General features: G+C 45.4%; 1 protein-coding gene across 7 annotated transcripts; it reads left to right on the plus strand.

Moving 5' to 3' along the window:
• The first annotated feature begins 4,874 nt into the window (after window positions 1-4,874).
• On the plus strand, window positions 4,875-41,843 carry LOC139061085 (uncharacterized). 7 transcript variants are annotated; one of them, XR_011515165.1, is made up of 7 exons: window positions 10,593-11,026; window positions 11,876-11,979; window positions 30,660-30,885; window positions 36,126-36,301; window positions 37,418-37,755; window positions 40,217-40,424; window positions 41,227-41,843. XR_011515165.1 is itself a non-coding variant. In XM_070540563.1 (6 exons), the coding sequence occupies exons 2-6, from the start codon at window positions 10,937-10,939 to the stop codon at window positions 37,425-37,427; spliced, it is 606 nt and encodes a 201-aa protein (XP_070396664.1). In that variant the 5' UTR covers window positions 4,875-4,889; window positions 10,790-10,936; the 3' UTR covers window positions 37,428-37,921. The 7 variants fall into 7 exon arrangements, 4 of the variants coding, with proteins under 4 accessions (XP_070396664.1, XP_070396662.1, XP_070396660.1 ...); XM_070540563.1 differs by lacking the exons at window positions 40,217-40,424; window positions 41,227-41,843 and adding an exon at window positions 4,875-4,889 and having other exon boundaries at window positions 10,790-11,026; window positions 37,418-37,921; XM_070540561.1 differs by lacking the exons at window positions 40,217-40,424; window positions 41,227-41,843 and having other exon boundaries at window positions 10,557-10,681; window positions 10,793-11,026; window positions 37,418-37,921.
• Window positions 41,844-54,783: the final 12,940 nt, after the last annotated feature.

A 54,783-nucleotide genomic window follows, 5' to 3' on the forward strand; every position in this document is an offset into this window, starting at 1 on the left:
AACCACCGGCATTGCTTGACGTAAACTTCTCGGCTCCATTGGTACCAATTTGGGTACCTTGCCTTTAATCCTTTTTCGAACTCAAATCGGAAGCAATTGCATAAAACATTTATGCCGCATATAAACTCAGATGCATGGGCAAGTACATGAAAGTAGCTGAAACGCATTATTGCGGTTAGCGTATTGAAAATTCTCATTAATTCAATCTTACCATCGCGTCGTCATCCCAGATGACCGAGACACCCATGAATTGCGCAATATCAAGAGTTGACATGCAAATACAAGAAGTAACACAGGATGCCAAACTTACAAGTTGTGATGCGCTTTCATTTCTCTATTTGGACCAATAAAAACGGACTGTATGGTAAGAAACATAAAGAGAGCTACTTTCTACCTGCTATTTTCAGTATCTTATAGTGATTTTACAAAAGAAAAGAAAAAAACGGGGGTGAGGGGTTTAGGTTCGTAATTGTCCAGGGCTGCCTAAAGTACGTACAGCTCTTTTTGTGAGGGAAGCAGCTTTATTTTCTTCAGGGTGAAGAATATTCGAACTTTCCAATACGAATCAAATTCAATTCACATTCAATTCGAGAATTCATGATTTGAAGTTGTTCAATATTTGTTTCTTTAGAATGTATGTGGGATGAAAGCACTTATTGGGTCTCGAGGGAGAGAGAACGATGAATATTACAAAGGTGACAATGTGGCTTTGTTGCTACATATTTACTAAAGGTGTACTAAAGAGAACTACGAGGGCAAAACAATACGGTTCCAAATGATTCTGCAACAGCATGGCTGCAGTTCATGCGCAAGGCGTACTAGTCTGATGAACGCACGGGACAGATAACTTCTGCTCAATCATTTCGAGCGATGTGGCAATACTTATCACAATCCCAATTGCCACAATTTTTAAGGATAAATCATACCCATTGTTCACCAGATCCCTTCGTAAGAACAGAAACAGGGAAAGAAAAGCGCTTGTACTGTAACGCGAAGCCCGCTGCTACAGCTTCTGCGTGGGAAAATACAGCGCTTGACCAATTACTGTTCTCCAATACGTAATGCCAAAAATAAATATTTCCGCAACGACTTGCCTTCCCTTCTTCAAAATAATACAAAGAAATTCTGGCTGTTTATACACCCTGACCAAGGTTCTAACCAGTTATTATAGTATGAAAACAACCTTCCTCTTTCATATTAGGAGTGTTATGATAATTTTAGTACGTTTTTCTCATCTGTATTCACTCGGAAAGATAATTCCGAAATGTCGTATGTCCCCGAACACAACTACCAGTACATGCCGCCCACTGAAATCACAGTAGATGACATTGAATGTCAAATTAAGCAGCTTAAGGCATCTTCATCAGCCGGTATCAATGATTTTGGCTCCAAAATGCTATAAAAATACCCGTTTCGTATCCAGCACTATCTTATACCGCATCTTTCGACAGTCACTGTCGCCCGGACATATGTCAGACGAATGAACAGCTGCCGAAGTAATACTCATTTTTAAATACACACATGAGAATTCACTTGAACGTAACCTTTTATTACCACTCACATGCATCTGCTGTAAACTTCTTGAGCATATAATCGGCTCCCACGGCTAGTAACCTGCAGGCTAACAAATTCTTTTTTCCAAACCAGCACGGAATCAGGAAGGGCTTGTCATGCGAAACACACCTACTGGAACACACCACTGACCTTCATTGCGACATAAACAACAATGGCCTACGGACCGATTGCATATTTCTGGATTTTTCCAAAGCTTTCGATTGGGTTTGCCATTGACGACTTATTTCTAAATTATCTGGCCTTCGGCTAGACTTCCTTACATTAACATGGCTTCAGAATTTCCTTTCGCATTTGAAACAGTTCACGGCGGTTAACAATTCTTCCTCTCACTCTTCCTACGTCTCTTCCGGCATTACACAGAGCAGCGTTCAAGGCCCTCTACTTTTCTTGATCCACATAAGTGACCTGCCAAATCACATATGATCAAGTATTAAAATATTTGCTGAAGACTGCATACTATAGATATCCACAAAATCTTCCGACGACCGCCTGATCCTTCAAGACGTCCATAACATTATCTATAACTTGCTTAACACCTTGCTGATGACCCTAAATATTAACAAATATAAAATTATTTCTTTTGGACGTGAGCATCACGTTTAAAACTTTTCCTGCCACATGCAAGGCGACAAGCTGTCCCGGGCGCCTGCTTATAAATAAATACCACGGTGATCATCTTAAACCAGGCCTCTCCTGATTTTATGTAGTCACTGCTGCCTGCGCTTGAGCCTCAAAAACACTAGGGTATTTACGCTGCAACCTCCGTCACTGTCACTTTAATTAACATTCACAAATTATCCCATCTAACTTTCGTCCTCCAACAACCCGAATGTGCTACATCTTTTTGGTCACATTCCACTTATTATCAAATTAACATGCTTGAAGCAGTTCAGAACAGAGCCGCCCGTTACGTCAAAAGCAACTATGACATTCGTTCAAGTGTGACTCAGCTCAAGCTCCTTCATTCCCTTCAAGCATTGGCCATTCGCCGTCAAATGTCTCTCCTATGCATGTTTCCCAAGTAAGTCCGCAGCAATAAAATATGCTCGTTACGTCTTGAACGCCCCATTTGCACGTCACGGAGGCTATATCTCCACATCTGCTTCATGCGCATGCTTGGCAACACGAATGCTTTCAACACATCCGCACTTCCACGAGCCATCTGCATGTGGAATGGTCTGCATGTGGAATGGTTTTCCCGGTTGATAGGGGCGCTGCAAGCGTTCGTCGAGAGCGGACGTTCGATACTATACTCCCCGCAATGCCCACAATGTGGAGAGGTAGATAACCCCTACCACATGGTGTGGGCTTGCCAATTTAATCCCATAATTCACCCCATTCCAAATCCCTCAAAAGAGCAGTGGGAGGCTATTCTGCTCAGCGATGATCCTGACCGTCAGCACTGGCTGGTGGGGAGGGCCAGCGCAGCAGCAGTAACCAGTGGGCTACCGGACTAGGCGGCCCACCCACGAGTTCTACGAATATCCTGCAAATAAAGATGTTTTCAATCAATCCCGATTGATACTGCCTCCGAAAGTACTTTCAATACAATGCGCCCCAAGTTTGAGGTACAGTTCCTTGGAGTGGCGCCGTAACAGTTTTTTATTTGTTTATGTTGCTATGCGCTGCTTTCAAACTCTCTTTTTGTGTGTATTCAAACTCTCTTTTTGTGTGTATCCTTTTAATTCAACTCAATTCAACTGCGTTGAATTGTTCTGTCGCTCTGGGTTGTTCTCTCATTTTGGAACCATCCTTTTTTTCTGCTTGTTGATTTTGCAGGGTATTTTTCCAAGCCCTGCTTTCCAAGCACCCTGCAAGCAGTGTGCTTGGAAAGCAGGGGATGGCAGAAAGTTAGGTGGGCGGTTGAGATTAAGAAGATTAAGAACATGGCCACAATTAGTACATGACCATGGTAGTTGGAGAAGTATATGAGAGGCCTTTGCCCTGCAGTTGGCGTAACCAAGCTGATGATGATGATGTAAGCATTTGTTTCAAATTATTATTTGAATATTCTCACCATGTTTGTATCCCTTTGGTACGATGTGTGGTGTTGTAGTATCACTATTCTGTCCCCCAGCAAACACAGCACTGCACGTCCATCTGGTAATATGACGTCCCTTTTTTTAATGGTGTCGTGCGCCGGTCGCAGCTAATTGAAACCACTTGTTCATGATTTACAATTTTCTTAGCTGTCCTGACGTCTAATTGCGAATGGCATTGCTGGCATGTGCTAGTATTTCGCTTTCTCCCTATTTATTTTTTAACGAAACGTACCTTACGCGAACTTCATTTCTTTTGTTGCTTTAGCAACCACAAGATGTTCGGTATTTGATTGCACATTTTGCGATAACTTCTTTTCTTCAGATATTCGTCTTTCAGTCGATTCGGAAATTTCAATGTGGAAGCACCCCTATTCTATTCCCGCGTTCCTTTGTCTGGCGGCACTGCACACAACTGTCATGTGCTAACGCATGATCGACTGCGGCTTTGGGAAGCGCAGCCGTACGCTTTCTCCAGTGGGCAGAAACAAAGGAGAGACCAGCAGAATTCCTGGAACAACGCGGCAGCCTATATATGAACTCTCGACCACCGGAGCTTGCGCCGTATACAGAAGACTTGGGTTTTCGCTTGATATCTTTTGTCTCTTTTCCGGTGAAGACTTCAAAGAAGCGTCCCAGACAGGCCGACGTGGTCAATCCCATCAACGACACTCGGCTCGAGGTGTCAGCGGCGATTTACAAACGAACTTGTGGCGGAATGATGAACAACATTTTCTCCTTCATTTTGGTAGCTGTATGTAGGCATGTAGTAGTGTTTAAATACATATGATAGTGTGTAGTGATGTCGAAAGAAGCGCAAGATATTCCGAAGCTTGTACGCTGACAAAAGGAGCTTATAGCGTACATCCACGCACTCACGGACAAATGCACCCAAATTCAAACAAAAAGAAAAGAAATAAGGAAAGCTCTCACTGGCTGCCAGCGTATCCAATCAATTCGCGCCGTCTCCCCGCATGATATATTTAGAAGACGATTTTTTTTTTCGTCGTGGTTATGTAGCGCCGCTGCTTTAGCAGCCGAGCACATCAAAGAAACAATCCGTGGTTTCTTGTGCGCACTACTTCCATGATGTCTGCCGCCAAATAAAAATGCAACAGGAAGTAGCAACGAAATAACGAAGGTTGATAAGAACTGGGTTGTATAAGGCGGGGGGTGAACTGCATTAGCGGACTGAGCGTGGAAGGAAGGCATCGGGCTGAACGTCAGCCGCGAAAGATGAGCACCCTGTCCGAGACGCGAAGGATTCGTAATAAGGTCAGTTGCGTGAGCCCTTCGCGAATGCGTGCAGCTATCGGTTGCCAGCTGCCGCCGCATTGTTTCCGTCTCCCCTTGCTGGCCGCAAGGTATAACCAAGAGAGAAGTCCATGTTTCCATCCATGCCGTCGGGATATGTATTTTGACTCCGGTTTCGCGCGCATCCGCAATACACTTAGCGTGCCGTCGCCACTCTCGCTGCAAATTTGCGGCGACGAACACTGTAGCACCCATGACCGCAGTTAGCTGCTCGCGGTCCCTTAAGTCTCTGTAGCTTGTTAGGTGGCGGGCGTAACACGATCACTTTGGTCCATGCTGCTCTTGCACCGAGCATGGTGGCATCGATTCTTCTTGATACTTCTCTCGCATTTCGTAAGAACCTTGCGGGTGGCATGGAGTGTGCTTCGGCCCAGCGCTGAGCCATATCGGGGCTCAGTGGCTATAAAGTTGTGCTACGGAGTGCAAAGTTGCGGGCTTGATTCCCTCTGCTGCGGTGGTCGCATTCAGACGCGGAGGTGTGTGGGAGGGGTGAAAGGCAGAAAAAAAGAGAAGAATGTTGGTGAACTGTGCTTCGAACGCACGTTTTGAACCTTGAGGTGGTCAAAAATTATTCCTGAGCCATCCGCTGTACCGCGCCATCCATTGTAGACCACCTTGTGGCTTTCAGTGGTTGGAACTCATTATTTGATTTGAAATTATGCACTGATTTCAGCGTTGCGTCATGTGGCTGCGCAGTCAGAGCTATACACGCCAACTGAAATCACAAAAGGGGAAGTTTGATATTTCTAAAGGTAGTGCCAGCTGCAGTGCGAAGCCAGATCAAGTTCTGGCGGAAATATGAGAGAAAATTTGCCGATTGCATCTGCTCGTGTGTAGCGAGTTGTAAATAGCACAAGAACACGTTTTGTTAGTGCGAATCAGTGCCTTTTGATCAGGTTTATGAGAACCGTAGTTATGCTGCCTGAAGCTTCGGTGTGGAAAATTCTAGGTGAAATCTGAATGGACGTGTGCCTGTGGAGGCAAGGAAATAGGCAGCATTCACATTAGGTCGTGTGCTATTCTGTAACCCTATTTGTAGCTTGCTGTGGCTGCTGGAGATAGGTGGATCTGGCGAACGCATAGTCGTTCATCGTGCCGGCTGTGCTGGAGCGCCGTGACCACCTTGACGTCAGGACATTACCCCTATATGGTGTTGTGCCGCACTGCATGCCTATCATCGAGGCAAAGGACGTCCCCTCGCCCCCCCCCCCCCCCCGTTTCCCTTGAAAGTTTCGTGGAACTTGTGAGCCCCTCCCGTGTAGTCCGGTGGTATGCCGCACCGGGACTTCTACAGCGACGAAAGAAGAATGCGAAGCGGGTGACGTCAGCACTCACCCCGCCTCGTTCCTGCCGACGGTGCGTCGCCTAAGGAAGTTAAGGCAGAACCGGCCCATTTTTAGGAGAGAGAGTCGCCACCAGCCGCACCGTCGGTGTGGTGCGCTCTTGCCGCTACATGTGCACTGTCTTCGGCCATATCTGTACAGATTGTGTAAAACTTTTTTGTTCCCTCTTCGTCTGATCAAAGAGTCCGTCTCTCGTACTCCACCCCTAAGTCAGAACAATGGCTATAAAACTGGTGGTATGAAGATGAGGAAAGCACCGCGTCAAACTAGACACTATCTTTCATTGAACCCAGGACCTGTTTCGCAACAGCAGAACGTCGCATAGACACTGCGCTGCTGCGGCGGCTTTCCTCTGTGGCCCGCTCCTACGCGTAGGCAAAGGAGATACCGCTTTCGTTCTGTTATTGCTCAACGCATGAGCTCGGCCAAGGTCGATCGGCTGCCTATAAGTAAAGCATAGCGTGCGGGGAAAATTTCAATTCTTGATTTTAATTGGAATCCTAACTATTTCTTTAGGCTTAGCAATGTCGATGCGCCTTTTTTATTTAAACATAGCTCATATGGTGGTGTTCTTAAGGCTCAATAAGGTAAATGTAGCTAAACTAAACAATTCGGCAAAAAACCAGGCTAACAAAAAAAATTGCTAGAAAAAATGCTAACAAAAAAAATTGCTAACAATGAAAAATTTGCTAACAATTAACGCGAGACTATGCGTGCTTGTGCGGAAGCATTTGCAAAAGCTTCTCAGAGTGAAGATTTTGCGCTATTACGCACATGGCAGCCATTTAACAAAGGGCGGAAACGCTGTCACCATTTGACACCAAAGGCGTGGGCCTGTATTCGCAGGAACCTCTTACGCTGTAGAACTATTCGCAAAACATGATTGCACCATATTACGATGGAGCATATATCGCTAGCCAAGGCTACGCACCAATAGCAAAACGCGCTATGGAACGAGAAATTTTGTGAATTCGGCCCATGATCTTTCTAATCTATGGGAGTGTTATAATGAACAATTACATTGAAATCTTTTTCTGCGTGGTTTAGTTGTATAATTCTTAATAGAACAATATATATATATATATATATATATATATATATATATATATATATATATATATATATATATATATATATATATATATATATATTATATATAAGCAAAGCAGTGATATGCTTCGTTGAATGAACAAAAGGTCGTTATATCAACTATAGCTTTTGCTCTATAGAACACCATGTATTTAAAACTTCAGTATAACGAAGTGTCCTTATACATGATTTCAATACAACGAAATTTTGACACAATGACGGAAATCGCCGACTTTATTGACTTTGTTATATCGATATTCAAACTGCTAAAGGACATACGGAACCAGCACCGACAAGGAAGCGCCCCTGCCGTTTGAGGTGTGTAAAAATATTACGCTGACGCCATCCGCCAGGGAGGCCACGGAAATGACCGGACATATTGATCAATAGCAGCTGCTCACCTATCAACGCTTGCTGGCCCCCGACGTAGCTAGCCCCGCTCAGTTCCGTGAAGCCTGCGTGCTCCTATGCATTGTATGCCTCGCCGGTTTGCAGTCACGTCAGAAGCTGGACATATGTGCGTCAAGATGAACGGTGAATTTATCGACGCAAAATCGCAGCATATGATAGCGAATTCTATTCACTCCGCTTGCTGCATGCTGTTCGTCAGTGCCGTGCTGTCGCCACTTGAAGTTTCACTGCTGGTTCCTATATGCAGCACATGAGCCTATTCCTAGCCATCGGGGTTATTCTGCCTCGTGTTTTTGCGCCACTCGTAAGACGGTAAGCAAAGAATTCAGAGGAATAAGTGCGCTGCTCGTGCAATTCAGAGGTAAAAGCGAGTCAAAGACGCAGCGAGACTTCAAAGCGCATACGCATAGCCACGATAGAAAAAGGAGCGAACAATTTCTGAACTATATGTCTGAAGTTCGAAGCAGTGGCAAGTTGGGTGACTCAGCAGGGCTTGCCTCCTTTATAATGTTTACTTTTTTTTACCCTCAGCTTATCTTTGTGCGCCAAAGTGTGAGGTCTACTTTTTCGAAAGCCTCATTCGAACGAGAATTCGGAACGCGTCAGCACTTCAGTGTAAGCACCCACGCGATCTGCGTTTGATACCTACATGTGAACGTCCACGAGGGATTATTCGGGAATAGGGTAACCATACACTTTCGATGGTGCTGCCACGGCAGAGCTGCTCCCATTCACTATACAGAGTATCCTAAAAGAATTACGTAGGTCCAATGAACAAGCTTGAAATCTATGTGAAGCGACGCGCTCGTGAGGCAGTTAATCAAATGCTACAAATTTGCCGATATTCCTTCGTCTTTAGTGTAAAGGAAACTAGCACGCTCGTGGGCGCATGCGTACCGGGGCCATGCAATGTGGCACAAGTGGCGATTGTCTCAAATGCTATAGTTGGAATTGGCAGCGTTGAAACACACGTGCAATTGTGGCGTGATGGTTAGAGCATCGAGTGGTTGTGCTGAAGGACGGAGGTTCGATGCCGAGACTTTCCGGTGACGTCAGCGAACCTGGTGGCGTGGGTATATCATTGAGTTGTAGACTTACCCTTTTTTCCCCCGAAAGTCAATCTTCTGAAATCATTCTGTTCACAGTGTGAAGCGGCGTTAGCACGTGCATTAGCATGGAAAGTGAGGTACGCACCGAACGAACGCTTTACAGACAAGTTAGTGGACCTGGCTGTGCGGACATATTATGCTTACTTTCTTATTCTTTGATTTACTAAATTTTATTCGGCTATGAGCTTACCCTTTTCTTGTACTAAAGTCAATCTGGCATAATACTCGTATGGAAACCCGCAAGGTGGATAGAAGTAAATAATTAAGGGAAAATGAGACATCCACCCAATCGTAGCAATTGCTACAAAGGAAGCACAAACGTGTTCCTGGAACACAAAGACTCGCAGTTTAGGAAAAATTCATCTTGGGCTGGGACTCAAACCCGGGACCACCACCTTTTCGGGGCAGCTGCTCGACCATCTGAGCTAACCAGGTGGCTAGCCGATGACAGGGTGAAGTGGAATTTGTCCCCAGCTCCATTTGTCAACCAACTTTCCGGCTGCCCCGGAAACCTGGTGGTCCCGGGTTCGAGTACCGGAACAAGAGGAATTTTTCTTCAACTGCGAGGCCTTTTCTTTCGACGAACCCGTTTGGGTTTCCTTCTTAGAAATTGCTACGATTGGGTGGATGTCCCATTTTCCCTTAATTACTTCTCTCCACCTCGCGAGTTTCCGCAGAACTAGTGCATCAAACTCTTGCCTTTGCTTCGAGTTCTTGATGAATTGGACTTCACCCTGCCATCGGCTAGCCATCTGGTTAGCTCAGGTGGTAGAGCGGCTGCCCCGGAAAAGTGATGGTCCCGGGTTCGAGTCCCGGACCAAGATGAATTTTTCTTCAACTGCGAAGCTTTTCTTTCGAAGAACCCGTTTGCGTTTCCTTTGTAGCAGTCGCTACGATGGGGGGGATGTCTCATTTTCCCTTAATTAAACTCAACCTGTGAAAATCGGTTTATTCGTCATGTTAGCCAGTGTTAGCACGTGAAAGTCATTTATGTGCCATACCAACGCTTTCCAGAGAAGTTAGCGGCCCTGGCTGTGCGGATATGTTATTGGGCTATGAGCTTACCGTTTTTTTTTCCTGAATGTAAATAATCGGTTTATCCATGGTGTCAATCGGTGTTAGCATGTGTGTTGTCACGGAGAGCGAATTGTGCTCCCAACCAAGGCTTTCCAGAGAATCAAGTGAACTTGGTTGTGTGGACATTTTGCTGGGCTATACGCTTGCCCTTTCTTGTACGAACGTGTATCTGCGCAAATCGGCGGTTTATTCATCGTGTGAACCAGTAATAGCACGTGCATTAGCATGGAAATTGATGTATGCACAGAAGCAACGCTTTCCAGAGAAGTTAGCGGGCTGGCTGTACGGACATGTTCTCGGGCATACCTTTTTTTCCAAAAAGGTCACCCTACGCCAATTGGTTTATTCAGTGTGTGAACCAGTGTTAGCAAGTGCATTAGCATGGAAAGTGATGTATGCACCAAACCAACGCTTTCCAGAGAAGTTAGTGGGCTTGGCTATACGGGCATGTTCTTGGGCTTACCTTTTTTTTTCCTAAATGTCTTTTTCCAAATTCTAGCAGGCGCTTGCTTATCGGCCTTGCCTGGTTATTCTGGCCGCCAATAGATGACGCCACCAGCGGATGGGCGTCTCCTCGCTGCCACTTACTGGCGCTCTAAGCAGGATCCGCCGAGCGCGGGCCACGCGCTCGCGTGTTCCTTTTCAAAAAGGACCACCGTGTACACTTGGTATCCCCCTAATTGGCTCGCTTACTGGTGAAGTTGTTCTTTATACTTGCCACAGGGTACATCCATACATCTATCGATATCTATTTCTTTCCCGTAATGCAGCGCCGAAAAAAAAATGACCGCATTTTTCTGACGATGAGTTTCGTTACTTTGTCACCGGACAGCAGACTTTCGCCTGACGGAGCCCTCACCTGAGCCTTCATCAGCAGACCCTTCTGGCCCGTTTAGGGCTGGTCCTACTGACCGCCATTGTGCTGGCCATCGATGCCCCGGTGCTGAGGCGCGGTAGACGGCCAATTTGTTTACCCCCGATGGTGCTGTCTCCTGACGTACGGCGGGTACGTGCCCCGGCAGCGCTTTGCGACGTGACCACCTGCCGCCTGGCCGCAAAGCTGCTCAAGGCCAGTGAATTTCCTTGCCAACACCTATATATCGCCGCGCACAGCTGTTCGCGATGATCTTTTAGTGTCAATTACTTGCAAGATTAATGGCCTTGTTTGCGTGCATCACCCGCCGTGGTTGCTCAGTGGCTATGGTGTTGGGCTGCTAAGCACGAGATCGCGCGATCGAATCCCGGCCATGGCGGCCGCATTTCGATGGGGGCGAAATGCGAAAACAGATTTAGGTGCACGTTAAAGAACCCCAGGTGGTCGAAATTTCCGGAGTCCTCCACTACGGCGTGCCTAATAATCAGAAAGTTGTTTTGGCACGTAAAACCCCGTAATTTTTTTTCATTTTGCGTGCATTGCATACAGGTTGAAAATAGGGAGGCCTGGGCACATACTGTTCTCGTAGAAATGTACGCACAGGCGGTGCAATCGATAAAGCTGGCTTACTTTCTATTGTTCTTGCCAGCCAGCTTGAAAGCGTTATCAGTCTTACACCTGTTTACTTTGTCAGATGCACTCAGTCTGTTGCAACCCTTCCTAGATAACAGGCATGTGCACTCTGCTTTGTGACCTAATGCTCCTTGTACCTGAAGTGTCGAAATCACAGCGGCTTACTCGGGGGCATCTCCGTTATATTCTGTGGCGGTCGGGCAAGAACTGTTAGAACAGAACTATTAGAACGTAATGTAGCATGACGTCGTGTATCAAAGTATACCGGCCTTGAGCTATCTAGGAGGCGTTGCTGTGTAAGTTGACATGACTAGGATGAGTTTTCCACGAGTTTTGTTGATAACTTGACGGAGAATTTGCTCGTAAGAGATTGTCGCGCTCCTATAATTATGTTTCGGAAATGTTGCACAGGTTCACAAAGAACATATGATTATGCCTTGGAGTGTCGCTGTCCTACGACGCCACCAGCTCACACTGGGGGACTTTGCTTCGGTGACAAGATCGCCGACAGGCAAGTACGTCGTACAACTGAAAAAAAAAAAACGAAAAAAACACGTCGCGCCGATTGGTCTTAGACCACCTTTCGTCGCCGGATGAAAATCATTGCTTGTCGGAAGCCAATCAGAACGCTGATTTACGAGAGAACGGAGGATAGAATAAGCGGGGAAGCTGCTATGGGGTGCAAACATCCGGTCAACCATTTTGCAAAATGGCAGAGGCATGGTGGGCTGCGTCGCTTGTTTGCAGGTATTTTTTGCTGGTGTTTTGTAAGTTGACGTCATTGCTTTGTGTGAAAAGAAGCTTGCAGAGTAAGTGTATGGCGTACCACATGGTCGTTATGTACAGTCGTGGACGAAATATTTGGAGATCGGCGACCACGTGCTAAACTGCATTCTTGCGACCTTTAACGAAGCAAGCGCCTTCTTTCAAGAGATTGCGTTGCGCATGCGCCGCATTTCCATGCTGGAGTGCCTACCAGTAGACCAATTTCTTGCCAGCCTGCTATTGTAATTGCGATCATTGCAGAAGATTACGCTAGGAGAGCAGTGTTTGTTTCGACAGATTGCGATGTGTGACAATGCAATGCCCCCCTGATGCCGGGGAACGACACTGCTTCTCCTAGCGTAATCTTCTCCAATCATCGCAATACCGACCGCACGCTGGTAAGAAATGGGCCCAGCGGCAGGCACGCCAGCATGAAATGGCCAGCATGCGCTATGCCGTGTGTCTAAAGAAGGCGCTTGCTTCGTTAAAGGTCTCAAGGATGCAGTTTGGCGCGCGGTCGCATATCCCACATCATTTTGTCTGCGACTGTGCATTAAAATAACTCTGGATAAAGCGTGCGTGTGTGCTTTCAGTATTGGTACCAGCCGAATCGGGCTTTCAAAGTGAGTACGGTGCAATTTTTTTTTCTTCAGTCCATCCCATTGCAGTGTTAATGGAACTGCAAATGAGAACAGGGTCTATTTGGCCCTGTGTATAGAAGATGTGATGTGATGCAGCTGTCACGCTCCACTGACGTCTTCCGCAGTCACGCCCGCACTGTTGCTGTGAGTGCGCTGTCGATGCGGCGTTGTTCGGTGTAGCAAATCGTCGTCGTTGAGCTGTTGTGCGAGCGTTTGCGAGGCTAATACTGCGCGGAACGAAACAACTTGAAAGTGTGTTTCATTGTTTCATGTAACCCGCCGTGGTTGGTCAGTGGCTGTGGTGTTAGGATGCTGAGCACAAGATCGCGGGATCGAATCCCGGCCACGGCGGCCGCATTTCGATGGGGGCGAAATGCGAAGACCCCCGCGTACTTAGATTTAGGTGCACGTTAAAGAACCCCAGGGGGTCGAAATTTTCCTAGTCCTGCACTACGGCGTGCCTCATAATCAGGCAGTTTTTTTGGCAAGTAGAACCCCATAATTTAAATGTTTCGTGTATTTCATAAAAGCTTTGTCTTAGTACCGATATCTGCCCACGTAATGCATACTGTCTGTGTTAGTTGTGTACGTGTCATGCGTTTCGCCTTTCTTTTTTTAAATGCACACACATCAAATATACCTTTGAACTTACAACATATACGCAACAAACATAAGATACCTGCCACTGCAGCCCACTAGCTACTGCGCTGCGTCACTGAGCTCTCGATATCGCGGTTTCGATCCCATCGGAATGCGAAAAATGGCTCTGGCTTAGCTAAGGTTAAGCGCAGGATGCGAAGCATACTAGCCTTTATTTTAACGCGACAGCGTTAAGGAGCTCGTGTCGCAGAAAAGCCGGTGTCGTCGGCGTCGGCTCAGGCGCACATTTCGTTGTCGCGCCGAACGTTGCGTTGCTCGACGCTCACCGCGTCCGATGCGGGGCGCGTAGTCGCTGCGCCGTAGCAAAGCCACCTAGAAACAGCCTCTGTAGCACGCCGCAACCTTCGCTTCTCATTCCAACGAGCAGCTCTGTCTCCAGAGGCATCTCACCTCGTGAGTGTCTAGCAGAGGCAAGCGCAGCTGCTTATATACCGCCGCGACGCCGTGAGCGACGGCGCGAGTTGGAGCCCCGTTTCTGCTCTGTCGTGACGTCACGGTGTCACGTGGTATTGAAGGCGACACGGCCGCGCCTGAGGAGCTGGGTTGAGGTCTAGTAATATGCTTCGCATAAAAACTCGTGTGTACCTTGCATTCAGTGCACGTTAAATAACACCCCAGACGGTCAAAATTAATCCGAAGCCACCCACCATGACTGGCTTCGTAATGAGATCGTGGTTTTCGCATGAAAACATTGCGGCTCATTTGAATGCATGCACAGCCTTAGGTCGGAAAAAGTGAACTGAACTCAATAAAGCTCACTCGCAAAAATATTTTTAAAGCGAAGCTGTTAATGCGACTAGAAGCGCTCAAAATCGTTATATTGCAGCTCTTACGGTTCGCTAAAAAAACTATATCACTCACGAGGTTTATGTTTCAAGTAAATGTGGGAAAGGTTAGTTGGTATACGCGAGGAAAATCTGTAGCGTAACTCTCAATTAGCGGTTAAATGAAAAATTACCGAACCTTCGTTGTCAGCCGTTTTAGAAGCGTGATATGAAACGCTTAAGAAGCTTTGCTTCTTTGATTGGAGCACCAGAAACGGCAGATATTTTGTATTTAGGTTAAATCGTAGCCCCTTTACAAGTGACGTGTTCCGAAAGTTTGAAGTGTGTTGGTTAGTCATGTGCTTTTTGTGCGTTATAAGAGGCATGCAGGTGCTTTTCCCCGCTCTCCTTGGTGTGTTGTGTGAGCCAAGATGTTTATATTTAGTTGAAGTAGGAATCTTGATGTAAATGACCAAAGCTTAATGGTTAATTTGTGTAGGATAATTACAGCTATCATCCGCCGTGGTTGCTTAGTGGCTATGGTGTTGGGCTGCTGAGAAAGAGGTCGCGGGATCGAATCCCGGCCACGGCGGCCGCATTTCGATGGGGGCGAAATGCGAAAACCCCCGTGTACTTAGGTTTAGGTGCACGTTAAAGATCCCCAGGAGGTCGAAATTTCCGGAGTCCTGTACTACGGCAAAATGTTTTAGAATGTAATACTGACATTATCCGGAATGTTTCCTAGAATATTCAATCAATTGTACAAGACATCAACTCCAATTTTGGTGGACACAAATGTTAGGTTTATTGTTCTGCGAAATTTTCTTGTTTCTGGTTTAAATAGAAGTGCTGCAAATAATTGCTGAAGGCTTGTTTTTCCGCTATTTTTACGCATCATTAACGGTGCGTGCTTGGTTTCCCGGTGTTTATATTTTCTCGAAATTAAGGGTTAGGCTCTGAGTTATGTTTAGGCAAGGCTCAAAGTGTGTGGGTTAATCGCGGCCTTTGGAATAAAATGTGCATACACGCGTCCCACAGCGCATGCAATGTCTGTACTTTATGAGCGGTGCCAAATTTGCCACACTGCGCTGACATATCAACACGCGCCGCGAAGGTAAAGCTTAGACAACTGGATTTTCGTATTATGGCAAATCTGTGTGTTAAGTTAAATGCCTGTGGGCTAAATACAGCTTTTGCAAAAAACATTCTTAAGAAACATTTAGAAAATGTGACGCACCCGTTATGAGCAAAGTTTTTCTGAGGTCCCGGAAAAATTCGCGTGGCACAAGCCTTATATTCACTAAAATGAAGCCCAATTTAAGGGTAATGTGTCGCAAAATTTTGAAGTTTGTGGCTCACTTAGGAGCGTTGCAAATAACGATTGAACTCTCGTTTTTTTCTGGTTTTCTTTACGCGTTACATGTGTTTCCCCAAGTGTCCCCAGTTAACACAAGAAGACAGCTCCGGTATGTTTGGTGAATGTAAAGATTGCGGAATCAATGGTATTGAAAGAATTGAACGTGTGTAGGTTGATTGTGGCCTTTGCAGTAAATAACACATGCAAGTGCGGCGGAGTGCAGCGAGTCTGTTTTACGAGACGCGCATGATATAGCACGTTGCCCTGGCATTAGTAAAACAGCTACCAAGGTCACATTCTTAAAACGCAGTGGGAACACGCTGAAAAACCAGTGTGCCATGTTAAATGCATGTGGGCTAAATACCACCTTTGTAAAATATTCCTACATCAAGTGCTAGAAAGCATTAAAACGACATTGTACGCTGTGTTTCTCAGTGTCCGAAAGGAACTATACGTTACCCAAAGTTCATATTTCGAAAAAAAAGGAGGGACACGTTGTCAGTTGTACGTAGGAGAAATTCAAACTTTTGGGAAAATTGCGGCCAGTGCAAAGCGCATAAGTGAGTTTTACGAGCGGCGCAAATTGTAGCCCACTGCACCAGCATAACGTCAAATGCAACCAAGACCGAATTTAACTATATTGAGGTAAAATCAGCGGCAGCAAAGCGTATAAGTGAGTTTTACGAGCGGCGCAAATTGTAGCCCACTGCACCAGCATAACGTCCAATGCAACCGAGACCGAATTTAGCTAAATTGAGGTAAAATCAGCGGCAAAATCTTTGTATGAAGGTGAATGCCTGTGGATCAAATACTACCATTGTAAAAAAATTCACTGGCCATTGCGATACTCCCTAGTGCGAAATTTGAGCAGAGCTCTATGTTTTCATTTCGGTACATATTGGCTTGCGCGGACAATCTGTCTCGTACGGTACACTGTCAACTGAGCGAAGTCTCGCGCGACTGCCTCGCTAATCGAGAGATCGCGAGAGGCGACACGTGGGTGACGCGTGGGCGCGACAGACCTCCCAGACTTAGGCATGCTACTTTGGTGCCATCTCGTAGCCATCGTTGCCGCAGAGCCTGTCTTGCGCAGCACTACGCTTTTCTTGTCACGCCTTCGCCATACCCTCCTCCTCGAGCTCTCTCCGTTATCGCCGTCTTTCATCCGCCGCTGTGCTCTGCGTTCGCTCTTTATTTTTCGCAGTGCTTGTTCGCTCAGTTACGTCGACGCTAGCCGCAGGAACAGGCGCCTAAGCACTGCGCTCTTTGGCGCCTGTTCCCAATCATTGTTCCCAATCATTGTCATTCCCAACCAAATGTTGAACTGGGCATACTGCCGTTATCCATGTTTCACTGAGTACTGAACCAATTGTACAAGGTACAAACCTTAAATTCTGTGAAAATTGAGGTAATGTGAAGTTGAATATACGGAGAGAATTTCACCTTTCTGTCCTAATTAGAGGTGTAGAAATAATTACTCAGCCTTCTTTTTCCGTTAGAATTCTACTCAGCTGGGTTCACTCGAGCTCACGGTTTGAGTCGACCAATAAAGTTTCAAAAAGTCGCAATTTCCCCCGAAAGGCAAATCATCGATTGCGATAGCAAATTAGCAGACAGCCCTGCGAAACGATAAGAAAGGGGCTGGCAGATGGAATGGCACACTGTGGTATAAAATTTTTTAAACAGGGATGAAGTACCTCAGACAGGCTGGCCAACGTTTCGATAGGTGGACCTATCTTCGTCTTTGACGAAGATAGGTCCACCTATCGAAACGTTGGCCAGCCTGTCTGAGGTACTTCATCCCTGTTTAAAAAATTTTATACCACACTGCGAAACGATAGTATTTTTATCGACCGTATCGACTTGCAAGTATTCGTATGCTTTCAATACGCTGGCGTGAGGAAACGCGGCAGCAGCAGCAAGCGAAGCGATTTCCGTGCTCTCTATCCCTTCAGCGCAAACCGAGTGCCGAGAACACACGGCACGCGCAGAGCTACGAGCCGCAATACGCGCCCAGACTCTGTCCCCAACGCAGATCGCTTTCAAGATATGGCGGCGCGATCGCTAGCGGCCGCCACGCGCGCAGTCGTGGCCGGAGTAGAACGCCGTCACCCTCCCTGCCTTCCCCCTTGTGCCTCGCAACGTCGGGTGTATCGTGTGCCACGGAAGACGGCGCACTTCCTCTGCGCCTCCGTCCCTTTTGCGCGGGTGAGATAAAGCGCACGAGGGCAGACGACGATCGAGGCTTACACTCACACATACAGCGTAGGGTGCGTGGCGACGGTGTTATCGCCCTGGACTTTATAGGGAACCTCACGCCGACGCCGACAGCAGAATTGCGAGAAGTGTCCATATAGTTCACATTGCAATAAAAATAGCTTTTTTTTTTGAACCTCCTTGGAGTCGAGTCTTGATTCATAGCAGAGTGTGGGTGTAGGCCAGTTCGTTATTCATGATTTTGGGAAGTTGCCGCAAGAAAACACTGGACTTAATGAACGGGACAAGTTCTCCCTTTCTTGAAGTCCTGTGTTTTCTTGCGGGGAATGTTCCAAATTCATTATTCCCTTTGTCGACCTGTGATCCCGACCCGCCGTGGTTGCTTAGTGGCTATGGGGTTGTGCTACTAAGCACGGCGACCCCATTTCGATGGGGGCGAAATGCGAGAACACCCTTGTACTTAGATTTACGCGCACGTTCAAGAACCTCAGTGGTCCAAATTTCCGGTGTCCCCTACTGCGGGGTGCCTCATAATCAGAAAGTGGTTTTGGCACGTAAAACGCTATAATTTTTTTTGACCAGTGATCCTGTGTGTCAGCTATTGCGCCAATGAACAGCAGCAGCCCAATGAAGTCTTAGTAAAGTCCGACAGGGTTCTAAAAAAAAGCGCTCATTTAAAACTTAAATTATGGACTATTAAGTGCCAATACCACAATCTGATTATTAGACACGCCATAGTGGAGGACTCCGGAAATTTGGTCACCTAGGGTTCTCTAACCTGCACCTAAATTTAAGTAAAGTGGGGTTTTCGCATTTCACCGCCATCTAAATGCGGCCGCCGTGGCCGGGATTCCATCCCGCAACCTCCTGCTTGGCAGTCGAACACCAAAGCCACTAAGCAACCACGGCGGGTGTTCGTTTTAAAATAACACTCAACTAAGCATGGGTATTCTCCCATAGCTTTTAGTCGAAACATTGTCTTCTTTTTATGTGTTTAGAAAAAGTTTATTCAACATGAGACGATATGAACACTGTCGCAATCACGGCAAAATTCCACCAGGACGATTACATATACAAAGTACGAAGCACTGTATACACAGTACGTTTTCAAAGTGTCCGAGTGCTCATTACACATAGAAAGCGAGGGCATAGAGAAAGAAATTCAACAAGAGGGGACACTCTTCAAAAACTGGCAACAGGAAACACGTCACGGCTGGTTTCAACAACAACCGTTAGTTGACGCGAGCATCAGACAAAAAGAATGTGAAATAATCTTCCAGACAACTTTTTATTTTTTTTATTCCCTCACACTAAAAGTGAAAAAGTTTTGCGTGTAAATAAACTTATACTTTGCAACTTTTTGTTGCGTTGCCTAGCAACAAGCTAGCGGCACGCCAGACACGCGTGCATACGTCATGCGCGGCGCCAGATAAGCTGCAGGAGTGAGCGAGGACGGTCGTACGTGCGAAGCTCGCGTGCTCGGCGACCCGTCTGTTTTGGATTTAGCCCATTTTATTGGGTTCCCGGCCTTCTGTATGCTTCTCTTGCGTATCGTCTGCATTTCGACACGGCACCACTGCACTATTGGACGACGGAAAGGTGAGAAATTCTGTTTGACAGTGTGCTGCGCAGTTTACTCACATTTAGGCTTAGTGCGAGTGGCGCAGTTAGCGAAAAACAGCACCGCCGTCCTGGCGCAGGTAAATTGAGTTAATGCCTCGTCCTGGGAGATGTTTGCGACGCTTTCTATGAGCCCCAACATTACTGTAACTTATTTCGGTAGTTTTTGGGCACGGTTGCCGCGCCCGGCTTATTGACGCAGTAAGCGAAAACCAGCTCGGCCGTGTGACGCATTTGCCGTGTACTACGTCGTAGCGCCTAAGACAGGCAAGTTTTCGCGCATTCTGTGGCCCCCAACGTTATTGTAACTAACGTCGTTATATTTGGGGGTAGTTTAGAAGCACGGTTGCCGCGCCCGGCTTATTGACGCAGTTAGCGAAAAGCAGCTCGGCTGTGTGCCGCAGTTTCGCGTGTACTGAATCTTACTGGTAGAAGTTCGTGACGCATTCTCTGACCCGAAAAAAGTATTGTAAATTATCTGGTAACTTTTTGGGATACCTTGAGGCTTGCTCGCCGCGCCTGGGGTTGTGAAGCTGTTAGCCAAAAAAGCAAGCCGCGGCCACAGTGAGTTAGTTTTGCGTGTACTGAATTTTAGTGGGACAAGTTTGTGACGCATTTTATAGCCCTGCAACAACATATATCTTATTTCGGTACTCACGCTTCTCGAAAACGCGACGAGCGATTGCCGAGAGTGATAACACGGGAGTGTTGCATGCGCCGGCAGGACGCGTAAAAGATAACACGGAGGAGCTCAAGAACATGACATTTATGTATCCTGAGCGACTGAAAACAGGCATTGCACCGACGAGTCTGACTTGAGTGCGATTAGAAGGCATTCTGCGAGCGTGTAACATGGTCTGGCCTAGCCTGTGTTGTAGCTACCTTTGTGTACTTGGCGTACCATCGTGTCGGCCGAGGCCAAGTTGTTTTGGAAACGCGCAGTCACCCGTGTATTTGTGCACTTAAAGTGCAGGAAATAATGCCCGGGAAAGGAGGGGTGCTTGAAAATCGGATGTTCAGATTTTATGGCATTGTTTCGGAGGAGTCTTTGCTGCGAAATGTACGTAAAAGTGAATTTATCTGTAATGCCGCTCATTCACCACTTACGCACGTTTCGCCTCTACACGCAATACTCGTGTTACGTCAATATACGGAAATCATACATGCTTGTAATTTACTTTCTTTCAGCTGATGGCATCCGGTGGAGCATCGTACGGCAATGACTGCTGCTTACCTGGCGCCACAACTTTGGATGAATGCAGAAGCCCGGAACGAGCATTTATATAGAGCAAAATAAACATTCCATCATTTCAGAAGGCGTCTTTCGTTTTCTTTATGAGATTGCACCTGACAGATTCGGCGCAGTCTTGTAAAGGTCAATCGCAATCGTTTGTACTTAAATCGATTCTACGGGAAGGCCACGCGAGGTTCAGCAGAAGCGAAAAAAAAAAAATGAATGCCGTGCCGAGCAGCGGAGCCGGCGCGGCGTGTACCAACTGGTTTTCAAAACGCGCGCGCCCAAAACCGAAACCTGAAGGAGTCAACAACATCCGCTTGGTGTGCTACAGTCAATTCGGCCGCTGGGCTCTATGGGAGTGTCCGCTCTTGTTGAAATTACTTTCCCTATGGCGAGGGTGGGAACGAAACAGCTACCATATAAACCGATGACACAAGTTTTTCATTGCAGACTTCTATTGTTTCAGCAACAACAGTTGCTCAAGGTTTCTCTGCAACTTTTTCAAAAATACTCGCTTAAACTGCATGGCTTCTTTGTATATCAAAGCCCTCAAATTTTTTTTTGAGACGAACACGAAACCTTATTTCAAGATCTACAAGTCAAATAGCATAGGCTGTTTGAACCCTAATTATCACCGCTGCATCAACAAGCATTTTTCGCATGTTTCTCTTCCATCTCCTTTTTCATAGGAGTTTTCAAACGCTTGTGAAACGCGTCTGTCATTTTACAGTTTAAACCCTCTGACGCTACTACACAGTTCAAGTATGTGGCTTTTGGAATTCCTAAAGGTTATTTGGATTGTCACAGTTTTGGGAAGCGTTTTAAGGGCAACTACAACAACATTTCACTTTGGTTAAATTAGTAGTAAAGGAGCACTATACAGGGTGATCATTTTTACATTTTATTAATTTTTTTAAAACTGCCTGTGGCAGATAGCGTTATTCAACTCCTTGATCACGATTATTCGAAGAGGCGCGTATTACTATAGTATGAGAAACAGAAACATGTGTTCAACTAATTAATAAAAGTTTACTAATAACCTAATCGATTACATTACGACACATATTGAAATTTAGGAATTGTAGCCGGTGAACTTGCAAGACTGTCCACTTGAAATGAATTTCCAGAATGACACTAGTTTCACGATATTATTCCCAAGAGTCTGGAACGAAATACATGGACGTAGCAGTTACCTTCGTGCTGCAATGCATAAAAGACCGTTGTGTTAAAAAAATAGGCGGAAAAATAGATCATTTGCACGGCAAGTTTGATGGCGAATGTCTCCAAACTAGCGTCATTTTGGAAATTCATTCTAAGTGGATACGCCTTGCAGACTCACCGGTTACCATTTGTAGCTTACCATATGTGCCGTAATGCAATTATTTAACAAGGTAATTAATACATTTTCTAGCGAGTTCAATATGTGTTTCGATTTCTCATGCAAGTAATACCCGCCTCTCTGAGTAATCTATCTCAAGGACTAGAATTATACTATTATCTATTTTTAAAGATTCCATAAAGCTTAAAAGCTTATCACCCTGTATACTATTTGAGCAATCTTGCCAAAGCTGCAGAGCTGGTAACTGCATAATTTTCTAATCATCTGCCTTTTATAGCGCCTAGGCAGACGACGCACACACCTGCTGGTTAGCTGCTGTGACGTTACTTACAGCCCATCGTGTCCGAAATTTCTTTAGCGCTGTGCGGGCAGCCGTGGGCGATGCTTGATCTCGGAAATCATGCCAAGGAATCACGCGATATGAATCATGCGTCCCTTCCAATGAGAAGCAACGGCGTTTTACTGAGTTTCTATCTCAAGAACGCCTACTCTTGCGAGCATTTCTTGACGCAGCTAGTAGCTTTCTGAAACATGAATTATTGCAAGAAGGCTGATCTCTATCTACGCTCTCTGAATCGATGCATTTTACGCGGTTGAAAATTTTGTTGGAAGTTATACTTTGAAGCTAAAGATTGTGCAGTTTCGCCAGCAGGGAGAAGCATCGAAAGGGATGGTAATGTTTAGCGCTGCGCTGAAAATTCCTCAGGTGGTGCTCGAAGAATAGGTGGGGGGTAGCTGTTGGCTCCATGACAACCCGAAAATAAATTACCTCTCTTACTTGCTCAGGAATTCCAGTTCTTCCTCAAGGCTCATTCGGCCTCCGACTCACCGATGTGTTAACTCGGGCTCACAGCAGCGCTAACTCGGACTCAGGCTCACCAATATTCCATTCAAGCTGTGCTCACTCAGACTGAGAATTACGGGTCTGTCTGAGTACGACTGAGCCTTCCAGTAAGACCACTCGTGAGCGCATTTATGGAGATTAGGCAGGCGCCAATGAACATATCGTCGCAAGGAATGAGAACTCCATATGAACGCGGCCAATATGCCGCCGATGTTATCCCGCCTACTTACGTGATAGAAATATTCCCAGTTACGCACCTTAAATGTGAGTAGCTGAGCGTTTTCTTGCTGCTGTGCTCAGACATGTGTGCCCCAACATCAGAGAGTTTAATTTGTCCGCAAACTTCTTACTGTTTGAGGAGTGCCGGGTTACTGCAGGCGTGAACCGGAGAAATGATGATGATTTATTGGCAGCCCCTTTAAAAGGGACCAGGACAAATAGACCTTGCCTGCTTGATTTAATGAGGTATGCTATACATGTTTTCCATCCTAGCATTTTTGTATACATAACCTTCATCTCTTTTATGCGAAGCATATTACGAGAGCTCAACCCAGCTCCTCAGGCACGGCGGTGTCGCCTTCAATAACATGTGACACCGTGACGTCACGACAGAGGAGAAACGGGGCTCCAACTCGCGCCGTCGCGGCGGTATATAAGCAGCTGCGCTTGCCTCTGCTAGACACTCACGAGGTGAGATGCCTCCTGGAGACAGAGCTGCTCGTTGGAATGAGAAGCGAAGGTTGCGGCGTTCTACAGAGACTGATTTTCTAGGTGGCTTTGGCTCAACTCTTGCAAGATGGGCTGGGTGGGAATCGAACCAGGGTCTCCGGAGTGTGAGATGGAGACGCTACCATTGAGCCACGAGTACGATGCTTCAAAGCGGTACAAAAGCGCCTCTAGTGAATGCAGTGTTGCCTTAGAAACGAGCTGCTCCTAAGGCTCAGGCGAGCGTCGCTTGCTCAGGCGCACATTTCGTTGCCGCGCCGAACGCTGCGTTGCTCGACGCTCTCCGCATCCAATGCGGGGCGCGTAGTCGCTGCGCCGTAGCCCATTGTCTTACACCCCTAGGCGGGTCGACGGGAACACTATCGCGTTCCACTCTTGAAGGCGAAGCAGAGTAACGCATGAGTTGTTTCTTCGTCTAACCGAACCAAATATAGCCAAGCAACAGCAGTTTACCAGGCTAAACAGGGGTTCAACAACTAAAATAAAGGCTAGTATGCTTCGCATCCTGGGCTTAACATTAGCTAAGCCACAGCCATTTTTTTTTTACTCAGAACTTCTCTATCTACCTTGTTCCGCTACCTATGTTGGTACATGATCCGGTCGTATCAATCTCTTCCCTGTTTTTTGTTCCAAATGTTCTAAACGTCTCTTGCTTATCTCGACTACCGACCTGTTTATGCTTCAGTACATTCTTTATCCAAGTCCTTCTGGAAGTGGTGTATCCCTTCGCATTTCATTAGGATGGGCTCAGTGGTCTTCATATATATTGCAGCATACGCATGCCTCCTCTAATTGCGAATATTTGCTGCGGTATGTTTGTGTCCTTGGGCAACCCGCTCGAGGCTGAAATAGGAAGGCAATTCCTTTCGTGTTATTGTACAAATTTTCCTTTCTGGTTTCCTTTTTTTTCCATCTTGTAAATCTCCGCGGCCTTTTTTTTCCCATTCTTTGCATCAAATTCACTGTCTCTGTTTTTCTTACTTTCTTTGTGATTCCACCTGATTTTCTATGTATTACCCTGCAATTGGTTGTCAACTTCCTTGGCCTCTTTCTCCATTATCGGTGCACTCATTTTAGTTGAAGATACTTGTGCGCTATAGCCGCCCATTTCTTTTCACTCATGTTCCTGAGTCTTCCTTCAAAACTAGTTGTACTCTGTGGTTTTCTAAATTTAAACGAGACACAACTCACGTCCTTTTGCAATGCCTCATTTGTGGTTTTTCCATGTTGGCAGGGAGCAGCCTAAAACCCCTCAATAAAAAAACTGGCTGTGGCTTAGCTAAGGTTAAGCCCAGGATGCGAAGCATACAAGCCTTTATTTTAACGCGACAGCGTTAAGGAGCTTGTGTCGCAGAAAAGCCGGTGTTCTCGGCGTCGGCTCAGGCGTGCGGCGCTTGCTCAGGCGCACATTTCGTTGTCGCGCCGAACGCTGCGTTGCTCGACCGATGCGGGGCGCGCCCCGCGTCCGATGCGGGGCGCGTATTCGCTGCGCCATAGCAAAGCCACCAAGAAACAGTCTCTGTAGCACGCCGCAACCTTCGCTTCTCATTCCAACGAGCAGCTCTGTCTCCAGGAGGCATCTCATCTCGTGAGTGTCTAGCAGAGGCAAGCGCAGCTGCTTATATACCGCGGCGACGCCGCGAACGACGGCGCGAGTTTGAGCCCCGTTTCTCCTCTGTCGTGACGTCACGGTGTCACGTGGTCAGCCTTGAAGGCGACGGCGCGAGCTGGAGCCCCGTTTCTCCTCTGTCGGGTCGTCACGGTGTCACGTGGTATTGAAGGCGACACCGCCGCGCCTGAGGAGCTGGGTTGAGCTCTGGTAATATGCTTCGCATAAAAAAAAATGGCCAGTCTTAGCTTGGTTAAGCCAAGAATGCGTTGCATATTGCGCGGTCTTTTTTTATGCGAAGCATACTAGCCGCACAACCACGCTCTTCCTTGCTGCGCCGCGCGCGGCCGCGTAGCTACCATATGACGTCATAACAGCTGCAAAGCGGACGCTTAAGCTTCGCCTTCAAGAGTGGAACGCGACAGCGTTCCCGGCGACCCGCCAAGGGGTGTAAGACAATGGGCTACGGCGCAGCGACTACGCGCCCCGCATCGGACGCGGTGAGCGTCGAGCAACGCAGCGTTCGGCGCGGCAACGAAATGTGCGCCTGAGCAAACGACGCACGCCTGAGCCTTAGAAACAGCTCGTTTCTAAGGCAACACCGCATTCACTAGAGGCGCTATTGTACCGCTTCGAAGCATCGAAGTCGTGGCTCAGTCGTAGCGTTTCCGTCTCACACTCCGGAGACCCTGGTTCGATTCCCGCCCATCCCATCTTGCAAGTTGTTTTTTTATTCATGAAGTGCCTGCTGGGATTTATCGCTCACGGCCAACGCCACCGACGCCGATGACACCGGCTTTTCTGCGACATGAGCTGCTTAACGCTGTCGCGTTAATATTCTGATTACCGTAAAGAAAGGGTGATTTCGAACAGCGGACCCGAAAGCAATGATAGCTCATTCCACTTATGCAAAGACGAAAAATGCTAAAATGAAGCAAAACTATACAATATGACGCGAACAGGAGGTTCCAGGTGGAGATACAAATATGGTGGCCCGAACTCTGCCTTTATTGTTCGTCTGCCTCGTTCACCACTAGTGCACCGTACCGTCTTTGTGCGGTTTGTCACACGCCTTCACTCCACCCGAGACAGTGCAAGCAACAAGGGAAATAGCAGATGCTCATACATGAAAAATAAAGGTGCGCTGTTAGTCCACTGTCCCATGATAATTCTGTAACCACAACGGCTTCGTAGAAAAGTGCAGCTGTCTGACCACGTCTAACATAGCTCTGGTGGGTGAGGCTTCCTGTAACGTCCAAATATGAGTGCCCCACACATGAACACAGCCGGTGTCACAGCGTGTGCCCTGGTCGCAAATGAATGAAGCAGGGGCATGGCGTAGCATCGGTGGATAAGCTTATGTTTGACGTCATTAGGGACTGAATGGTACATAGTGTTACCTGTACTTGTCTGATGTCTTATTTGTCATGTTCCTTTGACCTCGGTCCACTTGTCGCAGCTGGTAGACACGTGCTGCTGCTCTCTTGAATGGTTGTTGGAATATCGTGCTCGAAAATGGACCGTATCCTTTGAACCGTATTTCGTGGCGCCGCCGTTGAAGTCCTCTTCGTATGGCCATTCTTGATCGCTGCCAAACCGTACTCGATGACGTTTTATGCTGGGAAAATGTCATGCTTGTTGAGTTCGGCGTGGGTTTAGTGGGTTTGCGCATTGACGTCTCTCTTGTCGTCGTATCTGTGATTTCGGCGACGCTCTTTGTCGTCGTCTGTTTCGAAAATGTCTTCGGGGTTGATGAAGTTGTTCTTGAAGTTGCGGATGTTGATCTTTGTGATGTTGTTGCGACAGTTGTTGAGGTAGCGTGTCTATCCGAATATTCATTTGATTGCTGGCACTAAATGACGTAGAGATGAATGAGTAGTGTGTAGGCTGCTCCTTTTTGTGAGATTTGTCTGATGACGAATGACAGTGTGACAGATGACAGTGTGGCAGCCTTCTCAAAAAGCTCTTCCGAGGCCACCGCAACGACATGACGAGTGGGCGCTTCGGTAATGCCGCAGTGCGTGATGTTGCTTTGCGCGTCGCGTGTGCGACGTTTCTGAACTGGCAGCCGCTTGTTGAGGTGCAGTATGCATAAGAAGGCTTGAGAGTCGCGAAGCAGCTAGATCTCAAGATGTACATGACTCCAGATTGTCTTCGCTTGGAAAGTTATGTGCGTTGGGGCTGGTACTTCTGATTTCGTCCCGACATTAAGCAAGTTGGCTTCGTTTCATCAGAATCGGTAACAGCTGCGCTTGAAGTAGGGCGTTGTTTGCAGCCATTGAAGTGTCACATGACGAGAAAGCCGCTGGCAGGACGCGCGTATGATACAACGGTGCGAGCGAGTCAAATGTCGAGAGCGTAAAAGGTGAAGGTGGTTCGGCAGTCATTATCATCATGCAAGGCATGGGTTTGTGCGTTCTCTTCTCGGTAGGGTCACTACATGGGAAAGTTATCGACGATCTGGTCATGCGTGGCTTTGGTTGCAACTCATGATTATTGCTACGTGGAGACTGTGGGTGATTGCGGTGACACAGTTCTAATGTTTCCGGCTGTTGGATAATAATGGAGTCCGCAGCGTATACCCGAAATCGACTGATGATCTCTTCCTTGATTTTCTACCATGATTCATCGTTATTAAATATGTGCGTTAGGTAGAAGCAAAATACCCCACCAGTGGTGTAATCATTGACGTTGGCGGCCACATCCCGTTCCAACCATGATGCAGTGGATGCGTGGAGCTTGAAGAGTCGAATCCAGTCTTCCACGGGCCCATCGTCTGCTGATCCGGTTTACTTGGGTATGCCCAAGGCCTGCGGGGATGCGGTCATGATGCTGATCAGTGTCGATTGTGGAGCTGTGCGCTTCGGATTAAGGGCGTAGTGTTGAGTACTTGCATGATGATGTGAGGCCGCTGAGGTGGCGGCCACGCCTTATTCGGTCGACGTGCGTGACGCGAGCAGGAGGTTGCGTACCGAATACTGCCTTTATTCTTCGTCTGCTTCTTCTACCACTACTGATATATATATATATATATATATATATATATATATATATATATATATATATATATATATATATATATATATATATATAATCATGTAATACTACTACTCGGCTTCCACTTTGAGGCGAAAATTTGGCCAATGCGACATTTAACACGGATATGTGTGGACGAAATTATAATCATGCACGCCATCGGTAAGTGCTGGTCTTGCGGATTCTCGCATATAATTTCCTGGTTTACATACGCGTGTAGCGATTGTGGCAGGCTTTGATTAAGACGAAAGCAAATACTTTTCCTCGAAGTATTTATTGATTGCAAGCGACAGCCTAACAATGAGTGTGTTTTTTGCACATGTATATTGTGGGTAATGAGCTGCCTAGGTAAAAAAAAATTCACGCAACATTTTTTTTTCGGCAATGTCAAGGTAAGCATTTTAAGATATTTAACACAGCCTCGTACAAAGCACTCGAAGCACACGTCACTTTTAAAATATAGAACAAAACGTGATAAACAAATTGCTCTTTTAATAACTGTGGATACGTAGAACAGGCTGGCCACCTGATATAATGGACAACAACGTAACAAAACTCGAAGCTTACCTGTTACATATATTGTGTTATTGTGTGAGTGAAACCTTTCGTGTAAGTATGCTTTCAAATTTTCTTGCTATAGTAAGCTTCTTGTCCAGGAATGTACTGTCATCTTCAATTCTAGTACGTTAATTTAGCATTTTCTGTGCGCTTTAATGTATTGAAGGTATACTATATACGCAATATCTTTAAATGCAAAAGCATTAAATGGCTCATGAGGCAGAAAATAAGGCGTTTGCGGCGTGACAACACGATGGTACAGAAAGGCTACGAACCCTCCACTGTTGGTGAGAGTCGAATCCATGACCTTGCGTTGCGGCACAGTGTCTAAGCATGGCGCGGTGGTCGCACTGCTTTCGCGTTCATCCACGCAGGGATAACTAAGTGCCCCTTGAATTTTTTTACAAGACGACTTTGCTATGACTATTTCCTCTTGTTCCCCACCACGGACATTCCTGTTTTGATAGGTTAGCTGGCAGTATAAGCTAACTAGAAAGAAAGAAGGAAAGAAGAAAGAAACAACGAAGAAAAGAAAGAAGGAAAGAAACGAGGAAGGAAGGAAACAAAGAAAGAAAAAGGGAGGAAAGAAAGAATGAAGGAAAGAAAGGAAGAAAGAAGAAAGGAAAGGAAGCAAGAGAGAAAGAAAATTCGGGAGCTAAAAGGCTTAAGCGGACGACCGTGTACACCAGCTTGCTTCGCAGCATTAGTCATCTTGGCCTTTCTATTCTCGGCAGGAGACGGTGGGCAATGGCGACCCATGCGACGACTTCTGCGCATACGTTTGCTCGGCGTGGCTGCAACGTCCGTCCTTTATCAGCGCGGACCATTCCCAGGTGGCACTGCTATCAGCGCATCTGCGCTCAATGCTCCGGAACGTAGCAAAGCCCGGCCATTACAGCCGCCATCCCCACAAGGTGTGGTGCGATTCATGGACTCGACTTTTACTCTTTTCTTGTGCCTTATCGAAAGCTGTGTACTTAGGCACGCGATCTGCAACGTACGCCCAATGAAACCGCTAAACCGCGGTACAGGCAGTGGGCGTAACAGCTCTTGCTTTCGTGTTACCATGACCTCCAAGAGTTGACAGAGCGCAGGGTGAATTTCGACGATCTCGGGAGGCCGCGGTGGCGCAAACGTTCTTGCTATGCATTTACTTGGAGGGTGCTAAGCGTCAACCTATAATGAGCCGCAGTGATTTGTGAACGTTATTCTGAACGGCCAATGGCAAGAGAGTCTTATTATTATTGACTTGGTTAATGACGAGTAGTACATATTATCCAACAAATCTTGGCAAAGCTGTATACAAGCTTAACTGGTTATTCTACAATTTATTTATTGGTGGTCTCTAGCTGGCACGTTAACAGCCGCCGCAGGTACGGAGTGCTTGACAGTTATGACGCATAACCGAGATCATGACATCCGAGATTTGCACCTTCAAGTTTCGGAGGTCATGTCTCACCACTGGAATAGTTCTCAAAGTTCTTGATTTGGCATCATTTCCAGCGAGCAGTGATGGTAGCCATTTCTTGCCCCCCCCCCATTTTTTTTTGCTGTTAAAAACGTCTGCTTTTGCAAGCTTTTGTGACCTGTCCGCTCATAATTGAAACACAATATTTTGCACGTCCGCTCCTTCATATCTATACTATCTGAAACTATACAGGCTCTTCACGCGCTCCAAATATTTTCCGTGTGATACGCTCTGGGCTGCAGTTTTAAAATAAGTTTTCTCTTGCTGCGGTCACAGTAGATTACATATCAATTTGCGGTTACATGGATTTATAGTGCCATTGTTTTTACTTAAGATGCGCATTTTGGAACGCAGGCCGCAGGTTTCACCTTTTCTCGGAGGCGTAGTCAATAGCGTGCCTGCGTTGTCAAGCTCGCTGGTGAAGGCAGCGGTGCTGCACGATGAGGGCCTCAAAACTTCCATGGACTACTGCGCCAGCGCCTTGGTCGCTTTCATCAAGGACGTGCGCCTGGGATTCGCCGAACGTGTCGAGAAACCTGTGACGAGGGTCCTCGAACTGGACTCGTACTACAACGTCAAAGCAAGTACAAGCTTTTATTCCGCTCGTAATTGTCGCTGTTTTCCCCCCTAAATTCTTCTTTGATGTCTATAGTCGGGGCCAACTAAGAATGTAGTCATATGTACACCACAGTCCAGCAAAGTGAGATTTCGAATATTTGCGTCAGCCACTTAAGATCGCTAATTTCCGTGGCGTCATGGCGGAGACGAAGTCCTTTAAATATCGGTGCCAGTTGGGAGCTATACGCTACAGAGCGCGGAGGCAAGGAGAACATATTTATCAATTTATCGAACATACCTTACAGGCCCCTTGACAGGGCATTGAGTAAGGGAAGTAATAAAAAGTACAAAGTAACTTGTCAGTGTGCAACGTATGGCTCAAATTTGCAGTTTAACATAAAGGAGAGGAATCGATGATAATGTGGTATGGCGGCAAATACAAGGTTGTGCGGGAAAAAGAATAATACGAAGAGAGAAAAAGAAAGAAAAAGAAATATTGGCTGGCATTATACATATGGCAAAACTGGATACAAGAACTATAAAGTATACCGATTACGATGACAACAGTAACAAGAAAAGAAACAACAACCAAAGACAGACTGGCAAATATGCGGAATCTAGGCGCATGAACAGTTGGCAGGGTTTAAAATACGCACAATGGTAGGGCATGATAAAAACGCAGGAACTAATGGCGTGCACAGTAAAAACATTTATCAATATAAGGAATGCAGTCGGGCACAAAGTGCGATACGGAAAAAAAAGGGGGGGCAGTGGTACAAAAAATGATGGATGTTATTGGTCTTAAAGCTGTCAAAATAACAAATAAATAAATACGTGGGTTGTATACAGAACATGGCACCGGAAGTAAAACAAAATATACTAGTGGCAAGTTCTTATTGCGAGAAGGAAGAGTGCAGGAGTTGACGGAAATAATCGTGGTCTGGTTCGGATGCTATGCTGTCTGGAAGACCATTCCACAAACGTATGGCGCGAGGAAGAGCAGATGAATTGAAGGTGTGAGTTGGCCCATATAATCGTGTGAAACTTAAGTGATTATGCAACCGACGTGATTTGATGGAAGGAGCATCAATGTGAAATGGGAATTGTCTGTTGCTGTATGCGTATTTGTGAACAAGGCATAAAAGGGCAATGTCGCGACGAGCACTAAGGGGTTCAAGTGAACGATTGAGCTTAATATGCGTTATGCTGTTACGGTTGTCATAATTGCGTGAAATGAAACGGGCAGCCCTATTCTGAACCGATTCAAGCATGTTAATTAAATAATTTTGGTGGGGGGACGAGATAGATGCGGCGAATTCAAGCTGTGGGCGAACGAAGGTCTAATAAGCTAGATGACGAACGTGAGTGGGACAGTGGGACAGTTATGTAAATTTCGACGTAAATATCCTAAAGATTTTGAAGCTTTTGCGCATATGGTGGTAATATGGTGAGACCAGGAGAGGTTGGGTGTGAAATGACTACCAAGGTACTTATAAGATGATGCCTGCGACAGTTGGTGATTGTTAATGGTGTAGCAGTAGTTGGAAATGTTTTGCTTGCGTGTGAAGGAGATTATTTTGCATTTTTCTGTATTCAGCGACATAAGCAATTTTTTACACCAGTTATTAATGCGGTAAAGGTCGTTTTGCATCATTAATCGGCACAGGTGATTGGACGATATATGATGAAATCGTCAGCGAAGATTCGCTTGCAGGAAGAAATGTTTTCTGGCAAGTCGTTTATGTAGATTCAAAGCAATAGGGGGCCGAGGACGCACCCCTGTGGTACTCCCAAAGTTACGTTAGAAAGGGAGGATTGGACATTTTTAATAACCCTGAACTGCTGATGGAGTGAAAGGAAGTTACGGAGCCAAGATAAGGTTAGCGAGTCTAATCGAAGGGCGGATAATTTAGAAATCAGGCGGCAGTGGGCGACGCGGTCAAAGGCTTTTGAGAAATCAAGAAAAATACAGTCAGTCTGGAGGTTATTGTTCATGTTGCGGTGTAGTTCTGTACTTAATTCTAGTAGCTGGGTTTCGCAAGAAAAACCTTTCCTGAATCCGCGTTGGTTGTTAAAAAAGAAATTGTTAGATTCTAAGTGTCGGTAAACATGAGAAGCGATTATGTGTTCAAGAAGTTTGCAGCAGATGCAAGTTAAAGAAATTGGATGGTAGCTTTCGGTGGTATGTTTATCACCGGCTTTAAACACAGGCACTATCGGAGGGAAGTTGACCTGTCGCTAAAGATTGCCTGAAAATTTGGTATAAAATGTAAGGAGAAACGGAGACAGTGTTCTTAAAAATTTTAGAGTTAATATTGTCAATTCCGGCTGAAGTGGATAATTTAAGGCTTTTAATTAGAAGTATTATGCCATCTGCAGTTATTTCGATCGGTTCCATATATGGGAAGTCAAAATCGGGTACGTATGGAACATCAAAGTGGTCTTCCCGGGTGAAAACAGATGAAAAGAATGCGTTAAATGCCGAGGTGCAATGACTGTCTGAAAGTGGAACATGATTGTCGTCTAGGAAAGACATCTGTTGCGGATCGTGTTCGGGGGATACAAGTTTCCAAAACTTCGTAGAGTTAGATTTCACAAGGGAAGGTAAATCACTAGAAAAATATTTTTGCTTAGTAGATTCTGCTGCGGAACAGTAAGTTATCATAAAATCTTTGTATCCCTTCCACGCGGAAGGCGTGCTATGTCGTTTAGCTGTGCGGTGCAAACGTTTCTTTTTGTTTCTAAGATGCCGGAGGGATTTCGTAAACCAGGGGTTTGATGTATCATTTTTGACTGTTATTAGCGGCACGTACTAATTTGCTAGCGCACACAATTTGTCTGGTTAAAGTACCCAGTTGTCTTCGATGGGACGACTGTCCCATCGAATGCAGTGCGGTTTTGCGGGCGAAGCCTGTGCTCAATTCTTAGTAGGTTGTAAATGACCGTACTTTCCTCTTATCACTCGGGCGAGCGATATGCCTGGTCGTACGTTTTGGGTTGTCTATATTTATCGCGTCGCGCGAGGGCTGCGCACTCGCAATACCTTGCATCCGCCTTTGTCAGCGAGCCGAGTGTTGCGTACGGACGTTACTGCGCTCGAACATGGAACTTCGGCTTGGCCAAGACGCCGCACACAACTACACCCGCTAGATGTGCACAAACCTCGCCGACAAACGAGAACGGAATATGCACGTGTGACAGCTGTAGCGCGAGTTCCCAATGCCCCGAAACATTTTGCGAGCGATATCGCTCGCTCACCCGAGCGGCAGTCCCTCATGTGAGTACGAAGCCTAATGGCGAAATCTTGTTTGCCTGTGGCCTATAAACTTTGCGGTTGGTAGCTTTCTGTGCAACCTTATTTGAGACCTGTAGGAGAAAAAAAAATCTCGAGCTTGTATTGAGAGCGGAGTCCCCCCACTTGTGTGGATATATGCTCTACGCCCAATGCGCCACATGCGTAAAGAATACAACTTGCAAAATCTTGGCAAAGTAGCCGTTCCACTTCCTAAGGGCCGTTTTACGCTCAAGCCACCCTGTGCCGCCAGCCGCACCGCATACGTGTGGTGGTGCGGAAAATTGCACATGTCGAGCACTTGTGACCAAATTTCTGTTGACGCTGTGTGCCCAGTGTAAACAGCACACAGTGCAAATCGAAATTTGTGCGCATTTGTTCGGCATGTGCGATTTTTCGCACCACCACACACGTGTGGTGCAGCTTGCGGCACTGGGTGGCTCGAGTGTAAATCGGCCTTTACGGCCGAAGTAGGGTGGATGCAGATGTATGGCAGATGTATGGTGCGTGTTCAGCTTCGCATGGCAACAAGTTTCCTTGCGTAAAAGCGAGAGCGACCAGCTGTGCAGCATGCGGGCGTTGCAGAGAATAGCGCTACTTAATCTTCACAATCACTCTCTCTTTGTCGGGTATTCTGCTAGCACTTCCTCTCGCTGGCACATGGCAGAAACATAAATTTGCTTCCACGAGAACTATGCCAGTATGTCGGGGGGCTGTTCCCTTCGGGCCCTGTGCGTTGATCGACGCTTTTTCAGCCCAGAGCACGACATTCATGGGAACATTGTAATATAATTTACGTCCTTAAAACTAAACAAAGGTGCTAATTGGTCTATAGCTCACACCACTGCACCCTTTTTGGGTGTAAAGATGTGAGTTATAGGCAGATGTACAGTCTTCTTTCAGTTTAAGGGCGTAAATTATTTTACAGGGAAGTGCCACGGTGCAAGCGATGACGCCCACGCAGATTGCAGATTATTAAGCCTTACAAGCCTTATTAAGCCTTAAAGCCTTACATGCCTCATGAGACGGTGGCTTTGAAAACGCGGCGTGCGCTACAGAAAGTCATGCGAGCTCGCCTCGCGCACAGACGCACTCATGCCACTGCTCGCGCGTTCGTCGTCGCCTCCTTGCACAGCTGGCTCCGGTGACGTTGACCATGCCAAAAAGGCAAAGGTAATTAAGATACAGCTAATTCAGGCACTCGAAACTGCCATCTCCGGTGGGAGTCGAAACCTCGGACATATGTGGCAATCGAAGCCAGTGCCTTTGGTGTTAAGGCTAAGTTAATTAATGACAAGGTAATGAATATAGAGGTAGTTATGGCACTCGTATTCGTGAGAGTTTGCGCTAATTAGGGCGAAGTTAATGAAGGTACAGGTAATTATGGTAGCGTCAATTAAGACGCTTGAATCCACGACCTATGGCGTGAGAAAACAATAAGGAATAACGTATTCCAAAAAGAATGTCAAGTAACTTAATGAATGTCTTTTGAGCGCGCAAGGTTTCGCCTTTACTCTTTCGCATAGGCTAAAGTGACTGTCAATTTCTTTAAGCGAAGCTTAAAGAAATTCACAGTCACTTTAGCTGATCTTTTGCTGATCTTTTTTAGCTGAAGTTTAGCTAGATGTTTTGGAGCAGTGATGTAAGATGGCGGGACTATCGTTAACTTAAAACAAATTACGTGCTTACAAGAGGTGAACCGTAAACCTATCTTCTGACATGCGCTTATGCATTAGATGTTTATAAAGTTTCGTGTTACTGTTTCATTATATTTTCTTCTGCGTTGTGGCATAGGTAATTCCTGTCGGTTTGAGTTCAACTAATAATACAAATTCGATTCCTTTTTGTACTAACTCGCTGACTTAATTTTGTAATGTGTTAGGTTCGTGTCCTACCTGTAGTAATCACTGTTAGCATTGGCAGTAGGTGTGAAAAAAACTAACGAACAACACTGATCATTCCGCATGCAGACACTCTGGAACCTGCAACGTCACCCAACGTGGACGCTGCTCGACAGCCCGCCCTTCGTGTCCCCGAGCCCATGGCCGGACTTTCAGAAGTGGCGTCACGAACAGGGATCACATGATCCGCTACCGAGACTTACGCCGGATTTGTCCGGAAATACGTCGCTGTCATGGTTACGCATGTACGTGAATTGGGCGCCTTTGCACGTTCCACAGCACCAAGACAGACGCACAGGGAGGAACATTGGAATTAACTTGCCCGAATGGGCCTCCGAGAATCCGTGCATTACGCGCATCGTAGTCAGTTGGCACAGTTCATTATATAAGAGTAGCATGGTATCGTGGATATAAAACTGGACAACTAGCACACGCGCGCGTTGGTTCCATTTGCGCTGAGTTCTGAGTAATAAGTTCTTAAGAGGAGGCTTTACCACGTGCAGCGACACGTGATAATATGCGTTACCAGGCACGTAAACATCCCTAAGCGTCGCGTGTACCTCTTTGCCTCCGTGGTGTACAACAAACAAATCGCTCTTTAGATCCCTGTGGACGATTGTGTTGGTAGGTTTTGTAAATTTGTAACAAGCTAAGCCTTTTTTTTAGCGAATACTTAGGTTTCGTGCATTGCTCGCGCATAATATTTGTAAACCCTAATACATAAGTAGAGCACGTCTACATTGTTTTATGCCTGGTTTAGTAGCACGTACTATATTGAGAAATACGTAACATTTTCTTCTGGCATGCATGCGAAAGTGCAGCATGCATGCCACTAGTCCTCGCCTCCCCTTGAATTTTCATCAAAACAATTATAAATAATTTGTATCGACCACTCAATCATCCACTGCACCGGAGTGTGAGCTAAACAAGGTGTTCTTTTTCCCCATTATATTTGCATCACATTTATAGATATTGGCTATGTTGTACTTGAATGACTAGCTTTCTGCAAAGCGTTTGGTTCCATTTAGGTGAGCTTCTGTAAATATCTGGGATAACTTCCTTGCAAGCAGTGCTTGTACCAGATATGACTTGTAAATCTTTGCCTGGCGACAAGATGAAACGCGCTTCACTTGAGGTGTTTTAAATGCACCAAGGGATGATTAGAGGAGAGAGAAATGGTACAGGGGACAGGGAACTGGGCCTAATCAACCTGTTCCCTGTGTCATTTCGCGCTTCAACTCTATTCATGGATTACGAACTTGCCCGCTCCCCAAGCCTCGCCAAAGGAAGAAAGAAAAAAAAAACTTAGGTCGTGATGCTACGATGAAAACTGTCGCTAAGGTTACTTTTGATCTTCGCAGGAGAACGTGACGGACGCCAGTGCGAACGGCTTCCGCAGCATGGACAACATCGTGCAACGTATAATGACCTCAGAGGAAACCGTGCTCACGTTTTCGTCGGTGTCGCCCGAGGAGGACCCGGACCGGTATTACGCCGTCGTGGACCTTTCGCTGCAGCTCGGCTCGTTTCTTTCGACGGTTTCATCACCGGAAGCTGATATCATGCGCGAGACGGCTATTGGACATCCTGCCAAGCAGGTGTAAGAGGACTTCGTGGAAGCCAGGATGGCTGCATCGAAGCTGTCTGGCTTCGTCACGTGATAGCTTGTGCGACAGCTTGGTTCGCTGGCGCATCGAAAGTGAGCTTTTGGGGGTTTTACATCTTATTTATAGGTCTACTTCGTACAAGCAAGCTAGCCTAGCTACCTGGGTGCCACATTCAAGAATGCGGTAGCCAGGAGATCTTGCGATAATGCCAAACAAGGTTGTTCGACAACCGCCAGTGAATAAATGAATTGTGCAGCAGCTTGCGGGGTTGAGCTTCACTGATGAAACCAAGCAAAAGTTGTCATCCACATTAATGACGCGCTAAGCTGCGAACGCCGCCCCTGCGGCTAAAAGGACGCAACGCTAAATAGTAAAACTAGCTATGTAAGGTTGAATAGGGCAAGAGCAAGTGAGGTAATGATGCGCCAACCATAGATCCATTGTAAACGCAAAACACGAGAGCTGGAAAGGAACTAACTACTAAAATGCGATACATCTCGGCTGCTAAGATTACGAAGGTTTGCTGCCATAAAGAAGCAAAATAAGGAGTTAAATGCTAGACCAGCAAATTCTCGACAAAAATCACCGAACGGCTCATACCCAGGTCAGCGCAAGAGGAAATAAAACAAATGATGTGGTTTTACGTGCCAAACCACTTTCTGATTATGAGGCACACCATAGTGGAGGACTCCAGAAATTTCGACCACCTGGGGTTCTGTAACGTGCATCTCAATCTGAGTACACGGGTGTTTTCACATTTCGCCCCCATGGAAATGCGGCCGCCATGGCCGGGATTCGATCCCGCGACCTCGTGTTCAGCAGCCCAACACCACAGCCACTGAGCAACCACGGCGGGTGCAAGAGCAAATGGACACGGATCTTGTGGCGCCTTGCTAAAGCAAAGAACGACTATGTGCTCGCCGAGATTACGTACAGCGACCCTCTCTCTGTAGTGTAGACGTAGCTCCATCATTTGTATGCTTGTTCGTGAGAGATGAACATGTTTAGGCTAAATTATACCGACGGCATTATTGACATTTGCGCAAGGCTTAATCAGTGGCTTCCTCCAGTGCTAGGCCGTTGAAGCTGGCGAGAATGATTTACTAAATGGGGACCGAAAACAGCGCAACACAAACACAAACAGGAGAAACATAGGCACTGTCACTAGTCCTATGACTTGGGTCTATCTTATTTATTTGGGGTTGTATATGCGAGTGAAAATAGGACGTAAGCACGCCGTCTTCCGTTGCGTGCAAGGCACCGGAAAAAGAGGACGTGGGTGTTCTACTCCGACGGCTGCTGCGTATGGCGAAGCCGCGCGGGCCCTATCTTGAAAGCGATCGGCGATGAGTGCAGAGTCTAGGAGCGTCGAAGGCTCATACCTTCGTGTGCGCTGTGTTTTCGACGGTTAGTTCCCACTGAAGCGAGAGGCAGCACTAAGGTCGATTCGCTCGCTGCTGCTTCCACGTTTCCTCGGTCCAGCGATTTGTCGGCGAGTTACCGCGGTCTTTGAGTGAGATGTGTTCATGTTGATTGTGCGCGCATGACACCATTCTTGTTTATTTAGTTAGTAAGCGAATGTTCAGAAGTCCATCAGACCGCCATAGCTAGTATCCTTACTTCGTATAGCTGTCCATCTAGTGACTTGTTATATCGATCAATGCTTCACCTTTAGAGAGAAACTGCGCCATTTTTTATTATTCAAAAGACTAGCGCAACATAGCAGGGACAAAGACAGAGAAGACGACAGGACCTGTCCCTGCTATTTTGCGCTAGTCTTTTGAATAATGATGATACACCAACTAGCCCAGCTTTCTGCCTTGATAGCCATCTTTTAAAGCCGATCTTCTGACATTTGATGGGAAGCTGATCACCGAAAGAAAACAGATCTCATACGACTGATTTTGCAAAGAACGTACAAAGAAGTGAATAAAAGCAAAAAGAGGGGTTCGCGATTGAGGAAGCGTCTCGGTTTTTAATAACTTCTTACACACCGGCCCGCTTCGCTCATTCCCTTGCTATCGCAAGTGGTCAATATTTGTTCCTCAGAGCGGCTTTAGCCTATGAGCACGGTCACGCCCTCATACAGAATGTGGCAAAAGTGTTGGTTTGCTCTTGCATTTTGTCCGCTGTCGGGGACGCGATTGATAACCTCCCACTAAACTTCCCGAGTATAACAACCTGGGCAGGTTGTTATCTTGCGCAGGGACAAAGAGATAACGGATGTGGACACACGAAAGAAAGCGACATGAGAAGCGTTGGCTTCATGGCGATATTTATTAGCTTGACTACATGTGTGCGCATGGTGTCACGTCCATTCTGCAAAAATATTCTGAGTTTATATGTAGGGAAAAGATCGAAGGCCCTAGAAAAGTCTTCGCCCAACAGCCAGTTGCCGCTTGTGACCTCTCTTTTAAAAGCAACAACCATAATAAATATTTGTTATATGGACGACCACCAAAGCATTCCATCCGTTGCGTATGTTTATTTAAATAAGACTTCGCGTGGTTAAACAAACTTCTGAATTATTGCATGGTGATGCGGCCTGTGCAGCAACGTCAACTTCATCTATGGGGAGCCATTTAGACACCTTCTGCGGTGAACTCCCGCTGCACGACACATCGCAGCAGCAACGGCCTTCCGTTGATATGTATCTGACCACAGTGTCCCGGATATAAAGGAAGGAGATATTCAGCATCACCCACGAAGACGCCGTGTTTACCTACCCAATGCCCCCTCCGCAAAGCGAAAAAAAGCACAGGTTAGTTGAAGCATGACCTCCGAGATGTTTAACGTGCACCTCACGGCAGCCACTCTCGAAAGAGATCATTAAAGAATTAGTTTGAATAACACGAATTTAAGGAAATCTGACGCGGGGATTCATGAGTAATGTTGGTAAGGCACTCGTTGGGCTAGTAGGTGATTGGTTATATACAGCGCGAAGACGACACGCAGGCCAAAAAACTTGTCAGAAAGACACATCTGCGTCTGTCACTTGTATATCCTTCTTGAACTGGACAGCTGGGGGAGCTATGCTATATATAGAAACAGACTATATATAGAAACAGAAATGAGTGAAATATAAGCAGACGAGGACATAGGACAAATGCTGTATCCCCTGTCCTTATCTACTCGCGTTTACGATATTTTCTATGGTGGTATGCTAACTTTGTGCTTCTTGCGTGCCGGCCAAGCCGCCGTGCTAGCCACAAACACAGGCATTAATGACAGATTGCCCTGATGTTTTCAGCTAGGAACGTAGTAGCTGGGATGAACGGGTTGTATTTTTCCGAATTTTTTTTTCATTTCTTCTCTAGTGACGCCAAAACCGGAAGCTACATAGAGGGTGGCACTTTCCCGGAAACACGATTAGACAAATCCAAGTGCGGGCCATCGTTTCACGGGCAGCTGAATGAATTCAGCGCTGGAGTTGCCTCCTGTAAATTTGGCAGGAAACCTTATGTTTGTTGGCGTGCCCTCAGAAATCCGCAGTACTTGCTTCAAGATCTTGAAGGCTACGTTGTGATGATTTCTTTATATTCTTTTCTTTGTGCTCTCTAAAGGTCAGCAGGAGCGCGAAAAGTGGAGTTCCGCTAACTTGGTTGCTCCCGCGGCTTAGACATGCCTCCCGCGCTCGGCGACGGCGGGCTGGGCCTAAACCTAGCGGCGGTGGCCCTGGCAAAGTCGTCGTACCTCGACCACTCGTGGCTGAATTGCCTCGCAAATTAGGGCCCGGCACTTCGCTCTGGCTCCCCTCGCGCTCATCGCCAAGGTCGCGGAAGAGTTCGTTGACCTGCACTCCGAGTGGGCGAGGCCTCCAATGTTGCCGGCCTTGGAGTCCGCGAGCGAGGACAAGCTCTTCTCTGTCGTTGCCTGCATCGGGCTCTGTGCTAAGGGAGACCCCCAGGCGCCACACCTATGCAACGTGCGGCGAGGAACTTCTCTCATTTCGCGGCTATCTTCGAATGTCCAGCGGTATCTTACCCCCCGCAACGCTGCCCTTACCCGAATAAGACTGTGAGGGAACCCTAGGAACGTGCGGTTTATAACGTGACCATTACCTGTGTCGTGTAATAGCTGCAAGTGCTTAAGGTGTTTCCTTGTGTCCATTTCTTGGTAATGTTTATTTTGTAAGGATACCATGGACAGTCTCACGGAGAGGCCGCCATTGCAATATGAACCTGGCAACGTTTAACGCTAGAACGTTATCTAGAGAGGCGAGTGTAGCAGTGCTATTGGAGGAATTAGAGGGCAGTAAATGGAATATAATAGGGCTCAGTGAAGTTAGGAGGCTAAAAGAAGCATTTACAGTGCTAAAAAGCGGGCACGTCCTGTGCTACCGGGGCTTAGTGGAGAGAAGAGAACCAGTAGTCGGATTCTCGATTAATAAGAATATAGCTGGTAACATACAGGAATTCTACAGCATTAACGAGAGGATGGCAGGTCTTGTGAAACTTAATAAGAGGTACAAAATGAAGGTTGTACAGGGTTACGCCCCTACATCCAGTCATGATGACCAGGAAGTCGAAAGCTTCTATGAAGACGTGGAATTGTCGATAGGTAGAGTGAAAACTAAATACACCATTCTAATCCGCGACTTCAATGCCAAGGTAGGCAAGAAGCAGGCTGGAGACAAGGCAGTGGGGGAATATGGCATAGGCACTAGGAATAGCAGGGGAGAGTTATTAGTAGAGTTTGTAGAACAGAATAATATGCGGATAATGATAGGCACTAGGAATAGCAGGGGAGAGTTATTAGTAGAGTTTGTGGAACAGAATAATATGCGGATAATGAATACCTTCTTCCGCAAGCGGGCCAGCCGAAAGTGGACGTGGAGGATCCCGAACGGCGAGACTAGAAATGAAATAGACTTCGTACTCTGCGCTAACCCTGGCATCATACAAGATGTGGACGTGCTCGGCAAGGTGCGCTGCAGTGACCACAGGATGGTAAGAAATCGAATTAGCCTAGACCTGAGGAGGGAACAGGAGAAACTGGTACATAAGAAGCCGATGAATGAGTTAGATTTAGTTAAATTATGGTAAACAGAGTGTCCATTTTTCGTCCGTTTCCTTCTGGAACACACTACCTCCTACTATCAAGTCATGTAAATCATTTCAATTTAAACGACAACTAAAATACCACATTTTATCATCTGCATCCACTTAGATAAGTATATTTTCCCGTCCAAATGTACATTTAGTTACGCAACACAAATTAAAGTTCAATTGGTTAGGTCTCATTATCCATTTACTTTCATAATGGTGTTATAGGTCTGCAATTAGTCAAATGCAATAATAATTATTACACTTTTTACTAGCATGTCTGCAGCTGATTTGTTTAGTACTGCCAAACCTAAATAATACTAACTTTGTTATCTTTTGAGTATTTTACACTATTTGTTGAAACTGTTGTTTATACTTTTACTTATACGCTGTACAGGAGGTCCCGTTACAGTCTTTGACCTCGGGACCTCCTCCTGTATATTACTGCCTTGTACTATATCTTGTCTATTAATAATGAAACTTCATTCATTCATTCATTCATTCATTCATTCATTCATTCATTCATTCATTCATTCATTCATTCATTCATTCATTCATTCATTCATTAAAAAAAGAAACTAACGCAAAATGGACACTTCAGCCCGTGTCAGCCTTTCCTCATGCTTGCAAGAAAAAAGGAAAAGATAGAATAAGAAAAGCAAGCATTGCTTATTACGTCAACTCTAGTACTGCTAAATACGCATGTGTACTAGGAGAGAGAGAAAGAGAGAGAAACGTTCATTGTTTAAAAGTGTTTTCGAGGAATGGTAAGAGCCACTTTAGTCCAAGGCTCCACTCGTCTCGGCAGTCCGCTTGACCCGTTTTACGAAGGACTGTTGTGCTGCAATGTCTGGCGCTGGTTAACATGCCTCTCATTTCTACATTGTGTGGCGTGTTTTATCAAACGGCCTTTTTGTTGCTTCTGTGACACTTCTGCTTTAGTAATGCACATTACATGGGATCGTAACTTACTAACAGAGCAGTGATTACGGGGTTTGTATCCGTGAGACAAGGCCACTAATGAGCCATGGACAAAGCAGAGGAATGGACGAGTTCTGTACTATGTTGAGGCGTTGTGCCGGAGGAGTCACTATTGTTTCAATTATAGAATTCACACCTGCGCAAGCCGCTGAAGCTTGCTGTTCATTTTTTTTTTCACGCTTTGACAATATTGCTAAAAAAACTGGAAACTGAAATCGAGGCTGTGTTCTCTGCAGTCGGTACACTTTTAAACAGAACAGGCATCAGCAGTTTGATCGTCTGCGGATAAAGAGCGAACCAATTTCACCGATCCGTTCTGTTTAGGTAGGTGCTCGGATTCTATGCAACCATTGCGCCTCAAATGTAAATGAAACGCCTGAAAGACAACCCTCAGCCACACTAATGCGAAATTGGACTACAATACAAGCGAAAGCGAAATGGGATCACCCGTAAAGGTTTCAGCACAAGCAAGCGAGTAATTAACTCAAACAGCCTGAGTGCTCTTCCACTCTGTGAAGAAGGATGACCAGCGAAGCTGTCTATGTGGGCCCCAATGGCGAACTGCACCTCCGCCGCGGGTCGGCCAGGCATCGCACAATCTTGGGAACTGGCCCACGTATGGGGAGTCCTTAACGCCTGGTTCACCTCCGCTGCGGGTAGGCCTGGCATTGCATTATCTCCGGGATCGGCACACGTATGGGCAAAATAGCTTAACGCACCAACGACACGAAAATTTCCTTGGAAGGTAGAGGAGTACAGCTTCGCTGTAAAATAAAGACTGAAATTCAGCTGGAGATGTGCTAAAAAAACGCGCTGGACTAAGGCTGTAACGGCCCTAGAAAAAAATATTGTCAATGTCGTTGTCATCGTCAGCATCATTACCATCAGAACAAGCTAGGTAAGTACTATCTTCCAGAAACGGTGACGAACAGCTGAGTCGATGCAGCTCCGACGCCGCTACGACAACACAAATTTTACAATCCTGCACGAACTTCCAGAAGCTATGGCACCCCTGATAAAACAAAGAAAACAATCGGTACTCCATGACAACTCATGAATTCAGTACAAGCTGCACCCGCAAGGCCGCACTGTATGTCTCTCTCTCTCTCTCTGTCTCTCATTCCGCTTTCCAAAACGTAGTTCCTAAGAGATGCCGGCGTTGAAAGGAGTTCCTCTTCCCAAGGACGGCCCGTAAAAAGTCAAGGCAATTGGAATATGAAACAGCAAAATAAAAAAAAACGGTAAGCCCATGGAAATATTGTCTCAGCCACGTAAGATAATTTCTATTGAAAGTGCTGCTTCTTGGTATCAATCACTCCCTACGCAACCGATGACGCCAATTTACGCGATAAATAAACAAATAGGCACTGCATAATTTTCTCGGAAAAATGGAAAAACGGTAAGAGTATACCTAGTAATAGTACCGAGTAATAGTATACCTAGTAGAATAGTATAGAGTATAGTATAGCCCATGGAAATAATCATTTCAGCCAAGAAAAATAATTTGCCCCTAAAGCGCTGGCAAAGAGCAAATAGGCAAAGAACAATTTTCCCCAAAAAATCAAAAAATGGGAAGCCTATAGCCCATGAAGATATCATTCTTCCAATGAAAAATAAAGTGGCTCTAATGCGCCAGTTCTCCGCATATATCAGTCCCAGGGCGTGCGCAGATGCGGTTTAACACGATAAAAGAACGAATGGGCAAAGAATAATTTTCCCCAAAAATTCGAAACAATCTTAAACCTATACCCCAAGAAAATATCACTTTTCCGACGAAAAAAAAAGTGTCTCTAATGCGCCGGCTCTCCGCATATATCAATCCAAGGCGTGCGCGGATGCCGTTTAACGCGATAAAGGAACGAATAGGCAAAGGATAATTTTCCCCCAGAAATCGAAAAAAATGTCAAGCCTATAGCCCATGAAAATATCGTTTTTTCGAAAAAAAATAAAGTGCCCCGAAAGCGCCATTTCTCCGCATATATCAGTTCTCCAGCATGCGCAGGTGCCGTCTAAAGGGATAACTAAACGGTTTGCCAAAGAATAATTTCCCCCGTAAATTGAAAAAATGCCAAGCCTATAGCCCATGAAAATATAGTTTTTTCGAAGAAAAATAAAGTGCCTCGAAACCGCCATTTCTCCGGATATATCAGTGCTGCAGCATACGCAGATGCCGTCTAAAGGGATAACTAAACGATTTGCCAAAGAATAATTTTCCCCCGTAAATTGAAAAAATGCCAAGCCTATAGCCCATGAAAATATCGTTTTTTCGAAGAAAAATAAAGTGCCTCGAAAGCGCCATTTCTCCGCATATATCAGTTCTCCAGCATGCGCAGATGCCGTCTAACGGGATAACTAAACGGTTTGGCAAAGAATAATTTTTCCCCGAAAACACAAAAAATGCCAAGGCTATAGCCCATGAAAATATCGTTTTTCCGATGAAAAATAGGGTGCCTCGAAAGCGCCATTTCTCCGCACATATCAGTTCTCCAGCATGCGCAGATGCGGTCTCACGGGATAACTAAACGGTTTGGCAAAGAATAATTTTTCCCCGAAAATTGAAAAAATGCCAAGCCTATAGCCCATAAAAATATCGTTTTTTCGAAAAAAAAAATAAAGTGCCTCGAAAGCCCCATTTCCCCGCATATATCAGTTCTGCAGCATGCGCAGATGCCGTCTAACGGGATAACTAAACGGTTTGGCAAAGAATAATTTTTCCCCGAAAATTGAAAAAATGCCAAGGCTATAGCACATGAAAATATAGTTTTTTCGAAGAAAAATAAAGTGCCTCGAAAGCGCCATTTCTCCGGATATATCAGTTCTGCAGCATGCGCAGCTGCCGTCTAAAGGGATAACTAAACGGTTTGGCAAAGAATAATTTTTCCCCGAAAACAGAAAAAATGCCAAGGCTATAGCCCATGAAAATATCGTTTTTCCGATGAAAAATAGGGTGCCTCGAAAGCGCCATTTCTCCGCACATATCAGTTCTCCAGCATGCGCAGATGCCGTCTAACGGGATAACTAAACGGTTTGGCAAAGAATAATTTTCCCCCGAAAATTGAAAAAATGCCAAGCCTATAGCCCATGAAAATATCGTTTTTCCGATGAAAAATAAAGTGCCTCGAAAGCGCCATTTCTCCGCATATATCAGTTCTCCAGCATGCGCAGGTGCCGTCTAAAGGGATAACTAAACGGTTTGCCAAAGAATAATTTTTCCCCGAAAACAGAAAAAATGCCAAGGCTATAGCCCATGAAAATATCGTTTTTCCGATGAAAAATAGGGTGCCTCGAAAGCGCCATTTCTCCGCACATATCAGTTCTCCAGCATGCGCAGATGCCGTCTAACGGGATAACTAAACGGTTTGGCAAAGAATAATTTTCCCCCGAAAATTGAAAAAATGCCAAGCCTATAGCCCATGAAAATATCGTTTTTCCGATGAAAAATAAAGTGCCTCGAAAGCGCCATTTCTCCGCATATATCAGTTCTCCAGCATGCGCAGGTGCCGTCTAAAGGGATAACTAAACGGTTTGCCAAAGAATAATTTTCCCCCGTAAATTGAAAAAATGCCAAGCCTATAGCCCATGAAAATATAGTTTTTTCGAAGAAAAATAAAGTGCCTCGAAAGCGCCATTTCTCCGGATATATCAGTTCTGCAGCATGCGCAGATGCCGTCTAAAGGGATAACTAAACGGTTTGGCAAAGAATAATTTTTCCCCGAAAATTGAAAAAATGCCAAGCCTATAGCCCATGAAAACATCGTTTTTTCGAAGAAAAATAAAGTGCCTCGAAAGCGCCATTTCTCCGCATATATCAGTTCTCCAGCATGCGCAGATGCCGTCTAACGGGATAACTAAACGGTTTGGCAAAGAATAATTTTTCCCCGAAAATTGAAAAAATGCCAAGCCTATAGCCCATGACAAAATATCGTTTTTCCGATGAAAAATAGGGTGCCTCGAAAGCGCCATTTCTCCGCATATATAAGTTCTCCAGCATGCGCAGATGCCGTCTAACGGGATAACTAAACGGTTTGGCAAAGAATAATTTTCCCCCGAAAATTGGAAAAATGCCAAGCCTATAACCCATGAAAATATCGTTTTTCCGATGAAAAATAAAGTGCCTCGAAAGCGCCATTTCTCCGCATATATCAGTTCTCCAGCATGCGCAGATGCGGTCTAACGGGATAACTAAACGGTTTGGCAAAGAATAATTTTTCCCCGAAAATTGAAAAAATGCCAAGCCTATAGCCCATGAAAATATAGTTTTTTCGAAGAAAAATAAAGTGCCTCGAAAGCGCCATTTCTCCGGATATATCAGTTCTCCAGCATGCGCAGATGCCGTCTAACGGGATAACTAAACGGTTTGGCAAAGAATAATTTTCCCCCGAAAATTGGAAAAATGCCAAGCCTATAACCCATGAAAATATCGTTTTTCCGATGAAAAATAAAGTGCCTCGAAAGCGCCATTTCTCCGCATATATCAGTTCTCCAGCATGCGCAGATGCGGTCTAACGGGATAACTAAACGGTTTGGCAAAGAATAATTTTTCCCCGAAAATTGAAAAAATGCCAAGCCTATAGCCCATGAAAATATAGTTTTTTCGAAGAAAAATAAAGTGCCTCGAAAGCGCCATTTCTCCGGATATATCAGTTCTCCAGCATGCGCAGATGCCGTCTAACGGGATAACTAAACGGTTTGGCAAAGAATAATTTTTCCCCGAAAATTGAAAAAATGCCAAGCCTATAGCCCATGAAAATATCGTTTTTTCGAAGAAAAATAAAGTGCCTCGAAAGCGCCATTTCTCCGGATATATCAGTTCTCCAGCATGCGCAGATGCCGTCTAACGGGATAACTAAACGGTTTGGCAAAGAATAATTTTCCCCCGTAAATTGAAAAAATGCCAAGCCTATAGCCCATGAAAATATCGTTTTTTCGAAGAAAAATAAAGTGCCTCGAAAGCGCCATTTCTCCGGATATATCAGTTCTCCAGCATGCGCAGATGCCGTCTAACGGGATAACTAAACGGTTTGGCAAAGAATAATTTTCCCCCGAAAATTCAAAAAATGCCAAGCCTATAGCCCATGAAAATATCGTTTTTTCGAAGGAAAATAAAGTGCCTCGAAAGCGCCATTTCTCCGGATATATCAGTTCTCCAGCATGCGCAGATGCCGTCTAACGGGATAAATAACGGTTTGGCAAAGAATAATTTTTCCCCGAAAATTGAAAAAATGCCAAGCCTATAGCCCATGAAAATATCGTTTTTCCGATGAAAAATAAAGTGCGTCGAAAGCGCCATTTCTCCACATATATCAGTTCTCCAGCATGCGCAGGTGCCGTCTAAAGGGATAACTAAACGGTTTGGCAAAGAATAATTTTCCCCCGAAAATTGAAAAAATGCCAAGCCTATAGCCCATGAAAATATCGTTTTTTCGAAGGAAAATAAAGTGATTCGAAAGCGCCATTTCTCCGGATATATCAGTTCTCCAGCATGCGCAGATGCCGTCTAACGGGATAAATAACGGTTTGGCAAAGAATAATTTTCCCCCGAAAATTGAAAAAATGCCAAGCCTATAGCCCATGAAAATATCGTTTTTTCGAAGGAAAATAAAGTGCCTCGAAAGCGCCATTTCTCCGGATATATCAGTTCTCCAGCATGCGCAGATGCGGTCTAACGGGATAACTAAACGGTTTGGCAAAGAATAATTTTCCCCCGAAAATTGAAAAAATGCCAAGCCTATAGCCCATGAAAATAAAGTTTTTTCGAAGAAAAATAAAGTGCCTCGAAAGCGCCATTTCTCCGGATATATCAGTTCTCCAGCATGCGCAGATGCCGTCTAACCGGATAACTAAACGGTTTGGCAAAGAATAATTTTCCCCCGAAAATTGAAAAAATGCCAAGCCTATAGCCCATGAAAATATCGTTTTTTCGAAGGAAAATAAAGTGCCTCGAAAGCGCCATTTCTCCGGATATATCAGTTCTCCAGCATACGCAGATGCCGTCTAACGGGATAACTAAACGGTTTGGCAAAGAATAATTTTCCCCCGTAAATTGAAAAAATGCCAAGCCTATAGCCCATGAAAATATCGTTTTTTCGAAGGAAAATAAAGTGCCTCGAAAGCGCCATTTCTCCGGATATATCAGTTCTCCAGCATGCGCAGATGCGGTCTAACGGGATAACTAAACGGTTTGGCAAAGAATAATTTTCCCCCGAAAATTGAAAAAATGCCAAGCCTATAGCCCATGAAAATATCGTTTTTTCGAAGAAAAATAAAGTGCCTCGAAAGCGCCATTTCTCCGCATATATCAGTTCTCCAGCATGCGCAGGTGCCGTCTAAAGGGATAACTAAACGGTTTGGCAAAGAATAATTTTCCCCCGATAATTGAAAAAATGCCAAGCCTATAGCCCATGAAAATATCGTTTTTTCGAAGGAAAATAAAGTGCCTCGAAAGCGCCATTTCTCCGGATATATCAGATCTCCAGCATGCGCAGATGCCGTCTAACGGGATAACTAAACGGTTTGGCAAAGAATAATTTTTCCCCGAAAATTGAAAAAAATGCGAAGCCTATAGCCCATGAAAATATCGTTTTTTCGAAGGAAAATAAAGTGCCTCGAAAGCGCCATTTCTCCGCATATATCAGTTCTCGAGCATGCGCAGATGCCGTCTAACGGGATAACTAAACGGTTTGGCAAAGAATAATTTTCCCCCGTAAATTGAAAAAATGCCAAGCCGATAGCCCATGAAAATATCGTTTTTCCGATGAAAAATAGGGTGCCTCGAAAGCGCCATTTCTCCGGATATATCAGTTCTCCAGCATGCACAGATGCCGTCTAACGGGATAACTAAACGGTTTGGCAAAGAATAATTTTCCCCCGTAAATTGAAAAAATGCCAAGCCTATAGCCCATGAAAATATCGTTTTTCCGATGAAAAATAGGGTGCCTCGAAAGCGCCATTTCTCCGGATATATCAGTTCTCCAGCATGCGCAGATGCCGTCTAACGGGATAAATAACGGTTTGGCAAAGAATAATTTTTCCCCGAAAATTGAAAAAATGCCAAGCCTATAGCCCATGAAAATATCGTTTTTCCGATGAAAAATAAAGTGCGTCGAAAGCGCCATTTCTCCACATATATCAGTTCTCCAGCATGCGCAGGTGCCGTCTAACGGGATAAATAACGGTTTGGCAAAGAATAATTTTCCCCCGAAAATTGAAAAAATGCCAAGCCTATAGCCCATGAAAATATCGTTTTTTCGAAGGAAAATAAAGTGCCTCGAAAGCGCCATTTCTCCGGATATATCAGTTCTCGAGCATGCGCAGATGCCGTCTAACGGGATAACTAAACGGTTTGGCAAAGAATAATTTTCCCCCGTAAATTGAAAAAAGGCCAAGCCTATAGCCCATGAAAATATCGTTTTTCCGATGAAAAATAGGGTGCCTCGAAAGCGCCATTTCTCCGGGTATATCAGTGCTCCAGCATGCGCAGATGCCGTCTAACGGGATAACTAAACGGTTTGGCAAAGAATAATTTTCCCCCGTAAATTGAAAAAATGCCAAGCCTATAGCCCATGAAAATATCGTTTTTCCGATGAAAAATAGGGTGCCTCGAAAGCGCCATTTCTCCGGATATATCAGTTCTCCAGCATGCGCAGATGACGTCTAACGGGATAAATAACGGTTTGGCAAGGAATAATTTCCCCCGAAAATTGAAAAAATGCCAAGCCTATAGCCCATGAAAATATCGTTTTTTCGAAGGAAAATAAAGTGCCTCGAAAGCGCCATTTCTCCGGATATATCAGTTCTCCAGCATGCGCAGATGCCGTCTAACGGGATAAATAACGGTTTGGCAAAGAATAATTTTCCCCCGAAAATTGAAAAAAATGCCAAGCCTATAGCCCATGAAAATATCGTTTTTTCGAAGGAAAATAAAGTGCCTCGAAAGCGCCATTTCTCCGGATATATCAGTTCTCCAGCATGCGCAGATGCCGTCTAACGGGATAACTAAACGGTTTGGCAAAGAATAATTTTCCCCCGAAAATTCAAAAAATGCCAAGCCTATAGCCCATGAAAATATCGTTTTTTCGAAGGAAAATAAAGTGCCTCGAAAGCGCCATTTCTCCGGATATATCAGTTCTCCAGCATGCGCAGATGCCGTCTAACGGGATAAATAACGGTTTGGCAAAGAATAATTTTTCCCCGAAAATTGAAAAAATGCCAAGCCTATAGCCCATGAAAATATCGTTTTTCCGATGAAAAATAAAGTGCCTCGAAAGCGCCATTTCTCCACATATATCAGTTCTCCAGCATGCGCAGGTGCCGTCTAAAGGGATAACTAAACGGTTTGGCAAAGAATAATTTTCCCCCGAAAATTGAAAAAATGCCAAGCCTATAGCCCATGAAAATATCGTTTTTTCGAAGGAAAATAAAGTGCCTCGAAAGCGCCATTTCTCCGGATATATCAGATCTCCAGCATGCGCAGATGCCGTCTAACGGGATAACTAAACGGTTTGGCAAAGAATAATTTTTCCCCGAAAATTGAAAAAAATGCGAAGCCTATAGCCCATGAAAATATCGTTTTTTCGAAGGAAAATAAAGTGCCTCGAAAGCGCCATTTCTCCGCATATATCAGTTCTCGAGCATGCGCAGATGCCGTCTAACGGGATAACTAAACGGTTTGGCAAAGAATAATTTTCCCCCGTAAATTGAAAAAATGCCAAGCCGATAGCCCATGAAAATATCGTTTTTCCGATGAAAAATAGGGTGCCTCGAAAGCGCCATTTCTCCGGATATATCAGTTCTCCAGCATGCACAGATGCCGTCTAACGGGATAACTAAACGGTTTGGCAAAGAATAATTTTCCCCCGTAAATTGAAAAAATGCCAAGCCTATAGCCCATGAAAATATCGTTTTTCCGATGAAAAATAGGGTGCCTCGAAAGCGCCATTTCTCCGGATATATCAGTTCTCCAGCATGCGCAGATGCCGTCTAACGGGATAAATAACGGTTTGGCAAAGAATAATTTTTCCCCGAAAATTGAAAAAATGCCAAGCCTATAGCCCATGAAAATATCGTTTTTCCGATGAAAAATAAAGTGCGTCGAAAGCGCCATTTCTCCACATATATCAGTTCTCCAGCATGCGCAGGTGCCGTCTAACGGGATAAATAACGGTTTGGCAAAGAATAATTTTCCCCCGAAAATTGAAAAAATGCCAAGCCTATAGCCCATGAAAATATCGTTTTTTCGAAGGAAAATAAAGTGCCTCGAAAGCGCCATTTCTCCGGATATATCAGTTCTCCAGCATGCGCAGATGCGGTCTAACGGGATAACTAAACGGTTTGGCAAAGAATAATTTTCCCCCGGAAATTGAAAAAATGCCAAGCCTATAGCCCATGAAAATAAAGTTTTTTCGAAGAAAAATAAAGTGCCTCGAAAGCGCCATTTCTCCGGATATATCAGTTCTCCAGCATGCGCAGATGCCGTCTAACCGGATAACTAAACGGTTTGGCAAAGAATAATTTTCCCCCGAAAATTGAAAAAATGCCAAGCCTATAGCCCATGAAAATATCGTTTTTTCGAAGGAAAATAAAGTGCCTCGAAAGCGCCATTTCTCCGGATATATCAGTTCTCCAGCATACGCAGATGCCGTCTAACGGGATAACTAAACGGTTTGGCAAAGAATAATTTTCCCCCGTAAATTGAAAAAATGCCAAGCCTATAGCCCATGAAAATATCGTTTTTTCGAAGGAAAATAAAGTGCCTCGAAAGCGCCATTTCTCCGGATATATCAGTTCTCCAGCATGCGCAGATGCGGTCTAACGAGATAACTGAACGTTTTGGCAAAGAATATTTTTCCCCCGAAAATTGAAAAAATGCCAAGCCTATAGCCCATGAAAATATCGTTTTTTCGAAGGAAAATAAAGTGCCTCGAAAGCGCCATTTCTCCGGATATATCAGTTCTCCAGCATGCGCAGATGCGGTCTAACCGGATAACTAAACGGTTTGGCAAAGAATAATTTTCCCCCGAAAATTGAAAAAATGCCAAGCCTATAGCCCATGAAAATATCGTTTTTTCGAAGAAAAATAAAGTGCCTCGAAAGCGCCATTTCTCCGGATATATCAGTTCTCCAGCATGCGCAGATGCCGTCTAACCGGATAACTAAACGGTTTGGCAAAGAATAATTTTCCCCCGAAAATTGAAAAAATGCCAAGCCTATAGCCCATGAAAATATCGTTTTTTCGAAGGAAAATAAAGTGCCTCGAAAGCGCCATTTCTCCGGATATATCAGTTCTCCAGCATACGCAGATGCCGTCTAACGGGATAACTAAACGGTTTGGCAAAGAACAATTTTCCCCCGTAAATTGAAAAAATGCCAAGCCTATAAGCCCATGAAAATATCGTTTTTTCGAAGGAAAATAAAGTGCCTCGAAAGCGCCATTTCTCCGGATATATCAGTTCTCCAGCATGCGCAGATGCGGTCTAACGGGATAACTAAACGGTTTGGCAAAGAATAATTTTCCCCCGAAAATTGAAAAAATGCCAAGCCTATAGCCCATGAAAATATCGTTTTTTCGAAGAAAAATAAAGTGCCTCGAAAGCGCCATTTCTCCGCATATATCAGTTCTCCAGCATGCGCAGGTGCCGTCTAAAGGGATAACTAAACGGTTTGGCAAAGAATAATTTTCCCCCGATAATTGAAAAAATGCCAAGCCTATAGCCCATGAAAATATCGTTTTTTCGAAGGAAAATAAAGTGCCTCGAAAGCGCCATTTTTCCGGATATATCAGTTCTCCAGCATGCGCAGATGCCGTCTAACGGGATAACTAAACGGTTTGGCAAAGAATAATTTTTCCCCGAAAATTGAAAAAATGCGAAGCCTATAGCCCATGAAAATATCGTTTTTTCGAAGGAAAATAAAGTGCCTCGAAAGCGCCATTTCTCCGGATATATCAGTTCTCGAGCATGCGCAGATGCCGTCTAACGGGATAACTAAACGGTTTGGCAAAGAATAATTTTCCCCCGTAAATTGAAAAAAGGCCAAGCCTATAGCCCATGAAAATATCGTTTTTTCGAAGGAAAATAAAGTGCCTCGAAAGCGCCA

The sequence above is a fragment of the Dermacentor albipictus genome, chromosome 6, assembly GCF_038994185.2.
Source record: "Dermacentor albipictus isolate Rhodes 1998 colony chromosome 6, USDA_Dalb.pri_finalv2, whole genome shotgun sequence".
Classification (NCBI taxonomy): Eukaryota; Metazoa; Arthropoda; class Arachnida; order Ixodida; family Ixodidae; genus Dermacentor; species Dermacentor albipictus.

Bases quoted from the DNA above. Each gene is read 5' to 3' on its own strand.
- LOC139061085 (XM_070540563.1), top strand. From the start codon at position 10,937: ATGGTGCTGTCTCCTGACGTACGGCGGGTACGTGCCCCGGCAGCGCTT. The intron at 11,980-30,659 runs GTACGTCGTACA...TTTGGAACGCAG, and splicing joins ACAAGATCGCCGACAGGCAA to GCCGCAGGTTTCACCTTTTC. The intron at 30,886-36,125 runs GCAAGTACAAGC...TTCCGCATGCAG, and splicing joins ACTCGTACTACAACGTCAAA to ACACTCTGGAACCTGCAACG.